Source organism: Rhipicephalus sanguineus, chromosome 3 (genome assembly GCF_013339695.2).
Source record: "Rhipicephalus sanguineus isolate Rsan-2018 chromosome 3, BIME_Rsan_1.4, whole genome shotgun sequence".
Taxonomy (NCBI): Eukaryota; Metazoa; Arthropoda; class Arachnida; order Ixodida; family Ixodidae; genus Rhipicephalus; species Rhipicephalus sanguineus.
In genome coordinates this window covers 88,015,776-88,087,864 of record NC_051178.1, presented here as the reverse complement: position 1 = coordinate 88,087,864, position 72,089 = coordinate 88,015,776, and the positions used below count along the sequence as shown (strand labels likewise).

At 48.2% G+C, this 72,089-nt stretch overlaps 2 protein-coding genes across 2 annotated transcripts in view; one reads left to right on the top strand and one right to left on the bottom strand.

The window, feature by feature from the left end:
- Positions 1 to 818, top strand: part of LOC119385646 (uncharacterized) — a 957-nt gene extending 139 nt beyond the window's left edge. Inside the window, exon 1 of the mRNA XM_037653049.1 lies at positions 1 to 818. This exon is cut by the window's left edge and continues 139 nt beyond it. Within this exon, the coding sequence (XP_037508977.1) occupies positions 1 to 818 (818 nt within the window).
- Positions 819 to 19,510: 18,692 nt separating this feature from the next.
- On the bottom strand, positions 19,511 to 40,581 carry LOC119385645 (acetylcholinesterase-like). Its single transcript, XM_037653048.1, has 3 exons — positions 40,566 to 40,581; positions 22,546 to 22,738; positions 19,511 to 20,033 (listed from the first exon to the last, which is right to left on the bottom strand). Exons 1-3 carry the CDS (start codon positions 40,579 to 40,581, stop codon positions 19,511 to 19,513), a joined length of 732 nt encoding a protein of 243 aa, XP_037508976.1.
- Positions 40,582 to 72,089: the final 31,508 nt, after the last annotated feature.

Below are 72,089 nucleotides of genomic sequence, written 5' to 3'. Positions count from 1 at the left end.
TCACCAGTACGAGTCAGCCTAGTACCTCCCGGTTGCCTACGGGGGCAGCATCGACGTCGGGGCTCCAAGTGTTGAGGCCAAGGTCACGCCCCCCCACGCCAACGAACGCCCCGGATCACTGGGAGCATGAGGGACCTCGGGAGAGGGGAGACGCACGCGGCGCCTCCACATCCCCCGCACCCATGGCAGTACCCCCCGACGTTGTCGACGAAACGAGCAACACAAGCTCTGAGGGTGACCAGGGAGAGTCGAGCGGGCTCGAATCCGGCTCCCCGGAATCGTCGAGCGACTCGTGGGACCCGTCACAGACGGAAAGTGCGGAACAAGAAGTACCTGGAACCGCACAGAGCCCTGTCACCGACGAGCCTGCGTTCCCGGGACTCGGTGCGGAGAACTTCCCGCCGCTGTTATCCGAGCCCACCTCCCCCCCCAACCCGGACGAGTTGCCCATCGTGAGCTGCGGCCGTTATGTGTTACCCGACGCCGAACACGGGCCGCCAGACCCGAGCTCCTCCGCTGAGAAGCAACCACCAGGCTCAACTTCACCCGCCCCTGCTCCCGCTAACGCCCCTGCAACGCAGCCAGGGCCCGTTAGACGCGACCGTTCGCGTTCAAGGTCTCCGTTGAGGGGAGGAGATGGGCCAGCTGGGGCGGAGCCGAGCCACCCCTCGAACATCGACAACAAACACCGCCGGCCTAAAATGCATGGTCTTAGCAGCGACAGTGACGCCCCTCCCACCGCGAAGTCACAGAAACTGGATACGGCCCCTTCGGGGAAAGGGCACACGCCGCCAAGTGCTGGCAGTAAACGTAACTGACACGGACTACGTAACACGGCTGGCTACCCCGCCCTTTTTTTTTTTTTTTTTTTTCTCATCCTGCCCCCCCCCCCCCCCGCTCCTCGACTGCCAGTCGCGGCTCCCCCCCCCCCTCCGAATACCCGTGAGGCGAGCTAGTGTCTACATGCTTTCCCTGCTGCCTGTCGCCCCGCCCGCGCCTTAGTCTTTGGTTTCCCCCTCCCCCACGTCCCGAGGCACCAAGCCATGTCGTTCCTCAAGTTCGCCACATGGAACGTCCGCGGCTTTCGAGACAGAGCCAAACAGCGAGACATCCTCGCCTTTGCCCAGGTGCAGGGTATCGATGTCTTGTTTATTCAGGAAACCAACTTTCGGACCCCGCTAGACGTCTCAAGGTTCCGCCGCGAGTTCCAAGTGGACGCTTTCTTTTCTTTGACAACTGCGAGGGCCTGCGGCGTGGGGGTCATCTTCGTAACGGGCCGCTTCCGACAGAAGGCATTCTGCACCTTCGGCGCAAACGGCAGAATGCTAATGCTCGATATCTACATTAACGGGAAACGGTTCCGCTTCGTCAATGTTTACGCCCCGGTAACGAGGACGAACACCAACAACTTCTTCCAGGATTTGCATCAGACCCTCTCGGAGCCCATCCCGCACGTGCTACTGGGAGATTTCAATTGCGTGATCGACTCGCAGCGGGACGTGAGGGGCCCAGGCCGAGGCAGGTCAACGTACCAGGCCAAAGAGCTCGTAAAGATATTGCGCCACCTCTGCCTGACTGACGTCTGGCTTCACGTCCACGGCGATCTCTTCGTCCCGACACGCTCCTCTCAGCTGTCAGCGAGTAGAATAGATCGGACGTATCTGCCCGACTTTCTCCTCCCCTCGGTAGCAGCGTGCGAGGTCCTTTCCCCCTCGGCCGACCTTGCAGGTAGATCAGACCACCTACCACTCGCTACTACGCTGACCGGTTTCCCCGGACACTGCAGTGACGGCCAAGGCTGGCGTCTTGACTCGGCGCTGCTGCAAGACGACGACAGCATCAAGCGTATCAGAGAGCGGCTACAGGAGTCTGTGGCGAACGCCCCGGACATGACCCCGCTTTACTGGGAGACACTGAAAGAGGAATGGAGAAGGATCCTCCAAGAAGAAGGCAGGGCCAGAAAGCGCCGCATAACCGCCAAGATGAACGAGATCTTACGCAGAATCCGCATCGTTAAGGGGGCGGAGTCGCTCACGGCTTGCACACGAAGCTACGTAAACTCCCTGGAGGTCGAATACGCCCGCTTACTACAACGACGCGCGCTTAGACCACCTAAGGAGTGGGACAAGCCAGCCAATCCCATTGACGCAGACCCCAACGAGGCGAACGGGAACGGCAGCGTACGTATCACTCGGGTGAGGCGCCCGGACGGCTCATCTGCAACCGATCCGGACGGAATCAGCTTAGTTTTTCGCGACTACTTCGCTGCCCTATTTCGGGACACTGACCACGGCCGCGGTACAGACGAAAAACGGCTGATAGAAGAGGTCTGCCGGAACCTCGTACGACTGGAGGGGGAGGAGACAGCTTTGCTTGGCGGCGAGGCGACAGCCGAGGAAGTGTCAGTTGCTATCACGGGCATGCCTCCAAATTCCGCCCCTGGCACAGACGGCCTCACCTCGAACTTTTACGCAACGTTTCTCGACGTTCTAGAGGGCACGTTGCTGGCAATGGTAAACATGGTGGTCACGCGACAAGCGAAACCAAAGTCTTTTGGTGAAGGGAGGATCGTCCTCTTACTGAAAGAGGGAGCCCCGCAGGAGGAGCCGTCGGCGTGGCGCCCCATTACATTATTGAATGTTGACTACAAGATAGTAGCCTCCCTACTAAACAACCGCCTGAAACTCCTCCTGCCGTCCATCGTCGCGCCTCGTCAGTCCTGCGCGGTCCCGGGCCGCTCCATGTTTGCCAACTTAACGGTGACAAGAGACGCATTCGAATACATGACATCGAAATCCCTGCCAGGAGCCTTTGTTTCTCTGGACCAGGCGAAGGCCTTTGATCGCGTCAGACACAGGTATATGTTCGAGGTGCTACGCCAATTCGGCCTTCCGGAGAGCTTCGTCGACCTCGTCTCTAAGCTCTACAGCGATTTAACATGCCACGTCGTCGTAAACGGTGCCCCAACACCTAACTTCGACTATGAGCGAGGAATTCGTCAAGGATGCCCACTAGGACCCACCCTCTTTATCCTCTCACTCGAGCCGTTGCTGGCTAACATCGAGAGAAACGAGAGCATTAGAGGCTTTCCACTGACGGGGGAGGCCGTGGTCAAAGTCCTCGCCTACGCGGACGATGTTTCGTTGTTTGTCAGAGACCCGGCAAGCCTACAGGCATTTTGGACAACGTTTACATCTTATGCTGAGGTTTCGGGCGCCGAATTGAACATGACAAAGTGCAAGGTCCTACCGTTCGGCGCATTCCCCCGAGGGGCCTTAGGCAACCTCGAGGTCGTCGACGCCGTCAAGGTTCTTGGCATTTACTTTTGCTGCGGCGGAGTGGCGGAGACAACTTGGCAGCGGGCGTTAGAGCGGGCACAAGCGGCAATTACACGACTAAGCCTCGAAAACCTAACATTACGAGAAAAGGCCCTGGCAGCAAAGACTACCATCTGCGCCTTCGCCTACTACGCAAGCCGAGTAGCCGTGATGCCAACCAAAACGGCGACCCAGCTGTCGAAAATGATCGGGTCCTTCCTCTGGGAAGGCAAACCTGCGCCTGTCCGACGCACCCTGTTACAACTTCCAGAGAGCGAGGGAGGCCTCGGCCTCTCCCATGTTTTAACCACAAGTAGAGTGTTCGCCTTGAAAACTGCAAGGGCCCTCTACCACGCAAGCGACTACGTGGGGAGAGGCTTAATGCGTTATTGGTGTAGCACAAACGCAGCCTTCCTGAACGCAGACCGACCCCTCGCCCCACTCGCAGAATCACCCTCGTCATTCTACAAGTCTGCCGCAAACACGATGCGAATGCTCGAAAAAGAGGCTCCCGATTGCGACGTTGACGAGGTCCCACCGGCTCGCATTGCTGAAGAAATCGCGCGACACCAGATCACCCCAGACGAAAACAGGCTGTCGCGCAACTGGAAAAGAAAAGCGTCAAAGGACTGTCGAGGAATCCCCAGATCCGTGCACGACTTCGTGTGGCGGAAAAACTGGGACGTCCTCCCAACACGCCAACGGCTACACAAGTTTGGCATCGTGCCTTCGCCTCGCTGCTCCAACTGCCGCGCTGACGAAACGTTGGCGCACGCACTGTTTGAGTGCCCCGCAGCCAAGCCGGTTTGGCGACTGGTTGCAAGGGATTTTAAAATCCGTCCTCCCCCGGAGCTCAAAAGAAACAGGGGCGCCTTCGCCAAACTGGTAGTCGTCTGCACCATATTCACAATCTGGAAAAGACGTTGTCTCGCCGAAGCGAGACGTAAACCGGTGCGAGCAGCCTTCCCGGCTGTGTCCCGAGTGCGCGGAATGCTGTGGCAGCACCTATCAGAGCAATTGGAGTCCAGCGGCGAAGAGAAATTTCTCCGCCGCTGGCACACAAGATTTTTCCTTTTGCAAGAAGGCAAGTTACGCCTACCCATTACCCCGTTTTAAATGTTACTAGTGTATTCCATGTAGAGTTGTTAATTTTGTTTGTTTTATTTTCCTATAGTTACACGATGTATTAGTTTTGTATAACGAGTAATGTAGACTGTATTTATGCACCTTGTATCGTTGTATTAATGCATAATCTGTCATTACGGTGCACACTGTTCTTTGTATAATGTTTCAGTTTTCGCGGCCCGGCGCGGGCCACGCGCACTCGAGCAAAAATGTAAACGCGTATTAACGCTCCCGCGTGACCAGAAGAATTATTGTCGGAGAAGACTCATGTAAATAGTTCCTTTTTTTTGAGAGCTTACAGGAAAAATAAACTTCTCTTTGAGACCAAAATTTAGGCGTTTAATTTCCCCAAGAAAGACTATCGTCTTTAAAAAAATCACAGCATATCCACGGAGTGAATGATGATGAGTGGGCGAAGCTGCGGAGGTTCATCGGTAAACCGCGAATCTTCCGTGAATTCTGCCCAGTACATCATCACCGACGTGAGATCGGGCGCGTTTTACTAAAGGTTCGATGCGTTATGACGACTTGCAGCTCACTTTAATTTTACATGTACGCTGTGAATTTTCATTGTTTAGAAAACCATTGCTTTAGAAAACATGTGGTGTCTTTCGTTAGGGAGCTGGCGTCTTTTCGTTTTGCTTTAGAAACATCTGGCGTTCTTTCGTTTTGCTTTTAGAAAACATCTGGCGTCTTTCGTTGGTTTATTTCATCAATCAACGGCGTTTTGAACAAAATTTTTATTGTTTATTCACGCACAGGAGAAATCTCACCAGGCACTATCTTGGAGGTAAACAATGGCTGCTAATGGGAATGAGAGACAGAAGAAGACGGCTTTTAGCTAACACTTACACTTCTACTTCTACTAACGTTTCCTACTGGAACATGCCAATGGCTGCTAATGGGGAATGAGAGACAGAAGAATTCGGCTTTTAGTTAACGCGCACGCTGCGAATTTTTTATTGTTCAACAAGGCACAGGAAAAAAATCACAGCATATCCACGGAGTGAATGATGATGAGTGGGCGAAGCTGCGGAGGTTCATCGGTAAACCGTGAATCTTCCGTGAATTCTGCCCAGTACATCATCACCGACGTGAGATCGGGCGCGTTTATACTAAAGGTTCGATGAGTTATGACGACTTGCAGCTCACTTTAATTTTACATGTACGCTGTGAATTTTCATTGTTTAGAAAACCATTGCTTTAGAAAACATCTGGCGTCTTTCGTTAAGCAGCTGGCGTCTTTTCGTTTTGCTTTAGAAACATCTGGCGTTCTTTCGTTTTGCTTTTACAAAACATCTGGCGTCTTTCGTTGGTTTATTTCATCAATCAACGGCGTTTTGAACAAAATTTTTATTGTTTAATCACGCACAGGAGAAATCTCACCAGGCACTACCTTGGAGGTAAACAATGGCTGCTAATGGGAATGAGAGACAGAAGAAGTCGGCTTTTAGCTAACACTTACACTTCTACTTCTACTAACGTTTCCTACTGGAACATGCCAATGGCTGCTAATGGGGAATGAGAGACAGAAGAATTCGGCTTTTAGTTAACGCGCACGCTGCGAATTTTTTATTGTTCAACAACGCACAGGAAAAATCTCCCACCGGCACCACCTTGGAGGTCAAAGCGTAAGACTGGTTACGCACTACGACTACTACCAGGCCCCGGAAAGTCTCAAGTTCTCGCGATAGCCGCAGAGGGCGAAAAAATCGACCGCGGCGAGTTCCATCGATATGCGCGCAGAGTGGAGCTACTGACTCCTCTTTTAGCGGTCGGCTATCTTAGTTTGCATTTTCCCTGCTCGGGGCGCTAAACCACCCAAATTTTACACTTTAAGAAATTGTTTTGCGCAAGCCAATGAATCATTCAAACATGTTATTTTGCTTTGGATAGCTAGAGAGTTACTTATGTTTAGACTTAATATGTATAGCTGCTTTTTAATTGAAGTGTCAACGTTTTAGGACTTCAGTGATGACTAACTGGACCAAAATCCAATTTGTATCCATCTTTTCCGTGGCCGTTGGCGTTCAAATTGTTCGGCGGCAACGTAAATGCGGAAGCACCTTTCGCTTCAGTTCGCAGACGCCCTTTTATCTTTACAGCAATAGTAGCTGACTCAGTTTACCGGCGAATTTAGAAATGCCGCAGCGATCGAGATCGAGGGGCACGTTTCACGCTTTCATGGAGTCGATCTGTTGATTCCGCACCGTAAACAGGTAAGCCGGAGCGTCAGTTATGCTCTTGTTCAATGGTCCGTCGTCGTTTCTTTGACATTTGTTACATCATTAATATATTGCTATAATGACGAATACATAAACCACATATTGTTCAGTGTCAGCTTTGCATTGCCGAGTAACTTGCACACGCGACACGTCTGGTTTGTGATTTCGGTGTACTGTACCTAAAGGGATTGCGCGTGATTTTTCAATAGGACGCCTAGGAAATTTGTAGTGGCTATGCGTGCAGCGTTTCTAATAATCGAGCACAAGTTTTTTAAAAGAGATTTTATATCCGCGAGGGGCGCGAACAGCGGTGATTATTGAACGTAATGGTAATCGCATTAGGTGAAAGAGAACGTTCTTTAGGGTTCTTCATGAATGATTAGATTGTGTTAAACATTTAGATTATTGTCAGCAGTCCTTAAATCAAGGGGGCTTAAAGTTAATGCGGTCTCTGGGGGTCTCATACCCCACCACCGATATTGAGATCTAAGACTTATCTCTCCAGAATGTAGGGGTGTGTGTGTGTTGGGATCGTCGAGATTGTTCAGAAACTCTTATCATTCCTTGGCTTCATGATTACTATAAAATCTAAATTTTGTAACGAATTTTGCCTGATGAGTATTTTGTACCTTCCATCCTGTAACGGCAGTGGTTTCGCGAATAATATTTCTTATGTCACAAGTGTCGAAGCTTCGTTTCGCTGCTTCCATAGATGGTAATTTTCATTGTTTACTTGATTGAAAATGTGTATTTCATCTGATGTGTTTTTTTCTAAAGCGGATATAGAATTAATGTAATGATGTGTACTGTCAGAATACCAAGATTTCCCCGACTTCTCTCCAGAGCTCTCAGCATCAAGGCGTGAGACCAGTAAGTGGGAGCTTTCCAAAAATAAAGGACAATGCCATTGCTCCTGCTTAAATTTATATAGTGATATACAGCATTCTTTTCCAGTGCCCCTCAATATCTCTCCACCAATACAAGAGCCAGCATCCCAGGGGGCACAGGAGCCATTGCCAACAGCACCAACTACACAGAGTTATTCTTCCTCTTATTAAAGCAAGATTAATGCAAGATTACATAGTAATTCCAGTAAGTGTGTCTTCATTCTACAAAAAAAAGGAATTATTCCCACATGCGTCCCCAATATATAAATATTGGCACTAAACTGGTTAATGATACAGCTCATTACATTAAATAGATGCTTTCATTAAATAAACACCCTTTTGTTTTAACGTTTTACTATCTGCCACTGGGTATGTGCCTACTTTTGGCCAGTCATATACGTGGCTGTGTGACAAAAAATACATTTTGCCTGTGTTTATTTTGTTCTCATAACATGCAAAAATACCAAATTAGCCTTTTACACTAGCCTGACCTGGTATTTCAATTTGGGCACAGCTTGCAAATTTTGTAAGGGATGCACACAAAATTCCAGGTAATAATACGTTGCATTAAAATACAAATGTACGTGTTTCTAGTGCACCAAACTTAGCAAACCATTTAACCAAAGTGTAAGTTTTAAAGCCTCTTGCTTAGACTTAACATTAGTGATGTGGCTTTTTGATTTTCCAGGAACCCCAAGAGCCAGGACCAGGACCCGGAAAGTGCTCACTCCATGTTATATGAAGAGGCTTCAGCACTACTGCGACGAGAACTCCCACCTCCATCAAATTGTTGCAAGACTTAAAAAGTCCAAGAAACCAATTGCATCTCATGCGCAGCTTCTTCTTGAAGCAGGCAGGTACCTAAAGAAGGATTTTTTTGGAAATTCTAAGAGTGCAAATGCATCTGCAACCACTGAAAAAACATGGGAGACGATGGCCGATGCAACTGAGATAGTTTGCCCTCAGTCTTTACTTTACAAGCCCTGAGGCACATAAATATCTATCAAAGGTACTAAGTAGGGGTGCGCGAATAGTGAAATTTCATCTCGAATCGAATAGTGCCGCATAGTGGCCGAAAATATCGAATAGTATCGAAGCGTGCACTGTCAGTAACGGCAAGAGAAAGGAAAAATCAAGAAAGCTACGGCGTGGTGACAGGTTTGTTACGTGCTTGTTCGGGAGTTTTTTTTTTCAGGTTTTATGGGCGCGCAACCATGTTGATAGAAGAGCTGCCATTCCAGTTAGCCGTGCCACTCTTAACCTCTTGGGCAACAGAGGGTGGTGGTACGGTAGCTAGTTTTTTTTTGTATAATTGTACAATATGGCTCATCTGACAACGGTCACGTTATTGTGCTCCATGGCCATGCTCTGGGCCCAAAAATCTTCAGGCGCCCGTTCACAGCAGCGTTTTGTTTGAGCACCGGAACGATGGGAGTTTCTGAACGAGTGGTGCAGTACGGCAGTGGCGAATGTGCAGCGTGATCAAATTTTCACATGTGAAGCCAATCCTCAAGGGTTTCGCATGCCAAATTCGGGACGTTCTACGGCACTTGCGGCATACGCGACCGAACTATTCAAAAGTCCGTACCTTCGTTTCGGAAGTGAAGTTGAGAAGGGCTTGCCACTTTTCTGGTCTTTCTCTTTTTTTTTTTTCGTGCTGAAATAACATAACCTCCTCTAAGGTAAACACATGCTCATTTTCGAACCAGGAAATTGGTGAAAGTTTTAACGAAGGCCTATTGTAACGACGTTGGCGTTAGTTTTAGCCACCCCACCTTCACCAAGTTGCACCATTGGCCTTTGTCGCGTTTTAGATATTCGTACTGTCGAATTATTCGAAAGTTTGAATACTAGCTATTCGAAAGTCGAATCGAATTATTCGATTAGTTAGTATTCGATTCGAATTCGAAACTTGAATATTCGCACACCCCTAGTACTGAGCCTTCCCACAGTGAAGTCCTGAAGGACGTGGCTGTCGGCCGTAAATATAAAGACAGGAGTTCTGCCTCACATTCTCGAGTTATTCAAAGAAAAGGCAAGAAAAAAAATTGGGAAATTCAAGACAGAGCTTGCTGCCTAATTTTGACAAAATTTCATTAAAAAAAATCTGCAGTATGACCCTAAGGAAGACATCATACATGGATATGTTGATAATGCCAGAGAAAGAACAAATGACACAGCGCACACTGCAGCACCTGTGGTTTCTGGCAAAGCGAAGAAATGGATACAGCGCCAGTAGCCTTGTTGAGAAGAGAGGGTACAGTTCACGCAGGGCCCCTTTTAATGTCATTGAAAAAGCTAATCATTGAGCTAAAGGCATGTGGCCTCTTCGTCAAAGCATTGGTTTGTGACCAGGGTAGCAGCAATTGCGTTATTGCAAGGACACTGGGTGTGAGCCCTGACAGGCCTTTCTTTATTGCTGATAAATAGAAGATTTCCTTCATTTTTGACGCCCCCACCTGTTGAAATGTATGAGGAATAATCTGAGGCACATCTGAGGCACATCTATGAAAGTGCATTTGGTAACATGAAAGTAAAGTGGGTGCTCAGCAACAGTGTCTATCTAGCAATAGAAGCATTCATAGCATTTAATGTTCTCCACCAGAAGCCACAAGCACAGCTGAGTTTGTTGTGAAAATAGATCAGTTTGATTCATTAAACAGTTCTTGTGTAAAGATAGCTGAGAGAAAAATGAGGTATACAATTATTACTTCTACAGGGTACATTGAATTCTTGCATTCTTGGATTGCATGGATTAAATCTTGGATATTCAAAGAACCTAGGCAACCAAGAACCATTTAGGGCTGGCAGGTGACAATTAAAGTGGTTTGTATGCTGTAGGCAGATCTGCAGGAATCCTATAACTTCGAGTTTTTGCTCGCTCGTCGTCTGAATCAGGATCCCTTGGAGAACTTGTTTGGGATCATTCGGCAGCAGCACAGCTGCAACGAGACTGCAAACACATTTCAGTTCACTGCCGGTCTCAGGCATATCATTGTCGGGAAGCTCTTCAAGCTTTCAGATGGCAGCAACTGCCAAGCAGATAAGGCTGTTCTTCTAACTGAGCTAAAGAAATTAAGACTCGATCAAGAAAGTCCTACTGTGGCCGACACCTTCAGCTCAAACCTTTCAGACACCGTAGAACCAGCAGATGTACTTGAATCAAACATAGTTTGTTACGTGTCAGGATACCTAGTACAAGCATTTCTGAAAAAAGCACCATGCTTACAGTGCAAGGATCTTTTGAAAGACAAAAGCCAAGATTTGTCTTCACCAAACCAAATCTCCATGATGTTCAAAGCAGTGGAGATGCAGGACAAGACTCTAGGTAATTTAACAGTGCCCACAGAAGCAGCTTTCAATTTTGTCAGAAAATTGGAAGAAGCATTCTCTGTCAAATAGGTGCTGTAGCACACTTGAGAGGGGTGTCAGAGAAACTGCTTCGTATTATGATGGAGGTGACTAATGGCCCATTTTGCAGTGCTCACTGTCGCAAATTGTTTCTGCAAATGTTTGTACTAGGGGTGTACGAATTGTGAAATTTCACCTGAAATCGAATCGAATAGTGGCCAAAAATATCGAATAGTATACTTACACAAAATGTGTACCGCCAGTTACGGCAAGACAAAGGACAAATCAGGGACGCTACGGCGTGCCGACAGTTTCATTAAGCACTTGTTTGAGAGTGGCTTTTGTTTCAGTTTCTATGGGCGCGCAAGCATGTTGATAGAAGAGCCGCCATTCCAGTCAGCCGCGCCACTCCAAACCTCCTAAAGACTAACAGAGGGGGGTACAATGGCTAGTTTTTTCCCCATGGTCGCGCAATACGGCTCATCTGACAACGGTAATGTTGTGCTTCATCGCCATGGGTGCTCCGTGCCCAAAAATCTTCGGGCGCCCGTTCACAGCAGCGTTTCAACTGCGTGCCGCAACGATGGAAGTTTCTGAACGAGTGGTTCGGTGTGGCAGTGGCGACTGCCCAGCGTGAACAAACTTTTACAAGCAAAGCCAATGACCGAGGGTTTCGCAGGTCAAAGTCGGGACGTTTTACGGCACTTGCAGCATACGCGACCGAACTGCGCAAGAAGTCCGTGCCTTCGTTTTGGGAACGAAGTTGTGAAGGGCTTGACAGTATTCTCATGTGTATTCCTACGTGCGGAAATGACAATCTCTTTTAAGATAAGCGTGCGCTCGCTTTTGAACCAGGATGTCAGTGAAAGTTTTAACGGAAGGCCTAGTGTAACGACGTTAGCGTTAGTTTTTGCCACCCCACCCTAACCAAGTTGCACCATCGGCCTTTGTCGCGCTTTAGATATTTGTCCTGTCGAATTGTTCGAAACTTCGAATACTAGCTATTCGAAAGACGAATTATTCGATTAGGTACTATTCGATTCGAATTCGACACTCGAATATTCGCACACCCCTTGTTTGTACATATTAGGATTCTCTGGTATTTGGAATTCAAAAACAGAGAATTAAGCCAGGCAAAGACTTGGAAGTCTGCTGCAAAAATTGACTTAGCAGTTCAAGACTATTGTTTTTGTGCTCATACACTGCTGTGTTATAATTGTTCTAAGCAAAAAGGATAAGCAATCCAAGGAGCTCATGACTTGGTTGTACAATTTTACTTGTCCATGTGTTTACAAGCAATGTATTGATATTTCGTACAGTATTGTTGTGACCATAAAGTGTTTGTTATGTATCTGTGTTGTGAATTAAGCTGGTTACTTACAATGTGGGAACGCACAGAATGATTAAACCATACCTATTAATTTCTGGGCACTTGCCGTGCTGTCAAGTGGGCTCTTTATCAAGAAAGGTTGGAATTTCCCCAGCCCACTTGTCTGCGGTCAGCTGCAAGCTGAAACAAATTTTGTGCTACTCCGAGCCATTACTTGCCTCTTTGGACACAACTTAGCCGATTGCCTCTGCAGAGAGAAACTAGACGTGAGGATAATTTTTCATCCAGGGCGAATTTATTATAGGTTCGCTCCACCAGTTAAAATAGTTTTGAATCCATAGAAATTTAATATATGAATTGTTTTTGGAGAATTACGTGCTGAAACCACGATGCGATTATGACGCGCATCATAGTGGGCACTCCGCATCAGTTTTGACCACCTGGGGCTCTTTAATGTGCACCTTAATGTAAGTACACGTGTTTTCGGTTTTCGCACCCCACCGAAATGCCCGTCACGGCGGCCGCATCCATTTTGTCGCCTAGTTTTCCTAGGCGATAAAACAAAACAAATGCGGCCGTCGCGGAGGGAATTAACACCCACGTCCTCGCATTTACCAGCGCGGCACCTTACCTGCTATGCTAAACTTGTCAAGAAACGAGCCAGTAGTAAGGAAAATACGGATTCGGGTGGTTTCACAATGTGAAGTCAAAAGGTCGAGAGAAGCGAGTTTTGCCAGCCACTGAGTTTTGCGCTGCAAGCTATCGTAATCTCTCCGCAAGGCTACCGGCCAGGTAATGTCCCAAAGAGGCTGCATAAAATTGGCACGAGGAAATAGGGAAATAATTATAGTGTACACGAGCGTATACATACGTTTCGTAGCTCTTCTTGCTCGTGCGTTCGCGCTTTATGAGCCACTACTTCACGATGTAACCGCGTTGTTTGCTTGTGTGAACGCTCAGTGGTGTACTTTGTCTTGTAATTATTTATGAATATGTAATAAAACATTATCCGGCTTACACATCGCTGGTGTTGTGTGCGTTAATGCCAGTTGAGGCATTGGCGTCTCCTGGCACCTTCGTAGCATTTCACACAGTTGGGGCACGGAATACACACGAAAGACAGTTCAGAAGATTCATTACGACACTCGCAGGGCTCGGTAAGTGAACAAAACGTGGCATATACATTTATTTCTTTTGTACGAGCACGGGCGACCGGAGCGCACTGCACAGCAACCAAAAACGAGCGACGGCAGCCATATTGCATAAAGCTCATTTCCGTTTCCTGTTGTACAACGGCATCTCTTGGTCGGCTACTTTAGTTCACAACGCCACCGCTACCCTTATTTCCGTTGCACTGTCAAAGGTACAGTTCGCCTTCTCTAAGTGTATGGGTGTTCTCTGCTACTACGACTACGACTACGAGGGGCGAACAGGTGCCGCCTTAAGGAACTTCGCCCCTAAAATCTCCCACCGGCAGCACCTTGGAGGTCAAGATCTGGTACTAGCGTTACGACTGGTTACGCACTACTACTACTACGACTACGAGGGACGAACGGGTGCCGCCTTAAGGAGCTTCGCCCCTAAAACTGGGGGATAACTTTCCGTGGCAATGAAGGGAAAGCTACAGAGCCACAATGCACGTTTCCTACCGCTAATGAATGTAGTCCTACAATTGCGTCCGTATTTTCTGCGTGAAATATATAAAATACTCCTTCATTTTCTACATGTCGCTTTTTGAGACGGAACGCAGCACACGCAAGCGAGATATTTGTATTTGTTTTACTTTATACGTTGTCACTTTCCGTTTTTGAGTGCTTGAAAAAGTCGCGCCTTTTACCCCTACCTTAGACGCTAAGCAGCGTTTGCGTCGAAATGCAACGCTAGCCATCACTTTCCACGGCGTTACGAGACGCGCGCCAAACCGGACTACTTCGCGTAGCAGTACATGTGCAGACGCTCCGCCCTCGTTGCTTTCCCTTCATTGCCACAGAAAGTTGCCCCGAGCATAATGGCGATGAACTCCGCATGGCAAACGTAGGGAAGCGCGTGCGGCGTTCGCCGCCCTTGCCGCATGCATTTGGGACGAGTGCAGAGGTAGTAGCGGATGGGCGTATCTTCGTGTTCCTGGCTTTAGGATGAAACCTTGAATATCATGACTGATTTATGTGTAGTTGACGTCAAGAATACTGGGCCGAGGTGCACACTTTCGGCGGGGATATGCAGCTTTTATTCTGTAATTAGGCAAGCATTTAAGAGAACTGAGCAAAATCACTTAATCTTGCATATGCGTCATTTCTATAGCGATAGACACTTTTGACTTCAATTGAATGGTTTTCTGTCGACAGCGGAGGACAGGAAGAAACCCCGGAATCGGAGTCACGTACATCTTCGCTGTAGAAATTAGGAATACTACATACTCCACTATGTGTGTGTGTGTGTGTGTGTGTGTGTGTGTGTGTGTGTGTGTGTGTGTGTGTGTGTGTGTGTGTTTGTGTGTGTGTGTGTGTTTAGAATTCCCCTCAAAAAGTCAGTTTCGCCTCAAGGGCGAATCAATGCATGTGATAGCATGAAATTGGAATGTCACAGAAAAAACGGCAAGCAGCTAGAAACTTGCTGCGCGTTTGCTCAAGCACAAAAGACGCAGCAAAAGAAAACAGACAAGGCGAGTGCGAACAACACTTGCAGCGCGCTGCTCAAACACAAAGAATGACGCACGAAAAGAACGCACAGGTATACACAGGACGAGCGCGAACTGTCACAGTTCTTACTTCAACTAACCCCTACTTTGGCTCTTCTAGCTAGCATATCACTCCTTTCGCAAACGCGGCCGCTGCAGCGAGCAAAGTGACCTTCGTGTGGTACATAACTTCATCGCAAACATTGCGGTGAAAGCACTACACGTACATAACTCCCTCTCAAGGGATAATCGCGCGAGCAAGGTCGACCACGCCGTGTATGTCAAAGTACAAGTCGAAGGCGCACATCCCAACTCCGGTGAAACACTAGACAGTTTTAGAATTGGGGACCCAAGAAATTTGCGAGACGCCAGGACGCATGGGCAGAACGCAATCCACTCTCGGACTCTAGCGCTCGCGTTGTCCCAGAAGACCCCGCAGCGCCTTCCTTTGGGCGAGAACGGATTATCTAGTTATCACGAGCGCGGCAAACAAAACCGCAGAGCGCGCGACCTCAAGAGAAGATAAAGACGGCGCTTGGCAGTGGTACGTGAGCGTCGATTCTGTCGATTCCGTGGGCGTCGATTCTGGTCACTAAGATAAAACTTCATTTGGCTCTTGTTGGTACATATTCCTGAGGCTAAAATTACAGCGCAAACGCACTTCTTTGTCGTTCTTACTTCTTCTTTACTAATTTGTCCCTGCACCCATCTGAATATGATTTCCTGTCTTCGCGTATCTAATACACTATCATCCTTGTTACACGTTTTGGTTTAGGGCTATTGTGTGCGCATGTGCGGTAAGTTTGCCTTGGGCTTATATATGCATACGCATATATTTTTTAACGCGGTAGCGTTAGAGAGCTCGTGTCGCAGAAATTCCGCTGTCGGCGTCGGCACCGTTGGTTGTGAGCGAAAAATCATCCGTGAGCGAAAAATCGAGAAAGTAGCAAATAAAATAAATGATAAAATCTTCGGTCCCAATGAGGATCGAACCCAGGCCGTTCGCGTGGCAAGCAGGTGTCTTACCACAAAGCCACGATGTTGCTTGCAGCTGGTTCGGACAAAAACACTACATAAATGCCGTGTAGTAGAAGGAGTCTCCTTAGCGCATTTTGTTCGGCAGGTGTCACGACGAAAACGAGCCCATACGGTAGGCGCATTCGCGAGGCCATCAAACTACGTCGAAAAACGCCGGGATAGTGCAGCCATCGCCGCTAAATACACACACGAACACGAACTTTCAAACAGCTCTAAAAATGGACAACTATGTCCATCTAGAGGAAAACATATCAAGCCAACGCAGCAAACGCTAGATAATGTGCTGCCATCTGTGAGGCATTGTGAGAAATATGTCTCGACTTTGCATGGCATCCGAGAGGGCCGGCGCGCGGCGTATATCTTGGAGGCCATGCGACTCTTGCTTTAGATCGAAAGCCTGTAAAATTCGCGCGCGTGCGTGCGTGTGTGAGTGTAACAATACACATTAATAAGTATGCACTTAGTGGTTGAAGTGCGCACTAGGGGCCGGATTTCGCTATCGCGTTCAACTCTTAAAGGCGAAGCTTAAGGGTCCCCCAATTTTTTTGTTGGTGTCTTGTGCGGTAGCGCTGTAATTTTCGGCTCAGGATTCTCGTCGCGGTGAAACATATATACTGTGATTCTGGTTCAGCCGTCTCGTTTCTTCGCTCCTGTGGCGTAAGTATACAAGAGCCAAAGTGTTCCCAATAGCTCGCGCCGCCACGAGCCACGGGACGCTCTTCTTTTTCCTTGGCCGACTGACCACGAGTGGCGTGGTGCTACAACCCTAATAAGAAAACTATCGTGGATCGCCAGCGATACGACGCAAACGCAGCGCGGGCAACGATTCAACATGGCCCGCGTCTCTCATAATGTTAATTTCGCCACGTGTGGCATCCCGTGCGTTTCACCCAAGACCGCGTGCGTTTGTATTCTGCCGTTAGTATCCTGGACAACGAATGAGGCATAGAATAATTGTCTAAGGCAGCGAGCTGCGGAGCGAGGGGTCGGAGATTCGAAACGGCGGTCGAGCGCTTCGGAGTTTTCTTCTGCTGAATTATTTTTATTTGTGGTTTTAATATATATATATATACATACATACATATACATATCCGTGACATGACGGCGACGGCAAAAATCTGCCGAGAGTGTCGATATAATTGCTACCCCAATTAAAAGAAATCCTTGGAGAACAAGTCTTTGGAAGACCGAGGACCTGGTCTACCCCGCGCACGCAGTGGCGACCCTCTGCGACCAGTCGCTTGGCGACTGAGTTGGTCGCGCGACCGGTGGCAGTCGCACGTGTGAGTGAGCCTTGTACCATGTGTTTAGAACGAATGGAGAACGATCGATGCAGAGCACCGAGTGTTCTACTATATGGTGCATCTGTGCGCAACTGTCTCAATTCATTCGTCTGAAACATATCTTTGTTGAGGAGTTACCATTGCCAGTCCAGCCACGGTGGTCTAGTGGTTATGGCGCCCGGCAGCTGACCCAAAGGTCGCGGGATCGAATCCCGGCCGCGGCGGCTGTATTTCCGATGGAGGCGAAAATGTTTCAAGCCCTTGTACTTATATTTAGGAGCACGTTAAAGAACCCCAGGTGGTCGAAATTTCCGAAGCCCTCCACAACGGCGTCTCTCATAATAGCGTGGTTTTGGGACGTTAAACCCCAGATATTATATTATTAAGTTACCATTACCAGGCATTTAGTGACATTTGCAAGAGAGTTGTAGCCTCTGAACCACGCTTTTGTGCACACCAACTTACATAACCTTCAGACGTAACCCGAACAGACGTGCAAGTCTTCCCTTTAATACATGTTAGGTAATTGCTTAGTCACAAAATCAGAATAACAGTGGCAAACAATGTTCCTCTATTCGTGTGTCCTTTAAATTAATATCATTACCGGGAACTTTGTAAAATAAAGGTCTAGAAAGTTGGCGGCATATTGCACACTCTGTAGCACTATGACCAAGCAAATGTGATGACGTCTTCACTTGACGTCATAGCGCCGCCATGATGACGTCGCAAATAGCGGCGATCAGTGGCGCCATCATGCCGTCAGAGATCACAGATGACGTCCGTTGTGATCACGTGATACTTTTAGGGCCGTTGGCGTTGACGCCAACGCCGATGGTCGTTTTCGCTTTCGACGTAAGAACTCATCTTGAGTCTTATGTCCGGTTTAGAGACTCAGTAAATCACGCAACCGATAACCTTATGTCCTCTGATCTGGCTGTACGAGTGCTCGGAATAGAAATGACAAGCGCTCTGAAGAGGGAGTTTAAATGGGGTCGAGTCAAGATGCGCGAAGTTAACAGGGGAAAGCACAGACGCCGATGACTCGAACGCAAGTAGCGCGTAAGCGCGGGCAGAATTCAACGTTGTGCCGTCGGCCATACCAAGCTAAATACACCAGTTATGATCAAATTTCCGAAGCTATGCAATATTTGCCTAGCTAACTCCTTGCTAACGTGAATACTTATTTATTTATTTATTTATTTATTTATTTATTTATTTATTTATTTATTTATTTATTTATGGATACTGTAATGCCTCTATGGGCTATTACAGGAGTGGATTTAATAGATTAACAGAGCAGTGCACCGGTGAAACAATCTGCAAATGAATCATCGCTGCAGATATAAAACACAAATCGTAACAATAGAGCTACAGAGCATATAGTTGAAATATGGCATTATAACATCAGTACAGATCATCTGGGTGCACAAGAGAGAGAAATAACATTTATTTACACATCCGGCGTGTGGGAAGTCCCCGGCCTCGCAGGGCGCGGATGTTCCCTATCTTAAGATTACGGCTATTAGAGTCCGATAATCTCAGAGCCTAGACCTCGAGGATGTTGTGCTCCAGCTAGGCGACAGTTACTCGGGTGCCTCCGCGCCCGTTGGACGGGTCGTCGGCTCCTTTTCTCCGTTGCTTCGCCAAAGCCTCCTCAAGCCGCTGGATGGCCCTTCGTTGCGTCTTCAGGTCTTCGGAGCGTATCCACGCTCTCACCTCTTCGGGATACGTGGCGTCCTGGCACTGCCCGTTCCCACTGTGTATAGCACTGTTACACCCTCCCCACATGATGTGGCGGAGAGTAGCTAGTTCACGTTCGCACACACTGCACTTTGCGTCCACGAACATGTCGGGGCACACGTGCCGGGCCAGAGCCGGTGTCAGCACGCACTCGGTCTGCAACTGTCGGAACTTTACTGCCTCCGCGCGCGAGAGTTCTCGGTGCGGGTGCGGGAAGGCTCTCCTGACTTCTCTGTAAGCCGCCAGGATCCCACCGTAGTCGGTGAGGGGCTCGAAGTCCTCTTTTTGGTCTTCTCCGCTGGTCTCGGAGGGACGGACTGCAGGCATTCGTCTACAGAATGACGAGTACCGACGACGTTCCGTCTGCTTTGATATAGCTCAGGTGCCCTCCTCGCACGAAACAGTAGGAAACACCCAAAAGCATTAGTACGCTGTCCGCTTAGCCGTTGGTTGGAGGACGGCTAACCACACAACTGAATTATTTGAAGTGAAAATGCAGATTTGTCGGTGCCCTCGCAAGTATAGCGGAAGAGTACTTTACCTTCTCGGTGTCAGGGTTTGGTCGGCAGATAAACCGAACGCCTGCATCAATTCGGATACGTGCGACGTGCCTTCGTCCTTGGAGACACCCACTAGGAAGTCGGCGCGCTTGAGCATCGTTTCGGAGAGCTCGGCGCCCGCCAACTTCCACGGAAAGTCGCGGTTCTTGCTGGGACCGAATACGACAGTGTCGCTGCTGGTGGCCAACTCGTCGGCGGCCAATACCGTGGCGTATGCGCTGCGCTTCCTGAGGCACTCCACGACCCGTCGTTGCTCCGAGGCGTCCTGCAAGCTTCGCCTGCTGCCGCAGCCGAGCACGTCGGCCAGTGCGTTGCCGTTCAGCAGGGCACGCTGATCCGCATTGTCGGGCTGCGGCACGAAAGGCGAGCCGCTCATTAGTATGGCGCGTTGTATAGGCGGCGTGTCGTTGCGTGCCAGGTGGTAGCCGATGGATGTGGCGCCAGCGTCCTGGCCCAGCACTGTGATGCGTTGGTTGTCGCCGCCGAAATGGTGGATGTACCTGAAATGTTTACGCGCGGGTGCTTAGGGCTATGACCAGCCTTAGGTGCAATTTCAGTATTCAAACTGCGAGGTTCTTGTAAATTACACTTGAAGTCTGAAGTGAGAGCCCGAGGGGCCCTGCAACACAGCTTCTTGAAAACCTGAGACTGCAGTGGACGGAGCGCGATGCTTTTGAATGAGCATTTTTCCGTACAGAATTTTAATAACGTAAAGATCAGCGAGATTATAAAACGCGCTTTGTTTGTTTCAGATTCGTTCTCAGCTGGACCGAATGGGCACTTCCTTTCACCTGCAGTGGCGCGAATGTCCTGCGATTGCTCCTTGACTCTCTAGTCGTTCTCTTTCTGGTATAAAGTTATGGTCTCAATTAAAGGTTCGCGTATGACGCATTAGCAAAGGCAGCGACTAGTGAAGTGTGCACGCGGACGCGAGATTTCAGTCGGCGGTAACTCAAATTCTTGAGCAATCATCCGATGGCTGACGTGTACGACCTACCGCGGATATGTGTAGTAACACAAGGATACAAAAAAACAAAAAAAAAAACAAAAAAGCACCGCACACTCGCGCTGATGCTTACAGGCGCCAGGTCGGATGTAACATGTTGGTTTCTGCGTGTATAGTCGAGGTAGCAATTGGTTGTTTATTTGAGGAACTATATACAATAAAGGGGGGGAGGAGGAAAAGGAAAACACTGTAATAGATCAGAGGATGACAGAGGTAAAGGTTAGGGAGAGAGGGAGGATAGCGGGGCCGGGGGGTGGGGGGGGGGGGGACGACGCCCCCGAGTCACTGGTGAGGTACTCATACACAAACATCACTGTTCCCACAACGCATTGCAAAACAACCTCAAAAGCAGAAGCACAATGAACGAACATAACGTCACGCACATCTTGGATGATTCTCGTTTAGGGAGATTCCGTGCAGTTTCATGGCGTTATCAGTTACGGCTGACTTGTCTTATACGTTTGTGCAAGTGCATATACGCTAGAGGAAACTGTTGAGTTTTTCATGTTGAACTTCTCGATGATCAGCAGTGACGGCGGTGGCCCCTCTCAACACAAATTCTGCAATCCCAGAACGCCTGCGTTACACTGAGGGCCGCGTGTTGCTCTCGCGGTGCCGCTGCCGCAGCTTCTTTCGTAGCGGCTTCCCGCCGACAGCGGTTGCGACGAGCGGCACCTCAAGCTGCTCTAGCCTCTTCCGCCGTGGCGTAAATTCTCTATCTTCGCCACCGACAACTATAAGGCCTGTTAACGTGACATCTGCGCTTTTTTTTTCACTCAAGCGAACGCCGGCAAGACGAAGCGAACGCGCATATCACGCGCTCACATGATATTTTCTGTACCTCAGAGCACGACCTCGAAACACAGACCTACGGCTTTCGTCCTAAATCTCTGCTTGCAGTAACGTAATATCGAGATCTACCACCTCGAATATGTGAATACATTGGTTTATTGTCGGCTTTATAGTTCTATCCACTATGTTCGATGAAGGCGACAATGTTTGAGGCCCGTGTACCTAGATTTAGGTGCACGTTAAAGAACCCCAGGTTGTCTAAATTTCCGGAGCCCTTTACTATGGCGTCTCTCATAATCATATGGTGGTTTGGGGCCGTTAAACCCCAGATATTATGATTGTATAGTTCTATCCACTGATCGACTGCCACGTTGTAACGTCCGAAGGCAATATTACACGGCTTGTAGTCAATGTACTTATTCAGAGTGCATGGGTTTTCTTAACGCGACAGTACCTTGATAGCAGGATACAGTGGCGCTTCTTTTCACTCAGTGATGACGCTAGCGGTTATGACGGACAATTATATAGGGAGGCATATAGGTCATCGTTACGGGCATGCACTATCAGGAGAAAAGTTTATTTTTACAGCGAAACTGCGTATGGCTAAGTTCTGACGGATCGCGCAAGGATCGCGTACGCAGACAGAAGACGCGTAGAAAAAACAAATTTCGGCTAACCGATGCACTCGACTAATCCAGTGTTTTTGCGTCGGAAAAGTGGACGTGGCGCAAAGGTTAACATAAAGGTGTGAGATTTCGCCGACACGGAAGAATCACGTAAATAATTTTGCCACAGAGAGATGATCGCTTGCAGAAAAAACGAACGTCATGCCATTTTTGCACCGCAATGACGTCACAGCGCATTGCGTGTTTCTTTAAGCTATACATCATGTGGCTTCCGTTAACCTTGTTCAGACATCCCTTTCTTTTGTGTGTATGTGGGTGTGTGTGTGTGGGTGCAGGTTGCACTTTCTACTTAAATCGCCGTACGTATATTCTGGGCGAAACGGTGAAGCGTGCTCAACATGAAAGTTTGAGACGAGGTTCTATTCAAATAGATTCGAAGCAACGGGGTTCCTTATCAAGTACAGAACTCCATTTTGAGACCGGCGTTGGTCGCTCCTGAGAAAATATGCGTCATGCGTAAAAGACACAGTAGGGCGACGCCGTTCCTGTGTTTATGCAGGAACACTACAGGGGCTGCAGTGCGCGCACCTGTGCACCCATCGGATGGCAAGCGCCTGGTCGAGCAGGCCGACGTTGCCGGGCGCCTCGTGCACGAGCATGTTGAGGAAGCCGAAGGCGCCCACCCTGTACGCGGGCACGACCACGACGGCGTCCCATAGTGCAGCTGCTTGACGGCCCCCGTAGAAGGCGTACGTACCCCCGCCGCCAAACTGGAAGCGGCCTCCGTGCAACACCACCACCACGGGTCGGGTTCGGCAGCTGCCGCAACGGCTGGTTTTGGCTGCGCAGACGGACCATGGAATTGATCTTATCTATCTATCTATCTATCTATCTATCTATCATCTATCTATCTATCTATCTATCTATCTATCTATCTATCTGTCTGTCTGTCTGTCTGTCTGTCTGTCTGTCTGTCTGTCTGTCTGTCTGTCTGTCTGTCTGTCTGTCTGTCTGTCGGTATGTAGATCTCAGAGGTGCTTCCGCGTGTGCATTATCACCCGCGAGAGTGCCCGCAGGGTGCGCTTTAAAGCAATGATAGTTTTTGCTTCTGTTTGAAAACTGCCCTTGAGACGCGCACTAAAAAAGTCGCCCATATCTGTATCCACATGCGATCTGGAACGCCGGGTAAACACAGAGTCACTAGGAAAACTTCAGAGTATTGCCACGGCCGCTACATAAAAAAACAGGTGCGGCCTGCTGCGTGGCGCCGAAACGGCGTCTGGGGCCTAGTTCTCCTTGCGCCCGCTCTGGCGCCACCACAACGGTCCAGCTGTTCACGGAGAAGCGCTTCGACAGCCGCGTTTGTACGCCCGACACTTACTCCAATCAGGCCGTAGATAAGGCGTTTTATAGTTGCACATTACAGGTTGAATATTGAAGTCGTTATTAGAACTGCCGATTACCCCACGTATGTGAACAGTTTGCCCTGGAGTACCAATGTTTTGCAGAGTGGGCCTCAATACTCTCCATGAATGCTGCCCGTTTGACTCAACTGAAATGAAAAGTGTCACTCAGTCACTGATCCCGTTAATGGACAGGCAGTCGCCGGGAAAGTTCCAAGGGCTGACTTATCGGCCCACCGAAGCGCACCACGAAAGCACGCACAATTTAAATGTAGGTCCTTTTAGTGCGCCAACTAATGCCGGTTGTGGTCCAAAGCAAGAGTTAGAGCCAAGAGTTGACAACACAAACAAAATATATTCTCAGTTAAGGCAGTACAAGCATCACGCAAACATCCACACTCGGCAGGTATCAATTACAACTCACAACATCACTTAGATGGTGTTTAAAACAACGGGAACAAACTTACCGTGCTACAAATGCACTCTCATCCATTAGAAACTATCAAAGAACACTTAAAGGCCTTGAATATTCACCAAACGTGTGCAGCCCACAATTCTTCGAACGTTTCTCGTATATTTCTCTTCCATGAAACACTCAAACAATATCCAGCTCTGGTCACCGTCATTCGGCGACACTCTTCTAAACAGTGCTCCCACGGTGTCATCACTCGATTATCCAAGACCAACTGACCGCACTACACGATTCACACGAACAATATAATTTCTTCGCCGACTTCACCCTACCGTCCTACCCTCCGTCGTCTCTCGTTTGGATCCTTCCCGGTTTCGCGAACACTCCAAGTGATTGTTCGGCTCGTAGCACGTAGCGCAGCGACAGCTAGGGGAAAGGAATTCGTCTCGCCGGTTCGTCTGCGGAATGGGGCGGTTCCACTTTGATTTCTTGAATTCTCCCGATCTGCGTGGCTGTTAGGCTGTCGCGACCGCGACGGCGTTCTCGGTGGAGAGGGTAGGGGTTCGCCCCAGGCGCCTTTTGATGCTTTTTTGTTTTCGTTGCGCGCACTCGTTGGGTTGGGGGTAGCAGTCAGCGCAGTGGCTTGATGCTGTAGTCAGGATGCGGCGGCGCTTGGCTGTTTTAGCGCTCGTTCGTGACAGAAAGAAGTGCTCTGTTACGAATATTACGCTTCCCGACACTGTAGATCGCACGGGAATACGTGGTACTTCACAGTGGCGTCTTTTCACACGTTCGAGTTGCACAGCGGCACACAACAGGTTCGCGTCATCACACCGCTCAAAAAACCGTCTGCCACACACGCGCACACCAAAAAACCGTACTCATGCGCAGGAAACATGAGGCAAGCTGCTCACACGCGCGGTCACACACAAGAAAGACACGAGAAAGCACACGGACACGCATAAATCCTGAGGCGACCACATAGTAACACGAACCAGCGTCTGCCCACTGCGTCTGCCTTGCGGACCGTGCTTGTGGCGCCCTCACCCAAAACAGCTGCCGCTCAGCCGACCCGCGCTCGCCCATTGACGGCGACGCGACGCAGCAGGCCGCACCTGTTTTTTTTTTTATGTAGCGGCCGTGGTATTGCATCTGTTTTCCGCGCGCCGCCGCCGACGCGATTGACTTACTCGCATCACGTGACCTCTCGCCGCCATATCCCTTCCAAGCGCTTTGGGTGCAGGCGCGTTGAATGCAGAGCGCGGCCGGACATTTAGCAGTACCACGGTCCCTAGAAGTACTTCGTCGCTTTTTAAACGCGTCATGCAGATTCCAGAGAGTAGCTCACTAGTAACCGAACATTGCTGGTGAGCTACTCCGGGAATTTCGTATATTTTTTCATTCCGTGTGGGAAACATTAACGTCAAAGAGCGTCGTTGTACGTGGCTGCATAGTCGGCGGCGGAATGAATTCGCCCCCCTCGAAGAACACTCCTTTCTGTAGTGAACTACACAAACTTTGCTGGAAAAGCTCTCATGCAACAGGATACTTCACCTTTTTCTGTTCGCTAAGTTCAGCGATATTGAAAACTACATACTACATACCCTTCTATTTGCTCGGCTGTTTATATCTCGATCTGTTGAACAGATGTTGCATGCATTTCGAGTTATAAGTGTGTCGCGCACGAGGGCGAAATTGAAGACTTATTAAAATTATAACTGTTTACTGTATACCTTGAAGGCAATTGTCGCACGATCATTTGCCACTGCGCAAAACTGAAGCGTGGAAATCTGTTGATAAACTTGGTACAAGGCAATGTAATTAAGCGTATTTTATTAAAAAAAATGTTGCTAATGCTGCATTGCGCCGAGCGTACCCTTACAATACTGTTTAGTGGGTGAGAAATGACCACAGCAAAAAAAAAAAAAAATCGGCTTATCCTCCCACGCATTGAGGGAATCGATTTCATGCGAGCCCGAGATCTATATACATACTGTGTTGCAGTAGTAGCATGCGCGTTAAAAAGTTTCGGGACGTGCTATTTCTGATCAAAATAACAAAGCACTGCGCGGAGGAAGTTTTAACAAGAGTGCATTACGAAAAAAAAAAGTTGAAATTAAAAGCAGTGCAGAAACCGAACCTCAGCTGTTTACGCGCTGGCAACGCAAAAAAAAACAAAACAAAAACAAACAAACTTTGTCGGAACACAGCAAAATATTTGCAAATGCACTGCAACGTTGGGAATATTAAGGAGAAAAAATAGGAAATGAAACGACCGAGTAGTGACGTCAGTCATTTTCGACGGCCTATTTTCTACCTCTCTGTTAGGAAATGACAACGTATTCGCAAAATAATATGCACCTTACCTACCGCGCGCCGATTCGCCCGCGCGTTCGGCTGCTGGCGTTCCGAACCGAGACAAATACTTCACGCACAACATCCACTTACCGTACACACACCACTTCTATTACAGATAACACACAGCTGAACAGCAAGCAAGGTGCGCAAAGGTATGCGTCAGCGATCAGTCGAAGGACGCAAAGCCGAATGTTCGCGATGTTCGATAATGTTCTCGAATGCGCTATGAAGTGAACCTGAACACCGACTGCAAAGCTAGCGCAAACAGTCAACATTCACCAAGTGTCGAAGTAAATGGCATCTCGCGCGGTCATTACGCTAATGAAACTATACAGCTCCGGACCTTGCGAACACACCCGGCCGTCAACGAAGAGAGACCGATGAAGCCACGAAGAAAGTTCGCGAGCACATGGCTACATTCGCCGCACGTTTCATTAGCTACACCGCTTACCGCGCAGTCGATTCATGACGGTTGATGACTCGAAATCACTTCTGATATCCTTTTGAAGAAACACACACACACACATATTGAAGTTACGCCGAGCGTAACACGGCATCGAGGCGAAAAGATCGGTCACTTCTCAACACACGCTACCAACGTGCCGGACAGTCCGGAAGGGAAATGGCCGCCGCCACCCAATGTTGCCCGCGTGCAGCCTACCTTTGCGGTACTAGGAAATTTTCCAGTGACTCTAGGTTGATTGATGGATGGATGCTATGAGCGTCCCCTTTAAAACGGGGCGGTGGCATGTCTGCCACCAGGCTCGAAGAAAAAAAAAAGAAAAAAAAGAAAAAAATACTTCCTTGTTTCATGTTGGCCTAATACCTTATCTACATTGATTAAATTATGTTATTATACCAAAAAAATTAAATTCACGGTCCATCTCTCTGCCTCTTAAGGCAGAATGACCTTATTTTCGCCCCATTATTTTATTTTTTTGTTCTTTATCTCTAGTTTTCTGCCACCAATATTCTAACCGTCTCTTACTTATTTATATCGCGTACGTGTTCAGCTTTCCATTGTTGTCCCTAAAACCCAAGGCTTCATGTAGACTCGTGCCCACACGTATACCTGGGTGAATATCGCCACATTCAATCAGTACATGTTCCATCGTTTCCTTAGTTCCCCCGCAGCATGCACATTGTTCTTCTTCGTTACTGAATCTCGCTTTATAACTACGCGTTCTAAGGCAGCCCGACCTTGCTTCAAACAGTAAAGCGCTTCCCCTTGAATTATCATAAAACCTTTCCCTCCTTATTTCGTTTTTTCCCTTTCGGTAGTTACTCAGAGCCGGCTTCTTTTCCATCGCTGCCATCCAATAAGTCCTCTCCGCCTCTCTGACCTTCCGCTTAATGCTCCTTGTTGCCATATCGCCCACACTGCTAGCCGTATATTTACTAGTGAGCCTCCTAGTTCTTTTACAGCGAAAGCTGTTATGAGATCATTTCACCGGCCGTTTTTGGCGCCGTAGTTGTCCGCCGCCGCCGCCGCCGCCGCCGCCGCCGCCGCCGGTGTCCGTAACCAGTATCGCTCGAAATAAGAAAAAAAAAACTAACTAAGAAAGAAATTCCAGGATGGAACGTGGTTCGAACCTGGGCCCTCTGCGTGGGAGCCCAGTATTCAACCTCTGAGCCATGCCGGTGCTTGAAACTGCGTTGCTAAAAGGTCCTATACAGGCTTCATGTCGGGAAGGAACCACATTAGCATATGCAATATAGCGTGGTAGAAGAGTAAAATAAGCACCAAGCGTCGCACAACGCGAATTCCGTAACCAGGCGTCACACAATGAGAATTGCGCAACGAGTAGGTTGTTGAATGCTTCCAACCCATTACAAAGGACCCTGCCATAATTCTTCATCGTCATCAGGCACAGCATCAACAAAGTGCGCATAATGCCTTACATGGGTTTAGCAGGTACCAACGCTCTCCGTAGAATGACGAAAAATGGCAGAGCGCCTGCTGCCCTACTTCTCAAAAATTACAATGATTTATAGCGTAGTGGGTTCCTGGCAAGTGCACTTGAATTGGTTGCCAAGGAAGCCCATAAGCGCATGATCCACTTCCTCTGGGTCTCAGTAAAATTACAATAATTTATAGCGTAGTGGGTTCCTCGCAAGGGCACTTGTATTGGTTGCGAAGGAGGCCCATAAGCGCATGATCCATTTCCTCGGGGTCTCAGTAAAGTTCTTCGCCCCCCCCCCCCCGTCTCTTTCCCACGTCAATGTATGTTATACAGCATGACGGGAGATGGAAATAGCGACCGGGCGTCACCCAACGCAAATTACATCACTGGTGGGCCGTTTAGAGATTCCAACCCATTACAAAGGGCTGAGCCATAATTCTTTGTCGTCATCAGTCGTCGCGTGAACAAAGTGCACATAATGCCTTACAGACGTGTAGCTGGTGCCTCGCTTCTACGCAGAATGACGAATAATGGCTTAGTAGGTGCTTCCAAACTTCACAAAAATTGTGATTTATGGCGTAGTGGGTACCTTTCTAGTGTACTTGTATTGTAGCCCCAAGAGAGCTTAACGGGCTCTAGAAACGCCGCTCTTCCAGCTTTCGCTGTGACTGTGCTGCGGGTTTAGCGCAGGCCTGGCGTTTTTTTTTTCTCCACTGCGTGTCAACGCTTTTTGTATACAAATACCTGAAAACCTTCTCTGCCCATCTACTCTTCTTCATTTTCCTCAGCCTCTCTTCGAATCTCATTTTGCTCTGAGCTTCCCTCACTTCAAAGCCTGTCCATCCCATATCACCCTTTACAGCCTCATTTGTCGTCTTACCGTGAGCGCCCAACGCGAGGCGGCCCACCGTCCTTCGATTTACATTCATTCCTAATTGTACCTCTGACTTCATACACACCACTGAGTTCCCAAATGTAAGCCCCGGAACCATCACACCCTTCCACAGCCCTCGAAGCACCTCGTACCTATTGTATCCCCATAAGGCTCTGTGCTTCATAATTGCAGCATTCCTCTTTCCCTTTGCTACCGATGCTTTCTCTTGTACCTCCATATATCTATCCCCCTCATTTACCCATACTCCGAGGTACTTGTACTCGCTTACCCTCGGTATTTTTTGGCCCTGTATAAAGACCGCATGGTCTTCGTGATCATTGAATGCCATCAATCCACATTTTGTTGCACTAAATCCTAGTCCTAGAGCCTCACATTCCCTTCCGCATATATCTGCCTGTCGCTGTATATCATCTTGACTGTCCGCAGATAAGACAATATTATCAGCATAAAATAGACCTGGAAGCTTCCGCTCAACCATCGTGCCGACCTGTTTGTGTGACAAATTAAACCCAATGTTGCTACCTTCTAGCGCTTTTTCCATCCTCACCATGTACAGCATGAATAACAGCGGGGACAAAGGACATCCCTTTCTCAGCCCCTTGCTAATTTAAACGCTGTCCTTGCTACTTATTCCTTCCCATTCTGTACAAACTGTATTTTCTCGGTATATTTCCCTCAAAAGCTGTATACAGTCGTCACCTATGCCCACTTCTTTCAATATATCCCACAAAATTTCCTGATTAACGTTGTCATACGCCCCGGTAATATCTAGATAAGCTACGTATAAGGGCCTGTTTTCTATTTTCGATATTTCTATACACTGGGTAAGAACAAACAGATTATCGTCTAACCGCCTGTCGATTCGAAATCCATTCTGAAGTTCTCCCAAAATATCATTTTGTTCTACCCACGCTTCTATTCTTAATTTTACTGCCTGCATCGCCAACCTGTATAGCACCGATGTAATTGTTAGCGGTCTATACGAGCGAATGTTATCCTTTTCTCCCCTGCCTTTATAGATTAAGTTAGTTCTACTTTTTCGCCAACTGTCTGGTATTTCCCTCTCCTGTAAGCACTTTTCTACGGCTTTCAGCAGTGCTTCTTTGGTGTTATGTCCGAGTTCGTTAATGAGGCTGACGGGAACCCCATCTAAGCCCGGAGTAGTGCGCTTAGGAATTTTTCCTTCGGCCTTCTTCCAATTGAAATCCTCTAGTACTACATCTTCGTCGGTTGCACTCCTTTGCGTAGTTTTACTCACCGGGGGAATCCCCTGGGCGACCTTTTTAAACGAATCGGCTGTTATCTTTCGGATGTAACCTAGCGCTTCATACCCTTCCAATTGATTTCCTCCTTCATCTACCATATGTTGTTGCATTGTGACAGACTTCCTACCCAGCGCTTTTAGGTGGCTCCAAAATATCCTAGGCGCGGCCTTCTTCTTTTCGCGAATCTCTGTCATCCAGCGATCACTTTCACCTTTAATTTTTGCCTCGACTAATTTCTGCACAATGGATTTTTGCTCTAAATATATTTCCCATATTTGGTTGACTTCGTCCTGTGGCCGCTTCTCCTTTTTTGCTTGTCTGTGCTCCCGTGATGCCTCACGTCGCTTCTCGATCGCCTCCCGGATTTCTTTGTTCCACCAACTTTTTGGCTTTCTCTTTCCTTTCCAACGAATAGTTTTCTTCTCTTTTTCCATTTCTTTCGTGATTACATGTAGCAGCTCACTATACTTCCAGTCTTTGCCTGGTTGTTCGTCTACTTTTTCCTCGACTCTTGCGGCTATATTTGTTATTTGTTTGTCATTTAGATACGAGCTGCCAAACTTTGATTCTATGTTCTTATTTTCAGTTTTATATCCCATTTGTAATATTATGCGTTTATGATCACTACCCAAGCTGTTAATGCCTTCCTCGTCTATTCTGATCTCTCTAAGTTTGTCATATATTCCTTCTGTCATGAGACAATAATCAATGCTCGATTGCCTGTTTCCGACTTCCCACGTGATCTGCCCCTCACACTTAGGCCCCACGTTAATTTTCTCAAGACTATGTTGCTCGCAGAGATCTAGCAATAACTTGCTATTGGTGTCTGAATATCCGTCAAGGTCATGAATGTGAGCGTTCATGTCCCCTAGAAGGATTATTTCGGCATCATGACCAAATTCTTTAATATCGGTGCTTATGCATTTCACTATCTCCAGATTCTTTTCTCTGCAGTTATTCCCCGTCCACAAGTAAGCTACACCCAGCCACGTTTTCTTTCCACCTACTGTGCCCGAAACCCACATGTTCTCTGAACACGTTTGTTTCACTCTATCCAATTTTGTTCTGCTATGAATTAGCATTCCAACACCCCCTCCTCTCCTTTCTGATGTGATCCTGTTACATCCTTCCCAAATATAATTGTCAATATGTGGTGGCTCTTCCAAGCCTCTAAGGTGTGTTTCTGTAACCGCATAAACACCTATCTGTTCCTTGTTTTAACTGCTCCTCAATCTCTAACCATTTTGCCTTTTTTCTACCACCCTGCATGTTTATGTAACTAATTGCAACACGCGCCTTCTCCCTTCTTTTACCTTTTCTCTGGTTTTTTCGCTATACTGCCTGTCAAAGAGTCCCCCTGTTTGTTTTCCTCATTAGAAGCTACCCTGGGCACCGAAGAACCCGCGTGCCCCCCAAAAAAGCTACTGCGCGACCTGCCAGTCGCCAGCCCACCTCATGACCAAGCCTCTTATCGAAGTGAATTCTGTCTCTTTGGAAACCGCCCCACCTGTGCACCTCCCTGTTTATATCCACTACCTCGATGCCTTTCTCTCGACTAATTCGCCATATCTCTTTGTTTGCGTCGACAACCGCTCTTTGCAAGTTGATATTCCTCACTGGTACTTCCGGTATTGTGCATACCACTATCTGCACCTGAGGGGAAATGACGCGCATGTCATCGACCCCTTTCGCCAATGTGGTCGCTAGTTCGGCTGATTCTTCATTCAAGACGTCGTTTAGACCTCCCGCGATTATCACGAGGTTACGTCCATTAGCCTTACTTGCGAGTTTTGCGCTAGCTTGTCTCATGACTGATTCCAGCCCATGTCCCGGGAACTTCCCTATTAAAACTCGTTTGTCGCCTCTCACCCTTTCCTTGACTGCTTCTGCGCATCTAACTAAATTCGAGTCCCCGGCGATTATCACGTGCTCCGACTTTTCTGCTGGACTGTCCCGCACCTGGCCACTGCCTCGGTTACTAGCGCGTGCCACTGCTGTTTTGTCCCCTCCCCTTCCCAAAACTACTTCGCGGAAGCTGGATCCTGTGACCCTGGCACCTGTCTTTTCCAAACCTGTTTCCCGCTTCGCGTCTACCACTGTGGGTGTCGATGCCCCGCTGTTCCCGCTGTCGCTTGCTTCCTTGTTCACCATGACTACCTTTGCTAACATCTCCTCGGCTGACTTAAGCCTTTCCCCCATAGCCATCGTTCTTTCCCGCTCTGTCGCCAGCGCATTCTACAGCTCGGCGATTCTTACCATGAGCTCCTTCTGGGCGGCCATCATTATTTCCATTTTCGCCTCTAACTCGCATTGCTTACACTTGGCGTCAGCTCCCTCTGTCTTCTCATCCGTACAAACCTCTATCTTCCATCCCATTCCGCACCCTGAACACTTTACGGTCTTTTTGACCATGGCTAGATCGTTCACACGGCGGATTAGATACACTTAAAGTCAAATGGTATCACAAAACTCCGCAAGTATGCTACACTTCAAAGCACATGTGTGCCCTTCAGCCACGTGGTGGCCGAACAAACAAATAAAAAAAAAACCCCAGGCGACTGTCACACAGCAAACAGTGCAAAATTGTAAGCCCTATTAAGCTTCAGTCTAGTGGCTTATGTACTCATATAACTAAAAAACAATGGCAAACAAAAGGTAAACAATGCGTGGAACGCCACCACGTGGCAGGAGACGCGGAGGGCCCACTCCACGCTATCCACGCGCCGCAGTTTTCAAGAAAACAAAAATATCTAAGAGCGTTGGGTCGTAGCGCGCCGCTCAAACACGAATAAGTGACTGGGACAGTTGTTAGTTCGCGCTCGTCCTGTGTAGAGCTGTGAGTTTTTTAGACAATAGATATTTTTTATAAAAATCCTATGACAGTAAGCTGCTGTCGTTTTCGCAGAGGACCTCCACGTCGACGAGGAAATACTTTGCTGCAGTTGCAATGAAACGGATGCGAATAATAAGAAAAAGTCGTTACTTAACATTTTAATGATTGCCTTGAAGGCAGGTTTTTATATTAGAATATTGTAATGCATACCAATTTATGGCAGACCAATTTTTTAGAAATTGCGAAAGTTGCACGTAACTAGACATATCCGTCATTGCCTTTCAAGGCTGATACTGAAACTGATAGCACCGGTGCGCAAGAAACGCTACTATCCGGTTACATCAGCCCGAAATTCCACGTGACAAGGAAGTGACGAAATTTAAATAAAGGCGTGTCCCAATCGTATACTTTCGTGAAAAGTGGCAAGTCATCTCAGTTGCACCAGCATATCGCCTTATTTTTGCATGTAGTGTTTGTTGCTTGTCTGTTTCTTTCGAGCTGTGCGCAAAAAAAAAGCGATATCAACCTTTTCTTTCCCTGCGAACCATAAAACTCAGGGGCAGCCGATGCGGCGCTTCTTCTTGCACACAGGCGAAATAGATTTTGGCGCCTGTTTAGAGTTTAAGAAGGAAACACACAAGCACCACAGATCGCGCGCAAACAGTAAGCTGTTTACTTCTGTATTTTAGGATGCTTGCCAATTTTCTTTAAGAAATTCTGCTTTGGCGTGCCTTGATTTCAATTTCGTCCCTTCCTTGTCGTGGGTAGTTCACAGAGAGGTTGCGCTTCCTGCGCGCCAGTTACCGCATCGGCCTTGAAATTCGATGACGACTATCTCTAATTACGTGCAACAATCGCAATTTCTAAAAAAAAGTAGGTAAGCCTTAAAGTGGCACGCACTACAATTGCCTACTATAAGCAACTGCCCTAAAGCAAATAATTAAAATTAATTAGCGAATATTTGTAAATTATGATCGTCAATGTCATTTCATTTGCGGCAAAGTGTTTACGCCTCAACATAGAACACGTGTGCGAAAACAACTGTAGGGTGACTGTCATATAATTTTTAATAAAAGTCTGTATTGTCTAAAAAAATTACACCATCTCTCACTAAAGGGAACCATGTGGGGATGCGAAGCAGCGCAATAATGTTCCATGATTGCTGAGAGAGTGTAAGGGGGAGAGGCCACAGCGTCTTACCCAGCCCCTTACACAGGCCCGAACGCGCGTTCTGGCCAGGATACAACGCGTTGGTTCATCGCGCGTCTGCAGAATCTCGTTCCCCGACGCCATCACATGATTGCTGAAAGAGTGTAAGGGGGAGACGCCACAGCTAGAGTGGCCTTAGAATAGGGGGAGTGTCCAAAGCGTCGGCTCCCGCGCGGACCTTTTGCGGTGAACTACCGCGCCGCGCCGCTGCTGCGCCGCACCCGTGGGCTTTCCACGCTCGGGAAGCGCGCGGAAAGCGAGGGGCGTCTGCTGCGCGCTGTAGTTTTTTGCGCTGAGTTTCCACACGAGGCACTTGAAATCTATTTAATTGTTATAATGCGGTACGGAATGGAGCTTATCCATTTTTAAGCGTTGTGTTTAATGTTGGGGCAATAACAGAATGCAAAAAAATCATGTGTCAAGCGGCGTGGCCGAGTGCCGGTGATAGAGTTCGAGAACATTGGTGCGTTCGTAAAAACGCGCGAAACGAACAGGTACAAGAAAAGAACGAAAAAAAAAACTTATTTTCACGTGTAATCGGGAATAGCATAACGCACGCAAGAATTACGAGTAATAAAAAAAGTAAGTTACACGCGCAGTGACCGCTTCGCACTACGAGCTTGTTACTCAAGGTCGCGAGTGGTTTGCTAGCCATATGCACACCGCTTTATTAGACAATTTGTTAGCCTCTACTAGAACTTTACTGTGGCCAAAGCCCACCGGGAGGACGTATGGGAAACAAAAGAAAGAGTAGAGACGGCCATACGACCGCAGTGCTGTTGGCTTATTTTTGCTTCTGAGGTAGCGTACAATAAGGCTCACTGTGCGCAAACTTTTGAAAGAAAAGCAATGCCAGGTAAACTAACCTTATTGCACAAGTTTTTGCATAAAAGGCGTAATATAGAAAATGCCTTACAAATATTAGATATCACGAAAAAAAGTTACAAATACCCCCATTTTTTGCTGTTGTTCAAATACAGAGAACTCTTATTTACCTAGCCTGAAAGAATGCAACATGCGAATATATATATATATATATATATATATATATATATATATATATATATATATATATATATATATATATATATATGATTTTTTCGAATTTTTTGACTCACTACTACATCACTTTGCCTCGTCTCATATACCAGTTGTGATTTTCGGCGACTTCAATATTAACCTTCTGCAAGTTGGTCCGACAGTCATGCACTTTTCCAATGTCATAAGCTCAAATGGATTTATTAATGTTATTGATGTTCCCACTCGTATTGCACCTTCAAGTGAATCTTTGACTGATTTATGTTTAACTACCTCAGATGGCAGTGATACTAGTGCTGGTGTTATCAACTGCGACCTAAGTGATGATTTGTCTTTGTATTGTACGGTACCCAAATCATCGGTTCAGTCCCTCGAGCGGTCCTCTAATGCCACACTTTCAAGGGTCATAACCCCTAATAAATTGAACAGTTTCGTGCGTTAGTGTCAGCAGTGAACTGGAAGGAGCTATTAAAAGACAAAAATGACCCTAATGTGTTATATGATGCATTTCTAGACAAGTTAATTGAATTATATGAGCACGCTTTCCCCGTAACTTTAAGACGCCAATGCAAAAAAGCTAGAAAACCTTGGATAACCCGCTCTCTTTTAAAACGTTTATCGAAACGGAACAGGCTCTTTAAAAGGTTTTTATTAACTAGAGAAATAGAAATCTTTGCAGAATTTAAGCATTCTAGAAATAAGTTAGGAACTGATATAGAAAAATCAACACATCAGTACTATGCAAACAAATTTGTCGAAATACATTTTGATCCCCGTAGAACATGGTCAACTCTAAAAGACATTTAAAAAAATGCACATACTACTCTACCCACTCAAATTGTCTCAGGTAACCAGATTTATACGGGGAAGCATCCCGCAAATCAACTTAACTTCTTCTTCCTCACATCTGGGTCATTCGACTCGGAGAGCAGTTCAAATGATGCTCACTTTTATATCAAAACTTCCGAGCCTAGCACCTTGTTTCTTGATCCGACTTCGCCGAGTGAAATCTTAACGATAATTCTTAGCTTAAAGAACAACTGCTCAGCAGGCTTTGATGGCATTAAGGTACCACCTATCAAAGCTGTTTCCGATATATTAAGTGTAGTGTTATCTAACATAGCCAACGTTATTTTGTCTACTGGAGTATTTCCTGATAAGATGAAAATCGCGAGAATTGCTGTATTGCATAAAGGCGGCTCAGTTCATGATTTTAATAACTACCGACCCATATCTGTACTCCTGTGTTTTTCGAAAATAATAGAGAAAGTTATCCATTCAAGATTCGTAAAATATTTGCACAAGCACAACCTACTATCACATCATGAATATGGTTTCCTAAAAGGTAAATCGACGGAAAGTGCATTACTTTATATCAAGGAAAAATTATTATCCAACACGGAAAATCACTTATATACCTTAGGCGTCTTTTTAGACTTTAAAAAGGCATTTCATTCTATTAAACACGATATCCTATTTACCAAGTTGCCAATGTATGGAATACGTGGTAAGTCTCTGACTTTAACACGAAGCTATTTGTCTAATTGAGCACAGTTTGTTGGTATTCATGACACAAAATCAGACTTGCAATCAATTAAGTATGGCGTCCCTCAAGGATCAATTCTAGGACCAACATTATTTCTTCTATACATTAATGACATAGTCTCAATTCCATTAAGCCCAGATATAGTTCTTTACGCAAATGATATGAGCGTAGTCTATTCTTCTGCTGACTTAGCTACTCTCGCACCATTGGTAAATTCCTGGCTACAGAATTTATCAGATTGGCTATACAGTTGAAACCCGCAATAACGAAATCAGCGGGGAAAGCACAAAATTTCGCTCTTGCGGGAATTTCGTTGGCGCGAGAATGCCGCAGAAAAGATATGGAACTTACAAAAAAACACATTTTATTTCCAAATGTCAGTAAGTTTGCTTTGGCGGGCCTTACCATGCAGCAATTTTATGCCTCTCGATCGGGAATCTCGTTTGCCACGGCACAAAGTTCGCCCCATGCACTGGTCAGTGACGGCGGCACTGCGCTGTCACCAGTACCGTCATCAAGTGCGCCTAGAGGCGAACCTTCTTGCGGCTCCGCTGGATCAGAGCAGAATCGTGGACAGCGAGCTGCACGCAACGCCGAATTCTTTGGCGATGTCCATTTTTTTCCAGCGCTTTTCCACCTCACTGATGATTGCAGCCTTATCTTCCAGCGTGATGAACTTCCGATTTTTCGTTGGAGGCGGCATCTTCGCAGGCAGCGAAATCGGACGAAGCAATCGCAACACACAGTTCACGTCACCAAGCGACCAAGCAAACGCTCCACAAATGGCTCCACACACGCAACCATGTGTGCGCAAAGCCGACAAAGACAAGCACAGAGCCAAGCCAACGAACGAAACTCCATGAGGAATGTGGATTTGGCTACGTAGTCCGCGATAACGAGCAGGTGTTTCGGCAAGCCATCATCAACACCATTGTCGCCAGCTTTATGATTTTTTTGTAAACAATCATGGCGGCTTCTTCTCAAGTGCGCTGTAGCGATAGTTTTGCACAATTTAAGTGTAGCATGAATGCATTTCAACAGTTTTCGAATGTAGTTAACGTTGCGAGAGTAGATTATTTGCGCACTCGTGTTTCAAAAATTTCGTTAATGAGTGACTGCGGTATGAATATCTTTCGTAGTCGCGAGTTACGAAATACATTGACTCCTATGGGCGTTCGCCGGTGCTCCGAAAATATTTTGTTGCGGTGAGAATTTCGTTCCCTCGGGATTTCGTTATCGCGAGTTTCGACTGTATACTAATCGTCTACAATTAAATATCAGCAAAACGAAGTTTATGGTATTTCACGCCATAAATAAACCGGTGATATTGCATGATGCTATTACATTTCGAAGTGAACAAAAAATTGGACCATCCCCCCGAAGGGAACCCTGATGGGATGCGAAGCAGCAGCGTTGCGCACGGGTGGCGTCACGGATTGAACGGCGCTAACGCGAGTGCTATGGTGAGCGCTGGAAGATTCGTTTGAAGCGAAACTCGGTGTAGCGTTTACTGGCGTAAACGTTTGTTTGAAACGCAGACACGGGAGGCGAGCGGGCGTTGGAGCCGGCAGCTGCGGGCGCTCTGGCGGGTGAGGGAGAGATTGACGTACGCGCGCACCTGCGAGGGAAGCGTGCGAGGAGAGCGTGACGTCAACGCCAAGCTGCGGCGTGACCTACTTGGCACCGCTCCAACACCTGCGCCGAGGGAAGCACGTTGCCTCGCGTTTGTGTGGACGGAGGGACAGCGTTACACAGTCTATAGTCGGGTACAACTTTAGAAAAAAGCGGCATTTGCACCTCAAAGGCGGATGCACACGCGCTTCCACCAATGGGCGCGCGCTCTAGACTGACGTCACGAGCCGGACGGCCGGTGCTCCGCTCAAGGAGAAGAAGCGGGACTATTTCTTTGCCGCGGAGGCAATCGGCTGCCGCGCTTCGGTCATATGGGCGGGGCCTCTCCTTTTTTCTAAAGTTGTACCCGACTATAGTCAAAGAGCTGCTTCGCATCTAATAGAGCGTGTTACGCATTACAGATTTCTGGGAATTCAGTTTCAGGAAAACCTTCGATGGACTAAGCACGTAGAATTCATGATACACAGTATTTCCAAAACAATGGGTATGTTGAACATACATCGCAACTTACTGCATACATACCTTAAACGACAGCTTTACTTTTCTTTGATACATTCTCGCCTTCATTATTGCATACTTGTCTGGGGGTTACATCTCAAAACAATTATAACAACTTATTCATTATGCAAAAGAAAGCTCTCCGCTTTGTTCATAATTTATCATATCATGAACATGTAACCTCCTATTTCATCGTGAATCCTATACACAGTATCCGCGCGATGTATGCTCATCGACTCTCCGAGCTCATTTATTCTCAATATAGAGACGATTCTCAAAGGTTTCTATCTGCTTATAATAATAATTACCCTAAGTATCACTTCAGACATTCGGCATTCATTATGCCAAAGACCTGAACAAATTATGGACTACAGTTATAAACTGGCAAATTCCAAATCTTCTAAATACCCACAAGGATTTATTGTCATGTATTACTGCATATCACACGCTGGTAACATTCAGCAAGCAATCCAAACAATATTTCCTTGATTGTGATGCCCGTGAACTCTTATAACTTATTTTTTTCCCCCTGTATTTATTGTAATTAGTGTTCTGCTAATGCCACTACTGTCGAGAGGTCAGTAGCTCTGTTTTTCCTGACATTGCTTTTGTATTATTTCTGTATTTGATGTATCTTGCACAACGTTATAGTCACATTTTTGTGTTATGCAATTCCACCTTTGTCTACATGTCATTTCTATTGTTTATTTATTAGTGCTTGTACTTTTTTGTATATTATGTACCACACGCCTGGGATTCTGTGCGGTGAATGCATGTATGGTGCTAGAGGCCTAGTCAGGTGACGTTTCTTTCAACATCACCTTTTGCCACAAGCACCATGGCAATCTTGTATTGTTGCACAAATAAAGAAATAGTAAATAGGTATATATATATATATATATATATATATATATATATATATATATATATATATATATATATATATATATATATATATATATATATATTCGAGGAAAGGTGTCGCCGGATCCGGGAGTAATAGCAGAAGCAAGGTGTTGACGCTCAAGTGAAAAGAAGCTTTATTTGACGTTTCGGCCGTGGGCCCGGCCTTCGTCAGAATGAAACGAGGACACTGGAACGGTCACTTATATGCCAGCGGTCACATTGATTACACAGTGATACAATAGATACTTGCGGAAAACTAAATAATAAATAATAAACTAACAATGTCATCATAGTCGTAAGGCTCATGTCGCAATCATACACACGCAAGAAAAATAGAGAAGGAAAGAAGCAGGTATTGATAACTGATGTCACCACTGAGGGAGAACAAACAAAAGAGAGAAGCGAAAACAAGGGCATATACAAATCAAAAATTGAAAAAATATATATATATATATATTTACATATCTATATACACATATATATACACGTGCAAAGCAGGACCTACAATTACTATGAAAAAAATATATATATATATATATTGTAATGACGATAAGCGCCAACGTAGCTTGGGCCTGATGCTCGGCTAGCGGCAAGAAGAGAGGAAGAGAAGGACGAAGCGTCAGAATAAGAACAGCCGGCCCAGAAACGGGCGTTGTCTCTTTTCTCTTCACTACAATGGCGCAGTCGCCGAAAACGCAGTGTTATGTACCTGCTTCTTCGTCCATGGCAGCCGCCAAGGTACAGCCGCAGTAAGCGCGGGTTGAGGACGGCGTCCAGACCTCCTCGACACCTGCTCACCTGCCGCCAGTGCCACCACCGTTCAGGGACGGCGTCTAGGCCTCCCAACGACTCCGCACCATTTCAACGACGCCGTGATACTTGTTCACGAGCAGAGACGCCGTCCACGCGTCCTTGACCATGAATTCAGCCGCTCTGAGGACCAGGACCGCCGCGTACACCATGGACACCACCCATGGCTCCTCGGGCGCCTCAACCGGCAAAGGCGCGGAACTCTTGCGTGTCCTCACGGAACTCTGTCGTCAACACCACGGCGTGACGTCGTTGAACTCCGGGTTCTTGCCTGCCGCTTCACCATCTTCGGCTGTTTGGGCAGTGCCGGTGTTCCGCGGCTTCCAGGACGACGTCTTCGGGTGGGTTGAGTCCATCAACTCGCTCGGCACCCACCACGCCTGGTCGGACCATCAAAAATGGCTGATTGCCATCGACCACCTTCGCGATGCCGCCAAGGCATGGCATGCCTACGAAGGCGTCCGGCAGCGATCGTGGTCGGAGTGGTGTGCGAAGTTGACGAATCTCTTTCGCCCGCTTTTTGATGCCGACGACCCCCTGCCTACCGACCCGCTGTCTACCGCGGATGGGAGCTGTGAGACGCACAATCCCGACGGTGTCGCTCGGGCCCCCACCACCATGCCCTCTCTCGGTGACCGAGATCGTGAAGGGCACGGCGCAGTTGTGCTCGTGGTAAACAACGTGCCCACTCTCGGGGGTAGAGCTCATTTCGGGCGACACGTCGATGATTCATCAGTTCCCTCCAGCCCCATGACAGACTACAACACCAACCTGAAGACAGAGCAGTTGGCGATGCCGCCTACAAGCTCGACAGCACTTGGGCACATGGAGGCGTTGGCCCCTGTCGTGCAGGACGAGCCACGAATCCACGGACCTCTCCAGTCTACGAATGCCTGTAACAGCAAGGCCTACGCTGGACCGCTCCACAAAGTAGACCTCTCCAGTGATGCCAACAAGATCGGCCCTGACCAGTCTCTGCCATATGTCCAAACGCCGCAGTTATTGGACGAGTGCGCGGACGCTCATCATTTACTGAACGATGTCTCCTTAGAGGTGCCTATCCCGGTTGAGGTGACAGTCATCGATGACTGTCCGGCCAGACCAAATCTCCTGCTGGCAACACTGCTTTCGAGCGGGACAGCTGGAATGCCCGCGGCACATCAAGACCCGCCAGCTCGACCACCTTAAAGAGCACTACAGCGACAATGCTGCAAGACCATGAGCTGCGTCGCAGCTCACCTCGGGAAATACCGCACTCGCTGACGCAAAAGCCTCGCTGTACACCTTGGTGCAGCTCGACCAACCGTGAAGAGTGCAGTCAATTCCAAGTAATCCGCCACTCGACACTTCCGCAATTTGCGCATCTTGTGTCTTCATCAGTTCCGCGTGTTCTGCTATTTTCAGAACGGCGACGGGACAAAGCTCAGCACTTTGGGGTGGCCTTGCGACCATGTCGAAGTAGTCAAGGCCGCCCGCCAGAACCGGCGCTAAAGAAATTTCAGGTGAAGTATCATCACGACCGGGAACTACGACTACAACGAAGCCGCCAATTTTGTCCGCCAGAGGAGAATGAGGCAACTTTCCAAGAAAAATCGCAGCGTGGCCGAGGACGACCGCCGCGGCACAGCCAATGTCGTCCACCAGAGCCATCATCGGCAAAGAGTAAAGCCAAGCCCCAGCGTCCACAGCGACAGAGCCAGCAACGACCACCAGAGTCATCTTTGGGAGCTTTGCTCATTCGCAGTCGTGGCCGAGTGTAATGACGATAAGCGCCAACGTAGCTTGGGCCTGATGCTCGGCTAGCGGGAAGAAGAGAAGAAGAGAAGGACGAAGCGTCAGAATAAGAACAGCCGGCCCAGAAACGGGCGTTGTCTCTTTTCTCTTCACTACAATATATATATATATATATATATATATATATATATATAGATATATATATATATATATATAGATATATACACGCGTACATAAAAGATTACTTAAAGGACATGAATGCGCATGGCACGTTACGGGCGCAGGAACGTTAGAGTGCCGGGACTTTCATTAAGCCCAAAAGTGATAGTGTCGAATTGCAAAGTCAGCGTCTCCGAACGATATTCCCAACTCCACCAAGAGTAGTCTACAGACGCTCTAAAAATTTGCAGGATATAGTCACATCTTCTAAAGTTACCAAGCCAGTACATTCAGGCTGTCACCCTTGTGGGAAATCACGCTGCAAAATATGTGCACATATGACGACCTCACTTTCTGCTCACAGCACCGCCTCAGGTTTCAGCCTCAAAATTAGGGGCAACTTTGACTGTGACACGCCCAATGTAATATATCTTCTAGAGTGTTCTGCTTGTAACAAGCAGTACATAGGCCAAACGGAAACCAGCTTCCGGCTGCGTTTCAAGAATCATAAGGCACACGCATCTTCCCTTCCTAACCTACCTTTATCAAAACACGTTGCGCTTCCCGGTCATTCCTTCAGCAAGATTAAAGCTACAATTCTAGAATCAGGGTTCAGCTCTCATCGTGACAGAGAAGTTCGGGAATCATATCTCATCCACAAATTCGACACTATCACTTTTGGGCTTAATGAAAGTCCCGGCACTCTAACGTTCCTGCGCCCGTAACGTGCCATGCGCATTCATGTCCTTTAAGTAACCTTTTATGTACGCGTGTATATATATATATATATATATATATATATTTTTTTTTTTTTTTCACAGTAATTGTAGGTCCTGCTTTGCACGTGTATATATATGTGTATATAGATATGTAAATATATATATATATATATTTTTCAATTTTTGATTTGTATATGCCCTTGTTTTCGCTTCTCTCTTTTGTTTGTTCTCCCTCAGTGGTGACATCAGCTATCAATACCTGCTTCTTTCCTTCTCTATTTTTCTTGCGTGTGTATGATTGCGACATGAGCCTTACGACTATGATGACATTGTTAGTTTATTATTTATTATTTAGTTTGCCGCAAGTATCTATTGTATCACTGTGTAATCAATGTGACCGCTGGCATATAAGTGACCGTTCCAGTGTCCTCGTTTCATTCTGACGAAAGCCGGGCCCACGGCCGAAACGTCAAATAAAGCTTCTTTTCACTTGTGCGTCAACACCTTGCTTCTGCTATATATATATATATATATATATATATATATATATATATATATATATTTATATATATATATATATATATATATATATATATATATATATATATATATATATATATATATATATATATATATATATGTATGTATGAAAGAATTGGAAGTTTTAAGGGCTCATTTTTCTTTGTTATACACAATGTTACTAAGCACTAACAGATAACAGACAATAATGCCAAGGAAAGTATAGGGGATGTTGTTAGTAGCAAATGTAAGGTAAATGTTGAAGAAAGAAAAGTGGACGAAAAGATAACTTGCCGCGGGCAGGGAAGGAACCTGCGATTTTCGAATAACGTAGAGCATCGGACGCGTTATTCGAAGGTCGCAGGTTCGGTCCCTGCCCGCGGCAAGTTATATTTTCGTCCACTTTTCTTTCTTCAACATTTACCTTACATTTGCTACTAATTACATCCCCTATACTTTCCTTAGCATTATTGTCTGTTAGTGCTCATATATATATATATATATATATATATATATATATATATATATATATATATATATATATATATATATATATATATATATATATATATATATATATAGAGAGAGAGAGAGAGAGAGAGAGAGAGAGAGGCCAGATGTTTCGGAGTCAGCTGTGGTTACTCGTTCGTCGGCCTTGTTTCTATCTACAGGGATCGCTGAACGTCGGTATGAAACCTTCGCGCGAGATGTGTGCATTGCTTCAAGCTTCACCATACGAAAGGAAAACAGTTTCAAGCAACTCATTCTCTATTTCAGATGTATTCCCGGTTCTTGGAGGTTAGCGGTCGCGCGGTTCAGAGACTTTGCAAAAAGATTGTTTCCGCGGCAAATGAGTGCGCGTCAACAGGGCACCCGACCGCAATTTCCCGCTTTTTCCTGATGAGCTCACTATAGCGCCCATCACGCTTTCGTCCTGAAGCTCCGGAGTACGTAAACAGCGCGTCTGGTCATCTCTTTATTAAATAGGTCATCTCTTTTATTAAATATAAAGAGATGACCAGACGGGTGAAGCAAGCCTATTTGTCCCGCAGACCAGTGCAATCAGCCGCTCTGAACTGAGAATCATGTTTCTTTTAGGGCAACCGATCGTAACATGAAGTGAGGCATACATGATGTTGCACTGCCATAATTTCATTTACTTTGATTTATCTTGTTTTTTTAAGGCAGAAGCCTTAGATGCCTCATCAAACACAAAAATTGACCGTTGGCGTCCGGCGTCGCTAACACGACCGTTGCACTAAATCATCACGTGATGACGTCACCTTGACGTCACAGATCGACAAAATTTGTGAAGCCGCAATGACGTCATCGTGACGTCACTCAACGTGACGTCATGTGATGACGCCATCACATCACATGGTCGCTTTGCATTGCCTCCGTGATCTGGGGCCGATCACGGAGGCAATGTAAAAGCAGGTGAGGTGCACAAATCTTGCAATGCCTTCGATCCTGTGGGCAGTCCAAAACCACGTTATGTGCAGAAAGCTTCCGGAGAGGGGCAGGGGAGAATCAATGCATCGACTGACGAAAAAAGAAGATGACTTTCGTTTTCGAGCCCTCTTAGGCGAATTGCATAAGGAACCGTGCTTTTGTTTTCATGTGTTTTTTTCGCGTACATTTTACCTATGCGGTCTTCAACATGTATGGAAAGGTTTACATGTTGACGTCGATATTGGTAACCGCCACGTTTTTATCACCTGACGGAGACAAATCGTCAGACCACACATCGTCAGAATTATTTCTTGCCGAAGAAAGCGGGTTTGAGCGCCACACGCCATATTATTGTTAGTTGTAACGCAAATGACAAGCATGTCAAGTTAGTGATGCCATGACCTATCTCTCATGTTAGGCATACATTCGTGCCCCTCCATGCCAATTTTCGTGTATACCAAGTGAACGAGACGCGAGTTCGGCGAGTAATTTTTTACTTTTGGTGCCACACATTCGGACACATTCGGCTTCGCATGAAAGGGCCTGAAACAGCACAGTGCGGGAGGCAGCATTGTAAAACAAATCGAACGCACAAAATAAAAGAAAGCAAATGAAGAGGTACAAACGCGTAGCATGAGCAAGCCATTTAAGACGTGCATATCTGCTACGTTCTCCTGGTTATATCCATTTTATTCTCTCCTGCAGCAATTATACGTTCTTCATTCCACACGAAAGTAAATTAAGCGCGTTCTCTCACGATGAAGTGCGCGCAGAATACGTTCCTCAAACAGCCGCGTAAGTGTAGACCATTGTGCTGACAAACCAGTTGAAAGAAAGTATACAAAATCCCCGTTTCACAACACACAAACGCGTTTTCTGTGCGATGAGTCGCTGCAGTATTATGTTGTAGTGGCGCAGCAATAAATATTGCCCAAATTCCCGCAATTTTGGCTAATAGCGCCCAAAATATCAGGCGCGTAGCAGACGCTCGCCGCTTTGGCGCGGCTTCCGCCACGGAGAAAGTCCACGGGTCCGGCACGGCAGCGCCGCGGCGCGGGAGTTCACCGTAAAAGGCCCTCGCTCCTCCCATGTATTCGCGCGGCGCTTTGGGCACTCCCCTTATTCTAGGTCACTCTACCACAGCGTCTTACCCAGCCCCACGGGCCCGAATGCGCTAGCGCGTAGCAGCACACATGGTTCCCAAGCGGACGGTCGCCAAGGGACGGACACAGCCCGAGCAAAAGCTGCTTCGCATCTAAAAAACACCCTGTATAACCGCGTTCAGAAAAATGCCCCCACCTCCCCGAAGGGAATCGAGAGGAAAGGCGAATGCATTTCTTGCGCCGAGAGTACACGGCGTAGTAATTTTAATGGCGTAAAGCTGGACACATCGACGCGCTCAAGTGTCTCCCTTTTGGGCGCCTCTTTCAACGAACGCTTCCTACGTGCGTTCGTGATCACCTCAGGGATGTTGCCACCGCCTTCAATGCAGCACAAACGCGTTTAGAACGCGCTGTTTTCAGGCTGTGCCAAGGCAGCACAAACCGCTGACCTCCATCAGTGCCACAAACGCTACAAACGCGTTTCAAACGCACTGCATTGAGGCGGTGGCGCAGGAAGGAGAGAGAGCGAACGGCGAGAGGAGCGGCGAAGCACTGCACCTACCCTCTCCTACACTCCCTCCACACACGCGGGAGCTCCGCCGAGCTCCCGCGATGCGAGCGCCCTCACACACCAGAGCGCGCTCCTCCTCTCCACTCACTCTCCGCCCGCACCACCTGCTCCGGTTGCTAGGGGCGAGGATAAGCGCGCGCGCCCGCAGCTGTTGCTATGGGAGAGGGAGTGAGAGCGGAGAGGCGCACGGACAACGCCGGACATAGCCCGACCACGGCCGCTAAATTAAAAAGAGGTGCGGCCTGCCGAATGGGTGCGTTTTTAATGGGGGAACGCGTGACATGCAGAGTTTTGAGACGCTACCGCGGGGGCGCTTCACATCGGTAAACCGCGGCCGCTAGTAAGCGAACGCTCGGGGCGTTGGCTCGGGCGAGCGCCAGCAAACGCTCTTGCTGGAAATGAGCAGCCGTACGCTTGCTTACGAGGTATAAAAGGTGCGGGTTTTTTGTTGCGTTGGCTCTATCAGTGAGTGCTTAATGTGATTGGACATTTCACCATAACTGCGTTGCCCAAGACCTGTTGCCGTGGTGGAGATCGGTAACTGCGAAGAAGTCACACATTCACTTCGTTCACTTCAAGCAGTACGACTTAAAGGTAGAGTGCAAGGTGCTGCGACCGACAGCCGTGCCGACCATATTTTCATTTTTTCCAGCTTACAAGCTAGCCGCGTCCTCATTGAAAGGTAGACCACTTGTTCGTGTTTTGCCTACTCCTTCCATATCGAACAGCGAACAGTATAAACTAGACGAGTGCCAAAGCTCAAGAAAAGAAGTTGTAAATGCCTTGCGTGCAGAAGTTGCTGAAGCAGGAAGCGTGGTGAGTGGAATGACGTCGAACGCGGAAGGATTTTCTGGACTGGACGGCCGCCTACACAGCCGCGTTAAAACGCGAGAGTTAAAACCCAATGAACATCCAGTTCGGTGTGGAGCGCTGTGTGTCTTTCCGCCATTTCTTGTTTCCGTTTTTCATCTGCGATGTTTCTTCAGGACGTGAGTACGCGCCAACTCGCCCAACTTGCCATATTGGTACAATATGTAGGCAAGACGTATGCATTTATTGTGTTTCAGTAATGTAGTTCATTGGTAACAACTCATGTTTGAATCGGGTGTCATTTAAAAATGGCACTTATTAGTGCAATGCGAAGCAGATATACACCAGATTTAGCAAGTATATACGTGGGAGATATTCCATGTCAGGCTACTTTATTTTGAAGAGCAGAAAGTAATCACGCATCTCTAAAAAAGCCCCCGCAATGAGGAAGTCGTCCACGCAGATAACAAAAGCTAGAGCATTCAAACGACTGAGGACATCAACGAACAGCAGTGGACCGCTTTTGTTCCCAGTAGAAGAAAAAAAAAGAAGGATTGTTCAATAAAGTTTTACATTCATCCAACTATTTTTTGGCAGCGGCGCTGTACAGCACGCTTATAGGTGGGTCTTCATGGGAGCATGCCCTTCTCGCGCATATATAGTAGCAATAGCCGCAAAGGAAACCATAGTTATACGTCATGTGGCGTGTCTTGCACATAAATAGCCGAAACGCAATCACAGGTCAACGTGAGGCGACTGTAATGACCACTAAAACGAATGCACGCAGCCGGCTGGCAGCCTGTGCGAGCGGGTTTTCTTTACCGTTGTGCAGCGCTGCGGCGGCGGGAGCAAAAACTAGCGCTGTCACCGGCGCAAAAGAGCGTTCGGCAGGCCGCACCTCTTTTTAATTTAGCGGCCGTGGCCCGACTAAGAAATGCATTCGCATTTAAAAAGTGAACGACTCAGAGCACACTCTACTATGGCAGAGCTGTGGGCATCTTACCCGGATCTACACAGCCATATATATCGCGGAACCATGTGTTCCGAAACGTAGGCCGCTATTAACTGCTGCCAAATGGTACCAAATGAATGAGGGCACGCCTAGCTGAAGTCATCCCGGAAAGCCACCGGACACGATCTGGCTATGTCGCAGATTTCGTCTGCCTATCCAAAGGTCTTACTCATAACCTACACTATAAAAAAGTGCTGCAGAAAAGGAAAGAACGTTCCATTTTATTTTTTAACCAAACGACTGCAAGATAATGAAAATGACTGGAACGGTGCCGTTTAAATGTTTCATACATTTCAGTTCGTAGCGGCTATGAATGGCTCACCAAGGAAGGGGCAGTATCAACCAAGGAGGTTTAAAAAATTAGGATCAACGGAAAGAAGTACTGATAGCCTTAGCAAGTAGTGAATGAAAGAATAAATAAAGAAGTCACCGACAATTACGATACTGCCTAATGCAAATTCTGAGCGCAGCAGTTTGATGTTTTGATTTTGCGATAAGTTGAGACGGGAGTGCCTCGCTCCGGGGGGCCACGGAAGGCAGCGCATGGGCGCGTTCCACAACAGCCGCCGCGGACAGCCCTCCGTTTATGCAGAATTTATTTCCATGTATGGTATCCGTGGACGCCCTCACGGCATACCTTAGTGATGACGTCATCGGCGCGTACTGCTGTGGCGCCGCGGAACCTGTCGTCTCGCCACCGTCGTTCCCTGCTTCTCGCGCTGTCCTCGCTATCGCCGTCTTTCACCATCCGCTGCGCTCCGCGTTCGCTCTGCTGGTTACGACGCCGACGCCGCTCAACGCAGGAACAGGCGCCTAAGAGCTGAGCTCTAAAACTTGTTTATTATGGGCGAACTTGAGCCTGGAAAACTAGATGCAAAATAAGAGTCCGCTAGAGCGTTCCACGCACAAAGTGTCCCTTCGACCAACGCACGTCTTCTCCCAAACCTCGCAGGTTAACCCACTTTCTGGTGCTCGTGCGCGAGAGGCATGCATTGCGCTGTCATCAGAAGCGCGAGCAAGTGCGAGGCATTACCAACGCTAACACAGCGGCGCGCTGCGCTCCGCGATCGCTCTCCTCGTTTGCTCTATCGGTTACGCCGACGGCGACGCCGCTCAACGCAGGAACGGACACCTAAGAGCTGCGCTCAAACAATTTTTACACGTGCTCCAGCCGAAGTGTATGTTACGCGTATCCAAGTGACATGAGCACATCACTCAAGCCTATATTATGTCACGTGGTTATACGGTTCCAATTACAGTGAACTAATAGTTTGGATGCCTCACCCGTATGAGAGGATAACTTATTTAACACGAAAGTGTTTCATTCCGGCGTCCACGAAGACTTCGCTGACATTTCTCTCAAGGATGTGACGCCGGTAAAATTCACACGAACAGATAACACAGAAAATAAACAAGCAAAAATATTCCCACCATATCCACGAAGTGAATGATGTTAGAGGAGCTTGCTCGGAGATAACCGCGTAAATCGTGAATGCTCCGTACAATTCCTCAACTGTCATATGAAGACATGACACGGCCTTGTCTTCTTCGTTATGTTATTAGTATCGAAGCGCACTGACTGAGGACTGTCGAAAGAGAGAGGAAGCGCGCAGTTGTGGCCCTATAGCGGTCTCTTATCAAACTAGAGCACGCGCCGGAGTGGAACGAGCGCCGCGTGCTGCAGTTGGCTATGCTATATGTGGGTTTGCCTGTGTTAATATCATCACCAAGGCGCTCGAAGAACAAGAGGAAGACGACTTCTCTTTCGCGCGAGCGTGCGCTGTGATGGTCATACTATACCTGTGTTACGCCAGCATAGCGGGAGCAATGAGAACTAGCGGCTACTACAGCGATGAACAAGCCCCGAGCATAAGAGCAAGCTCCTAAGCGTTCCGTAGATTTGGATGACCTGGGAGTCGAGCCCATCACCTCTCGGTGCGCGACGATAGGTGCAGGGCCCCACGGCGCTACAGACGCTCATGCATGAGGCTTCACAAACGTGCCGTATATATTTCCCAGTGACCGTGGTTGGCGGGAGGCGGTGTCGCCGTCTAGGATAGGTGAAGTACTGCTTTTGTCCCTGTACCCTTCCATGTGAACGAGTCCTTTTTACCGAGTCCTAGCGCTGGTGTCGTTCCCTCTTTTTGTCCGTGTGTCACTCTGCGCTAGAAAAGTTATTACGATGCTGTAGACGCCTCTCCGCTCATCCCTCCGGCCTGAGCGACTGCATACGGCGACGTATTTTCTCACATTCGATGTTTTTGTCCGCATTCTTATCCACCATGGAGGTCTAGTTGTTTTGGTGCTCGACTGTGCTGACCCGAAGGTCGTGGGATCGAATCCCGGCCGCGGCGGCCGTATTTTCGATGGAGGCGAAAATGCTTGAGGCCCGTGTACTTACATTTAGGTGCACGTTGAAGAACCCCAAGTGGTCAAAGCTATGGCGTTCCTTCACTACGGCGTGCCTCACAATCGTATCGTGATTTTGGGACGTAAAACCCCAACAATTAAATCGTCCGCATTTTTCGCTTTTTCGCTGTCTGTGTTCCCGTTGCTGCTATCCACGCCTCTACGCTAGTTCCTGCGCTAGTTCCTGCTGCGTGAGCGTGCTACGCAGTGCACTACGTTTTGCGCAGTGCTCTACGTCATACTGCAGCAGCGCCACCGCTCTACATCGAAGAAAGCGCCTTACTCTTTGCCCTTCTTCCCTACCTGTCTCCATTCTTGTAGACTTCAAAGCCGATACGGACTCGAGCCTCCCAGAGTACGCCCCCTGGGAACGCATGGACTAAAAGTAAATAGCTTTCCTGTAAAATTCACGCACGATCTTGCTTGGGAGTTGTCCAAGTGATTCGTAAATATATTTTTATTATAGCTTGAGGCCTTGCCTAAAAGACTACTTTTGGGAGGCATCAGCGTGACGTCTCTCATCTTCTTTCCAACGTTCGTCAGCGTCTGGAACAGAGCGACAGAAGGTGCGTCCCCCGACCACCGATACGCGAGCTTGGCATTAAATTTTCGCAAGGTAATAAATTTCCCTGATGTGCAAAAAACCTCCACGTCGGCTTTACAACCTGTCCTGGACAAGGCTTTCAAATGCGCAAGCATTTGTACGTCGACTCAAAGAGAAAAGTGTGCCTTTGTCGCGTAAGACGATCATCGGTGTAAAGAATTGAAGATATACAACTAAATAATATTTTTTGGCGTTGCCATGGATTTAAGGCCAGGCTTTTAAACTCAACATATGGACTCAATAAGTTCCATGTCATAGCGGCACTCGTTCTTCCACTGCACTGCAGCAACACTCCTTGATGGACGATTTCTCATCACTCCAAGTCTGCATCATCCCCGGACATTGTCTTCTTTGGCTTTACATCACATGTTGTTAATCGCTTGAATATTCATTACCACCAGTTATACGCAGCACTTGTCAAAATATATATAATTTATAAAGCCGCTCAGCTGTCGTGTTTTAGGGGCGAAGCTCGTTATAGCGTCACCTGGTCAGTCGTCGCTCCGTCCGGCGTTCCCCCGCCGTCGCGTCTCCCGTATCATTCAATAGATGGCGCTGTCCCATAGAGATGCATGCAAACTGCTGTTGGGTGACGATATACTAGGTGGCGCTGTCCCATAGAGATGTGTGCAATATGGCGGTTGGGTGAATGCACGCTAGATGGCGTTATAGGTGCCGCTGCTCTCAGATTGGCTGCTGCGCCCGTTATCTCTTATTCTCCTTGATCGTCGCCGTACGTGGAGGAGTGCGCTTGCCGGATCGTGCTGCTTGGCGGACCATGGACGACGAGGAGCGCCGGGTGCGGAAGGCCGCTGCGTCTCGTGTTCGTCGGCAGGATCCCGAGGTGCGAGCTCGGGAGTCTGCCGCCAAGCGAGCGCAGCAGTAATCAAAGCGGCGTATCGCTTTGATTACTGCTGGGCGAAAGCACTGAAGATTTCACGGTGTAACCATGATTACTTCATGAGCTTCGCCCAAGTTCTTCATCATTCACCCGTGGATATGCTGTAATTTTTCAACTATATTCCACTTTCCGTAGAAATAAATAGAGGCCAGGCACTCTTAATTTTAAGTGCGTAGCACATTAGGGCCCGGCTTGTCGTCCACTCACTGTCTCGTGTCGCATGATCTAAACCAGTGAAAGATAAACTAATAAGGTCGAAAGTAGCATAAGCTACAGAAATCAAGAGGAATTAATCGAAATAATTGATATGAAATCGTGAAAAACGATTCAGAAACATCCCGCCGATACCCACGCCCCGCAAGAGAGGGCGCCACCGCCTCGGGAAGCGCGCGATTTGCCGAGGGAATCACTGGGTTGCTCGTGCAACGCACTGCCTCAGATTTCGCGGTAGTGGAGTTGCATTCAGCGCAGGACTTAAAACTACACCAAGAACTATACAAGAACGACATTAGCGCTACATTAACCGCAGAACTAGGGCTGGATTAAAGCAGAATTAGCGCTACATTTTAACACGAAAGTGTTTTATACCGGGGTCCACCAAGACTTTCATGACGTATTTCCGTCACGGAAATACTTCAGCAAAATGAAAGCCATCAGATGGCAAAGAAAAAGTTCCGCTGACATGAGTCGAACCCATGACCGCTCGGTCCGCGACGATGGCTGACAGACGTTTAGCCGACTGAGCTACCGCCAAACACATAACGTAGGATACATGAATGCGCCTTTTATCTTTCACCCTTTCCTCTCACAGTGCTCTTGGATGGATGGATAGATGCTATAAGCGTCCTCTTTAAACATGGTGGTGACGTGTGCAACCAGTCTCGAAAAAAAAAGAAAAAAAAACGTGCCGTTGCTACGACCGTCCCGCTAGGCGCGTTTCAAGTGTAATTTCGTCAACGCTTTAACACACTGCGAGGTGGTGGCTTTAGCCCAAGTCTCGCTCATAGGATCCATCCATATCGAAGAATAGCTCTCCGACGCTCGCCTGGCTGTCGCACTGCGTTCCCCTCTCGCCCTGTGAGAATTAACAGCCCGACTAGAGGGAAGACACGACGCGCGTAGCGTTTCTCAACGCGTATCACGACGATTTGAAGGAGTGCATATTGATTATCAGTGTTGATTATGCGCTTGTTGATGCCATTTTTGCGCGGAATTCACCTTATGCGGTGTCTACCGCAAGGGTTAAATCATGATCATGGGCATTAGTCGTCGGCACGGAGGCGTGCCACTAGGCGTCAACGTGAGTGCGTCCACATGAAGCGCTGCTATATCTGCGAAACGCGAAACAACAGTAGACATTATACAAACTCTTATATAAAAATGCACTGTGAACAATCAACTATTTCTGTGACGACACGTTTCACTTTTGTGTTATACCGATTCCTATGACAGAGGGATCAGCCATATCTTTGGAAGGTGGAACAGTATAAACTGTGTACGACCATAACCCGTAAAAGCGAAAGCCATAGACGCCTCGTCAAACGCGAAAATTGACCATCGATTCGCGGAGTTGGCGTCAACACGGGTGATGCAAAAAAAAGGTTGATCGCTCCGTCATAAGAATAGGTATAACACACAAGTGGAATGTGTCCTCAAAGAAGTAGTTGAATGTTTATTGTACATTGAGATACGAGAGCTTGCACAATGTCTGTTGATGTTTGGCAGCTATAGCACCACTAGATGTGGACGCACCTACGTTGACGTCTGGTGGCACATCCCCATTCTGACAGCTAACTTCCACGGACCTTTGTGGTAGCTGCAGCAGTTAGCATACACCTGGACACAGCATATGGTGAATCGCGCGCAAATATGCCGTCAAACATGCACATCATAAACACTGGTACTCGACATGTACTCTTTCAAAGCGTCGTAATTTCAGTAGAGAAACGGCAAGGTGTGCGCTCCCTAGTAGTATGGTAACCTACGCCTGTGCTCAAGCATAAACTACCACAGAGCGCTTCAGGAACGCGACAGGCAGAATTTAGCTCGAGGCGTGAACGCGCGAAGGCGTTCCGCTTCCCGCTGGCGTGTCTCTCAACACCAAAGCACCCACTTGCACGACATTCGACCGTCAACGTCGTTGCCTCTCTGCGGCGCTTATTGCAGCCGTTTTATTAGCCGATTCTACTGCACTCGAAGCAGTAGACCGCGGATAAAGACCGTCGGTCATTTAGAATCGGCCCTATACTGGCGAGGAAGCGTGACACGCTGACGCGAAAGGCGAATCACGTAACTGCGTCAACAGCGAGTCGAATCCCCATGCACGCCGCATTTCACCAACCATAGAGTTTTCTACACTATTGCAGAGCAAGCCTCCGCCGTGCTGAGATTACCGAAACGCTCGCAGTCGGCACTCGTTAGTGTCATGATGCATTATTGTTGACCTCCTAGAGTGGCTCCGGCAACGCGCAGTGTAGCTTAGGCTGTTCCATTCGCACGGGGAAAGCGTAATCAGAGAGAAAGCGGTGTGACAGCCAGAAGTTGTTGAGTGGACGCTGAGCTTGGGCTAAGATCGCCATCCCGTGGAATGTTAAAGAGTTATCAGGAAGATAACACCGCGGCAGGGCTAGGAACGTGACAAGGAACGCGATGCGCGTCGTCTCCTCCCTCTAGCCTGGCCGTGATTTCGCACGGTTCGAGCGGGAAACGCGGTGTGCGAGCCAGGCGAGCGTGGCGAGCTTTTAAATGCGAAGCATTTCTTAGCGAACTTCGGCGACTTTGAGTGTATCTATCTATCTATCTATCTAGCCGCCTACGACTTTGTGCTCTCCTGGCCGTTTCGTTAATCGGATGTTTACCAAAATTGGTGTGTCATAACATGGCCTTATCACGAACATAAATGACAGGTTATATGATGAAAATCATGACACGCATGTCATGAACAGCATGATTTGCATTCCACGGCCTTGGGCTCTTCGGCCGTTCCGTTAATTTCATATATACCAAAATTGGTACGGCGTGACAAGCGTTCATGAAGAACATAATGACAGGTCCTAATATGCAAATCATGACGCGCGTGTCATGTGCAGCATGATTTACATGACATGGTCTCGGGGCGCTCGCGGCCGTGTAAATGAAGGGATATATACGAAACTGGTATGACGAGACATTTCTGTATGGCGAACATAACTGACACGTGGTAACATGAAAATCATAATATTCATGTCATGTATGACATGATTTACATGCCACGCTCATGGCGCACTCGCGGCCGTTTCGCTAGATTGATATACACCAAAATTGGTACTGTGCGATGTGACTTTATGAAGAACATGAATAACAGGTGGTAGCATGAAAACCATGACATCCATGACATGTATGTCATGATTTACATGCCACGCTCATGGTGCATTCGCGTCCGTTTCGCTTGCGTGATAAACACCAAAATTGGTGTTACGCGACACGACAGTATGACGAACGTAAGTGAGACGTGGTAGCATGAAAATCATGACATGCATGAAATGTACGACATGACTTACATGCCATGCCCATGGCGCACTCGTGGCCGTTTCGCTAGATTGATATGCACCAAAATTGGTATTGCGCGATGTGACTGTATGAAGAACATTAGTGACAGGTGGTAACATGAAAAACCATAATATTCATGTCATGTATGGCATGATTTACCTGCTCTACTCATGGTGCACTCGCGGCCATTTCGCTCCTTTCATATGCCCCAAAATTGGTATTGCGCGATGTGACTGTATGACGAGCATAAATGAGAGGTCTTAACATGCGAATCATGTTATGCATGACAAGTACGGTATGATTTACATGCCACTGTCATGGTGCGCTTCCGGCCGTTTTTTAACGTGATATATACCAAAATTGGTATGGCATGACACGAGGTGCGCGATGAACATAAATGACAGGTCATGCATTTATATACCAGAATATGCGTTTCATTGACATGGTGTACTCTAGACTGTGCATGCATGCGTGCATGGCAAACATGCGATATATGGTGGACTAGATGCCATGGCATGAATGATTGGCATGAATGATTGGCATGAAAGATGCCATGGCATGAATGACACACGAACGTCCATGTTAAATGATTAAACAAACCCTTGTGGTAGCTGTAGTAGTTAACGGTGAAAGCGTAATCAGAGAACGAGGTGTGATAGCCAGAAGAGCATCGCATATTGGACGCTGAACTTGGTCGCCATCCCGCGGCGTGTTAAAATGTGATTGAACACCACGGCCGGACTAGAGGGAAACGCAAAAGCGCGTCGAGCCGCCCCGGTAGCCGGGCCGCGATTTTTCTCGGGCGAACGCGTGAGCGAGGAACGCGGTGTTACAGCCAGGTGAGGCAGGCGCGCGTCGCAGAACTATTTTAGGGGCGAAGCTCCTTAAGGCGGCACCCGTTCGTCCCTCGTAGTAGTGCGTAACCAGTCGTAACGCTAGTACCAGATCTTGACCTCCAAGGTGGTGCCGGTGGGAGATTTTTCCTGTGCGTTGTTGAACAATAAAAAATTCGCAGCGTGCGCGTTAACTAAAAGCCGAATTCTTCTGTCTCTCATTCCCCATTAGCAGCCATTGGCATGTTCCAGTAGGAAACGTTAGTAGAAGTGTAAGTGTTAGCTAAAAGCCGACTTCTTCTGTCTCTCATTCACATTAGCAGCCATTGTTTACCTCCAAGGTAGTGCCTGGTGAGATTTCTCCTGTGCGTGAATAAACAATAAAAATTTTGTTCAAAACGCCGTTGATTGATGAAATAAACCAACGAAAGACGCCAGTTGTTTTCTAAAAGCAAAACGAAAGAAGGCCAGATCTTTCTAAGCAAAACGAAAAGACGCCAGCTGCTTAACGAAAGACGCCAGATGTTTCTAAAGCAATGGTTTTCTAAACAATGAAAATTCACAGCGTCCATGTAAAATTAAAGTGAGCTGCAAGTCGTCATAACTCTCATCGAACCTTTAGTATAAACGCGCCCGATCTCACGTCGGTGATGATGTACTGGGCAGAATTCACGGAAGATTCACTGTTTACCGATGAACCTCCGCAGCTTCGCCCACTCATCATCATTCACTCCGTGGATATGCTGTTTTGGTTTGGATTAGCGTGATGCTATGAGCGAGGCCGGCGCTCTTACGATGCTTGAGCTAAGGTCGCCACCTCGCGGTGTGTTAAGGCACTGACAAAATTGAACTTCTATGGAAACGCGCCGAAAGGGACGGACGTGTAACGCGTTGCAGGTGCTAATCGGGGAGGCCACAGTAATGACGAATTATTTTACCTTACCACTCCCAGAGGGCAACACCACCCCCGCCGACCGGGAGATTGGTAGATATAAATGTGCGTTTGTAGTCTTTCGAGGCTGTGACCGTGGCGCAGTGGATAGCGTGCCCGGCATCTGTTGTTGCGGACCGAGCGGTCGTGGGTTCGATGCCCGTTGACGGAACCTTTTTTCTTTGGCATCTGATGGTGTAAATTTTTTCGACGTCATTCCCGTGACGGAAATACGTCACTGAAGTCTTGGTGGATCCCGGCATAAAACACTTTCGTGTTAAAAAATGAATGGCGAAGCTTGCATTAAGCCGCGCATTGCTTGAAAGAGCGAAACTAGACGACTCTGCAGACTACTCTGGTTGACTCTAGATTATATCTAGGCTTTAGCTAGGTGAAGCAGGTTTATTATGATGAACCTCATTAGGATGAACCAACTAGCCCAGCAACAAGTACTCTAAGCAGGGTCTTTCTAGGTTGCTTCTAGGCCGTTGCTACGCTTTAGCTAGGCGATGCTAGGTTGTTCCGACGTTTGTTCTCAGCAAAGAGAGGTTCAAGTAAACCACAGACACGACACGGATGTCCAAGCTGCAGAAACAGAACCTCGCGCTGAAACCAGCCGTTCGCACCTCTCATAGATCTACGGGCACGTCGTCGTTGGCTTAGGCCTTCCATTGCTTCGGGGTCTTCTCGCACCTGCCATTGCCTTTCCCGTTCCCTAGTATTCTGTCGTTGTACGCGCTCGTGATCTTCGGCTCGCCGCCGTCGCTTTGCAGCCATTTGTCGGGCTAACTGTTGCCTTCATCATTTTTAGTGGACTGGTGGAGAGTAGTGGGATTTACCGAATTTCTGTGGAACATACCCGTTTATGATGATGATAGTTTTTTGGTTCACCGAACAAGAAATGCTTTGCTGAAGAGCTTCGCTGTTAAGTGTCACGATTTGGAGTGCTTCGAAATCTTTCATGGAATAAAGAGAACACAGATGCAGACTATCGATGGAGCCATTTAATGACGGCACGCCTAGCTGAAGTCATCCTGAAAAGCCTCGGTACATGATCTGGCTAAGCTGCAGAGTTCTACTGCCTATACAAATAGCTTTACTGATAACCTGCACAATAAAAAGGCACTGCAAAAAACAAAATTGCGTTTCCATTTATTCTTTATTCAAACGACTGCGAAATTGGGCGCGAGACCCAGCAATGGAATAGCTAGCGCTACCGTCGGCGCGACGTGCTGGGCAGGATCAGCGACGAGTCGTCTGCTTCGGTACCACCGTAGGGCGCTGAAAACGAAATTTTAGGACATCTGTCCAGTAATTCTTATTAAATGGGGCCATTTTTCCGCTTCGGCTGAGCGCTTGAGAACACTTGAAAGCATTGCAATATGCAGTTGCTGTGTTTGAAGGCGTCTGATACGGTGTGCCAGTACTGGGTGCCGCAGTGCAAGACGTGCGCAACGGATACCGGTGTCTGCCTTCACACGTGTCCGCAGAGCAAGAAGCTGCGTGAAGCTTGGATCCTGAAACTTAGCATTGGTAAACAGCCTTCGGCTACAACACGCGCGTGTAGCCAGCACTTCCGCGAGGGAGATTTCTGCTTCGGTGTTCGGTGAGTAGCAGAAAGCGCTCACTGAGACGCTCGCCCGTGCACGCTGGCCGGCTAAGGGCGCCTTTCTCCTGTAAACTGGCCCATATATTGCCCACTGTCAGTGAACACCGACCACACAATTAGTTTGATTCACTCCCAAATTGAAGTTGACCCATCCTAACGTGATATGCTTTGTACGGAGTCATATAATCTTGTCGGAAAGGTGCTACGCCTTCTGCGTGAGATACACGATTTTCGGCGGTCTCTCCGTAAGGTATTTGCACAGCATGCGCGCCGCATCGCCAAAGCGCGTGTAACGAGGGCATCCACTGCTAGCACCGCAATGTAGGAGGTGCGCACAGGCGAGCCATTCCGGTCGGCGTAAGAAAGCGTGCATGTCTTGCAGCGCCACACCGACAGTGTGGTGAACTACAGGAACTCGTTGACAACCGGAAGGGGACATTCTGCTGCGTATATGTTCTCGTCCTCACTCTATACGACAATGCAGCACCTTGGCTTCATGAGCACCCACGAGCGGCGCTGCATGAACCGGCGGTCACGCGCTACGAGTGTCCTGCTTCAATCCGTGAGTACTGTACGTCAGCAGTAGGGGCGGGCGAATATTTGAAAATTTCGAACAACGAATCGAATACCGTTGTATTCGATTCGTTATTCGAATCTAATAGTGCACATTTGAAATACCGAATATTTTCTGGATATTTTTCGAATAATCAGCAATGCCGAAAAGTGCTCCAAGGAACGAGACGCCTGAACAGCCAGGGGTAACTTTTCTTGTTTTCATCAGCGATTTACCCAAATGCTTGCAGCCCATGTACTCACGGGACTATCGACGCTATGTTGATCACAAGATGACGGCATTTTTGCTTAAAATTCTAATGTCGCTGAAGCGACAGTTTCATCAATCCACTAACTTCACCACGACATTCATGATGATGTTAACTCATGAAAATTGCCTAATATTTATGTATTTATGTGACATGCGTTGTTGCCGTACCGGGGTTGTGCGCAGGGACGGCTTAGTCGTCAATCTTTGGCGCTGCTTGCACCCGTGGCGCAAGGCTGCAACCAAGGGCGAAGCTGGGCGGCCTTCCTTGTTTCACTGTACTTTAACGCGATAGGCTGAAAGAGTTAGATTCACAAAAATTCCGGCGTCGGCGTCGTTGTTTGTGAGCGAAAAATCAGAGTTGACCGTGAGCGAAAATTCGAAATAAGTGAAAATAAAAAAAACTCAAAGGTCCCTTATCGATTCATCTAAGCCGATCCGAAGGCGAAATCCATCTCATTTTAGATGCGAAGCAGCTTTTGCTCGGAGCTGTGTCCGGCGGTGATGGTGGTGTCCGCGCACCACTGCGCATGCGCCTACTCTCTCTCCCACTCTCCTCCTTTACGCAGGTGTTTGGTCGCCTTCTCTGCTCTCCTCCTCCGCGCTGCAGCCGTGGCGCAGCCTCTACTCCCACGTGATGCAGCCGCGCCGGAGCCAATACAGCCTGTAACCCACTCTCTCCTCTCCCTCCCCCATTTCATGTGTATTATAAGAGCGTGCGCTCGGTCGGCTTCCGTCATTCTCGCTTCGCCCCCGTTCAGATGAGTTGTAACGTCAACGTCGGCGCCACTCGTTCACATGGCGCTATCGAAAGCAACGCACAGGACACAACGTAATGATAACACGAACACTAAATACAAGCATCACACACTAACGGAAACGCCTAGTGAACGGAACGGAAACTTGGTGTGCTCCCCAATGCTGCTTCGTATCCCCTCATGGTTCCCTTGAGTCGGAGATGGTGTAATTTTTTCTTCTCAGTCGATTACTGATCCTGCACCGCCACCCACCGAACGCTTTCTGCACCTGACGCGTGGTTATGCACTGACTCCAGGATAGGAGGCACCTCACATAGTTTTGCACTACCTCCTTGATCGGCCCACCTTTACGAAGTTCCGATGTCATGTGATGCTATCACATGACGTTCCTTCACATTGACGTCATGATGACGTGATATGGCGACGTCATCACGTGATGATGATTTCTCGCATCACTCGTCCTCGACGCCGCTGGACGCCGTCGGCCAATTTTCGCGTTTGATGAGGCATCTGACACTTTCGCGTGTATTAAATAATAAAATCTTCGGTTAGAGGGAGAATCGAACCCAGACTTTAGCGTGAGAAAGCAAGTCTTCTACTCCAGAGCCATGCCAGTGCTGCTGAAACACTTTCTTAAAGAAACAGTATACAATGTCATGTAGCGCGACAATCTCCTTAACGCATGTGATATTGCGTGGTAGAAGCGCAGAATCGCGCTAGGCGTCAAAAGATGTAAATTGGTGCAATGATTGGTTGGTTAAAGGCCCCCAATTTACAAAGCGCACGGGAGGAATTGATCATAGTTATCAGCAACAGCATCAAGAAAGTTGCAGCTTCATAGATGCCCGTGTTGCCTTACCGACGCGTGGTGGGTACTTCGCAAATTCGCAAAGGGAGAATTGTGGCGTAGTGGGCACTTCGCAACTGCAGTTGCTGTAAGCATTCCAGGAGTGCTTAAACGACAAGGTTATGCGCACAGGCACTCCTTTGCTAGCGGCACGGTTGCGGTGTCTACCGAGACGGGATGCTAGGCTAGGGATTGAGGAGGCGATTGAAACGGGGCCAATTACGCTATCGCGTTCTACTACTTGAAGGCGAAGCTCAAGCGGCCCTCCAGTTTTCTTTTTCTTTCTATTTTCGCCCTTTCTCGCGATGCCGTGTTTTTTCTCTCTCTTTGTCGCTCCTTCTGTTTGTTGTGTTCCCCTTTCTCTCTCTCTCTTAATTCTTTCTTCTCTCCGTTTTTTATCTCTTTTTGTCTCTGTTTCCAGTTTTTTTTCTCTCTATATGTATTTTCTTCTCGCTCTTTCTCGTCTTTCCATATTTTTTGCCTTCTTTCCCTTTCACCTTCTTTCTCTCTATTTCTCAGTTCCTCTTTCTTTCTATCTCTTTCTCGCTCCCCCATTTCTTTCCTTCTCTCTTTTCTTCTGTTTCTATATCTACTGTTTTTTATATCTCTTTTTTGTGTGCGTTTCTCTTCTATCTCGTCCTCTACTTCATTCTCTGTCTTTTTACCTCCTTTCCTCTGTCTTCCCTTTCTTTCTTTATCTGTCTTCTTGCTTTGTTTTTAATTCTCTCTTCTCTCTATCTCTCTGCACTCGTTCTCTGGCCCATCCGAATTATTGCATCCGACGCCGTTCAATTCGGTGCAGCTGGAGAGCGCGCCGGCATGATGATGATAGTTGTTGCGAAGGCAAAGCGGGGGTTTGCCGAGCTTAAACAGATCCGCCGTTGATATCTTACCCAGATGGTCAAATTGCTTCACTGCGGAATTTGAATGTACGAAATATGTATAGTCGGGAAAAAATTCCTAAATTCTGGAGCATTTCTAAAGGTGTTTCACCAGGTGACTCTCGTGCTGCGGCGTAGTGGTCTCACCATCGGGCTCCGGTACTGAATGGCTGAATCTCAAATGCCGCCGTCGGCGCAGTTTCATTTGTTAATATATTTATATACTTACGCCCCCCTTCACCGTCCCAGCGCTTTCGTTCTTTCGCCGCCACTTCTGTTGGCCCCTATTCGCAACTTCGCGAACGCAGTCGGCTTCAGGTCAGCCCCACGGCCGATTTCACCGAGCTGAGTCCAGTTTCTGCCGGTTAAAAAGATTAGCTGAGCTTGCGCTAAGTCGCGCAATGCTGGGTCACAGCAGAGCTGGTGGACACCTACTGGGGTCCTGGCTGGCTAGACTTTTACCCTCTGACCTGTCTCTTTCCAAGACCTTGCTATACTATACTATACTATACTATACTATACTATACTATACTATACTATACTATACTTACTATACATGGCTATGCTTGCTCTGTTTTTTTATATTAATTTAGGCTGTCTTTCTATATCTTCTCTCTATGTCTATTTGTTTCTATATCTTTTTTTCGTCTTTCTTCCCCTTTCTTTCTCTATATGTTTTCTCTTCCCTTTCTTTTTTATGTCTTTCTTGATCTCTCTCTCTCTCTCCTCTTATATTCTTTCTACTTTCTCTCGGCCTTCTATCTTTTTCACTCTTTGTTCCCTTCTTTCTATCTATTTCTCACTGCTCCTTGTGCATATATATATCTGTACTGTTTCACCTGTCCTCCTTTCCTCACTCCGCACCCTCAACTTCTTTTTTCCCACCCCCTTGCTATATATACCAATAAAAGGCTATGCGATGCTCTGTTAGCGTCCCTTGATAGCCGAGTGGTTACGGATGCTCGACTTCGGATCGTGGGGACGCGAGACCTCCTTTCGCCAACAATTTTTTTTTGCCAAGAATTTCTCTATTCCTCTATCTCTCTTTTTCTTTCTCTCTCTTTCTCTCTCTGAGTACTCGTTCTGTTGCCCGTAAGAGTTATCGCATACGCAGAAGAATTGATATCTGGCAAGTTGGAATTGGTTATGCATCGTGTTGTGTCGTACTTTCCTTTTGTCCTTGTTTTTGCGCCGCCCGTTTCAAAGATGCATTATAAGAGGACGAAGAGGGCGAAGAATAAGAGGAATAAGAGGACGAAGAGAGCGCGTGCCGGCTCATGATGGTGATAATTTTCTATCTACGACACACGGCAAACCTCGAGCAAACCGCTATGCTGTAAGAATAAGTCGATGAAGTGGCGCGGCCGAAAGCACTCGTGGTGCACTCTCGTGCACCACGAAATACCACTCAGCCAAACACGTTGAGCGTTTTAGACCCGCTTCATCGTAGGTTCAGCGGTAACTGTAGTTAACTGTTGCAGTAATTTCTTCGTTCCCGTCGCTACACTCCTCTCTCACAGCAGCAACGCTTACCCTTGCGTCCGGGTCTCCAGATGTTTGAGGGTAGAGGCAGTCGTCCGAGTCGGGCGTGGCCACTGTCGGCAGTCTGGGCAGGGGTCTCCACGGGTATTGCGGACACGAAGGCACGTCTCCAGGGCGCAGTGCCATGCCCGGTCGGTACTCGACGAAGGCGGCCTCCGCGAAGCGCCCCGACTTCCCGACGTGGCCGAACGGGATGCCGAGGTACTCGGTCACGTTGCCGTCGGCGCTGCAGCCGGGGAAGCTCTCGCAGTGGTCGACCCTCTTCACGACGCCTCCGAGGCTGTCTGCTAGGGGAGCCAGTCGCTCCCGGAGACCACACGAACCGGTACAGTAGCGCCAGCAGAGCGCATAGCGAAAGAGTGGCCACTGTCGAAAAGGCTGCGAAGAGGCGCACTATTATGGGATTCGGAATAGGCGTAAATGGAGCATAGATAGGCAGCACTGACATGAATTTTAAAAATTTTCGGATTGTTGCTCTAAATAAAAATACGGGTGTTGAGAAACCAAAAACGAGTTTGTGGTGCCTGGGAATACATGGAATATATTTTAATTACCGCTACCTTAAAAAGAAGCTTTCGGTCTTGATATCCAGGGGGCGGCTTCTCGGTGACGTTTTATAGCAGTGTGACGTCACGGAGACAAAGAAACTCGTGACGTACTAGTGGCAAATCCGTCATCTGCTCTTGGTGCACATAAACAACGATGAGTGAATTGTCGTCCAGTGACAGTGATTTCTGCGATCTAGGCTGCATGCAGGACGCAGAGCTCGCAAGCTCGGGGGAACTGTGTTGACTCTTCGGGATAATGTCCATTGCAGTGGGGCTGGCTTGCAGATGCTCAGCGACGAAAACTGCAAAGTCAGATTAAAATATTTTACACGTATTCACCGGCTCCGGTGGTGTGGAGAGCGTTGAACACAGCATACCAATTAAAAGGAAAAATGCCCTTTTTGCGGTGTGTCTCAAAATTGTGTCAGTACTCCTTTAAGGGAAACCTTTTCCTGTATGAAGTGCTGTCTGACAGAGCAAACTACGCCTTCACGTGATACCAGCCAACGACATGTGGGTTCAGTTCGGTCCGGTTTTAGGGCGGCTTTGCACGGTACATGGCCTTTTTTTGGGGGAAGGTAGCGGAACGCCTCACGCTGCCTCCCGGTATTACGTAGTAGGCTAACCACACCCACAATTCAGCGGCACATCTCAGCAGCTGTACCTGATATATTTCGCTCTTTGGCAGTCATCATCCCCGTGGTTTCTGCCCGATTATTAGCAGTTGTCTGAATGTCGGCTGTGGACTGATAGCACAACCTTCTACTGAATGTGGGTGTAGGACTACCAGAGAGGGCAAGAAAACACTGTGCACGCAACACCGCAGTAAATATTTATCGGAGCCACATTTTTGTTTCTCAACTTCAGAGCGGGTTTGAAGCGGCAAGTCAAGGGTGATGCTGATGAAACCATTTCATTATACAGTGCGGGTACCTTACCGCAGCGCCGGCACTCTAGAAGTGCAGAAGATGAGTCAAAGTCCGATTTCAGGAGTATGTGTCACTATAAAATTGTCGAAAAGTGGGTTTAAGCGTCGAAACTTGTGAGATGATTAGGATAATCTAGACGTATCTTCTGTACCTTCACAGCAAACCGCCGTTTTGCGTTGGGTTCATTAGTGAGGAAAAAACAAACAAAAACGCACAAGCAGGCAGAGTTGGCGCATGTGTCTCTATGGCTACATGGCAACCAGATGTTGAACTACAAGTCACTATTATGAACCTCCTACGCAGGCGTGACCAGGCATTGATGACAGCCAAGCGCAAGAACGCCAGTGTACCGTGTTTTTGGGTTTTCAGAAAACAACGCCACGTGGTTCTACTCGAAAAAAAAAAAAAACTCGTAGGGTCCTTTATGCATTCGCCTGAAATGACTCAAAGGCGAAGGCCATCTTTTCTTCTACGTCTACTGTAATGATCTCCTTCGCCCGATGAATGCTCTCTACGCTTAGCGCGGTTTTGGACTGCCTCCGGTATCGGAGGCACTGAAAGATTTCTGCACCTGACGTACCTCCGGGATCGGCCCACCTGTGACCGAGCGACGATCATGCGCTGACGCCATCACGTGACGTCGCGCTGTGTGACGTCACAATGCCGTCATGGGGACGTCACACATTTTGTCGACCTGTGACGTCATGCATTAACGTCATTCGGTTACGTCACATTTTTCGCATCACTCGTGTTGACATCGACGCCGGCCTCGCAAAGGATAGCCAGAGCCTGCCCAATCTCGAAAACACCGACGCCAACGATCAATTTTAGCGTTTGATGAGGCATTCGTCTTAATATTCAGAAGCCCTCCTACTGTAGTGTGTAGGGGTTCTCGTCGTCTGGCCAAATGACGGGATACAGCGCTGCCTCACAACTAAAAAAAACCATTTATTAGTAAAAGAACGGCCAAAAGTTAATCTAACAACTGGAACGTCCTCGGCGGCCACAACAAATGCCATCAACGGTTCAGTTCAGCCTTCGCCACGCCGGCCGTCCACCACACGGCGCATACACTTCGCCAGTCCGTCGCCAACTACTCCCTGCCCTTCGGGTCGGCTCGGCTTTTCTAGGCAATCTGTAGGACGCGCGCACCCCACTGCGCAGGACGTGTTGGTGATGCGCTCGATTCCCACACATTCCCCCCCCCCCCCGAGAAAAGTTCGTTGCCGGTTGTTATAAATGCCGCCTTCGGCGGCATCGTTGCTGGTCTTTACCACGGTCGCCTGGCACAGCCGCCGATGTCATCCCTGACAGCGATGTCGTCCTCGTTGCCGTCGGCGCAGTCTTGACCACTTTGCGAGCCGTGGGCTCCTTGTGTCTCTTCTCAGTAGTCGCGGGCTTCGTGGCTGCCGCCACGGCAGCTCCCAGGTCTTCCCCTCAGATTTTCGCAGAAGACCAGTGGGCTCGTGCTTAGCGGTCAGCGCTGTGAGGTGGGTCTCTCCTGTGGCGCTGGCCAGCCCTTTCTCCCGAAGGCTGCACACGGGCTCTTTGTCGGTGGTTGCCTTTGCGGGTCGTCTTCGCGACTTTGAATGCAGCCCTTGGTTCAGGCGCAACGGCATCACCGCCGACCGGCGGACGTCCCACTTGCCCTCCGCCGCAGCCTTTCCGGTGGTCTTTGTCGCGGTGCCGACAACAGGGGAATGTTTCGGCGTGTTAGTGCTTCCTGAACCTCACTTTCATTGCAGCGGCTTCGTTATCGACCTCTTCGCCCGCTTCCATTCGTCGTTGTCCCGGCAGGCACGACCATGGCCTCCTCGGCCGCGGGACTCTTGTCTCCGCCGTCTGTAGTAATGTCTGCCGCGGCGTCCTGGTAATCCTTGGCCTGCCGCCTTTGCTGGGGCCTGGTCCCACCGGTAGCGGACCCAACTGGAGCCTTCCCATCGGCATTGTTGTTGTCTTTCGCTGGCGTACATCCGCGCCCAACTGGGAGCGGCGGCCATCGCCCTGCAGTCCATAGTCGGGATCGCAAACGCCCCTCGCCGCGCAATAGGGCCGCGGACTCGGCGTGTCCCCGCGCCGCGCAGTACACTGCTGAGACCACGTCGAGGCGTTCCATTGTCTCCAGGAGTCGCTGCAACGCCGCATCCATCTTGCTGGTCAGACGAAGCCACGTTGCACGTTGGGCGCCACTTGTAGGGGGTCTCGTCGTCTGGCCAAATGACGGGATACAGCGTGCCTCACAACTCAAAAAAACATTTATTAGTAAAAGAAACGGCCAAAAGTTAATCTAAAAACTGAACGTCCTCGCGGCCACAACACATGCCAGCAACGGTTCAGTTCAGCCTTCGCCACGCCGGCCGTCCACCACACTAGCGCGCATACACTTCGCCAGTCCGTCGCCAACTCCCTGCCCGTTCGGGTCGGCTCGCGCTTTTCTAGGCAATCTGTAGGACGCGCGCATCCCCACTGCGCAGGACGTTTGTTATCGGGTGGTGATGCGCTCGATTCCCACAAGTGTCTCAGCCCGTACGCGTGTTGCTTCTGTATGTCAGGTTATATCAATCAATCAATAATCAATCAATCAATCAATCAATCAATCAATCAATCAATCAATCAATCAATCAATCAATCAATCAATCAATCAATCAATTCGGCAGATCCTACGCACCGTGGGAGTCGATGCTATGCGAAGCATGCGGCGGGTAGGTGGCTGTGGCGAACTTTTTTACTGAGCGACACGTTAAAATGACGCTAAAGATTTGCATAAGTTTTATACGCACACATGTATACGTTGAAGAGCCACTATTGTGTTAAGTAACGAGTAGTTTACGGTTGGGTAATGCTGCCAATGGCAGCGTGGGTCTTACCAACACAGAAGCGGTAAGCTGGTATGTAGTGCTTATACGTGCCCGAGAACGCACGCACGGTTCACGAACCCGTGTGCATGTGTGCAAGACGTTCTTGACAGTTCTTGAACAAGGGCATCATCACCGTGATCAGTGAGCACCAGCAGCTGGTCATGACTTGTTATGGGATCCGGTCGTGATCGTGGTGGACGAGGGGCCCATGTGTAGTGAAGTATGTGGTATAGTAGAGCTGTTGGAATTCGTGGATGCCTCGGTCAATTCGTCGACAAGTGTCTGTCGAAAGAGCCGGCGACATGTCGGAACATGAAGCCACGCTTCGCGTTGGGAGGTATAGGCCATCGAGGCTGGTAGGCCTGGATAGTGTTACGTGGACCAACATCAGTGGATGGCGCTTGTCGATTCGTAGAATACCTGGGCGTATGTGGCCAACGTAGCCTAGTCTACAAAGCGGCTGTTAATCAATCTGGCATCATCCTCGGTCAGCATGAGGCCATCGCCCTGCCTCGTAAGAAATGAAGAGGACGCTGCCTCGTTGATGGACGAAGTGCACTTTACGGTGCGGTGATGGGATATCATATGTACTTTCGTTAATGCATTCTTCCAGGGTCGAGCAATGCTTCAATATAGCTTGCTGAATCATAAAAATACAAACGTAACGTTTATTAGACTGCTATAAAAGCGGAGGCAACACTGGAAACTACAGACGTTAATCTGATATGAGGCCTGTATCGTAGGAGTACACATCGTAGGAGCATCTTGTAGTGTTTATTGCTTTTGTAAAATTAGATAGCCAGCACCACAACCACATTGACGTTGCACCGATATTACGCCTGCGTAGGCTGTTTTTCCAAACCGGTTTATAGACCTGGCGTGGCTCAGTGGCAGAATGCCTGATTGCCACGCAGAATGCTTGGGCTTGATTCCTGCTGGGATCCTAATTTTCATTCTTTCCATTCGTTGAGTCAACGCTTCCGATGTTGGTTTTCCTTAACGCTCTAGCATTTAAGTTACCAATGTCTGTTCTCGCCGTTCCTGGGTAGATATAAACTGTCAATCACCGTGGCGCATACCCGTACACCGCGGCCGTGGTAACGGGTATGTGCCACACGTGTTAGTGGAAAGAGTTTGACGACGTACGCGACAGGATTTTAACGTTATTCATGTCATAACCCGGCCATCATATTCGTCAAAGCCTCTACACTCCATGCAAATTTGGTCTACACCAAGTTAAGGAGGCGATCATGAGAGCACCCAGACGTAGGCGGCTAGATAGATAGATAGATAGATACCTAGATAGAAACGCTCAAAGTGCCATAGGTTCGCTAAGAAATGCTTCGGATTTATAAAAGTACGAGTACACTTTGTAGAACAAGTAACTTTTTTTTAATTAAGCGCTAATACAGAAGAACCTACGAGAGGAATGGCAGAAGGTGTTCTCTTCGTCAGGGTCAAATTTACATCGGCCTTCACGGGTAGTAGGAGTACAGACAACCGAGCGAGCGCCAAAAATGTATCACCTTTCCGACATGGCTATATGGCTCCGTAGAAATCAAATCACGTAGGAGGTGAACTTGAATATGGGCTTGGATCAAGCTAATTTTGCGGTCGGTGCGAAGGTGGGCGATATATGGCCCGATTGCAGGAGAAAGGTGTCATTAGCTGGCCAGTGTGTACGGGCGAGCGTTTCGTTGAGCGCTACACCGAACGCCGAAGCAGAAATCTTCCTCGAGGAAGTGCTGGCTACACGCGGTGTTGTAGCCGAAGGTTGTTTACCATTTCGAAGTTTCAGGATCAAAGCTTCACGCAGCTTCTTGCCCTGCAGACACGTGTGCAGGCAGACACCAAGCTCCGTTGCCCACGTCCTGCACTGCGGCACCCAGTACTTGCATACCGTATCAGACGCCTTCAAAGACAGCCACTGCATTGGCAATCTTTCAAGTGTGTCAAGCGCCCAGCCGAAGCGGGAAGACCCCCATTATTCAGAATTACTACACAGATGACATTCTAAAACTGCCTTTTCAGCGCGCGTTGGTGCACCCGAAGACGACGACGCGGCCGCTCATCAGCCTAGCACGTCACGCCGAAGGTGGCGCCTGCTTTTCCACTCGTGGGCCTCACGCCAATTTTGCAGTCGCTTGGTTTAAAGAATAAAATGCAAGCGCAGTTTCGTTTGTAGCGTAGCTACACTTGCCTAGCCGGCGCCGATTTCGCGTGGGTCATCATGAGCCGTGCTGCGCATGCGCGAGGATGAGTGCGGAGCCGGCATCTCACGCGCTCTCCACCACCGCCGCGCGCGGCCCGCCCTGCTGGTGGCGGAGAGCGGGAGGAGTGGCGTCGTAGCCGGGCAGACAGACTGGCGCCCGCGCGCGCGACTCGCCGCTGCTGCTCTGCGCATTCGAGAGGGGTGACGTCGTAGATGGCGCGCGCAGCTATTCGCCTTCGCTGTGCAGTCGCCGTCTGACAATGGGCTGGTGCCGCTTGATAGCGCCCTGACTGGCGTTTGCAGGTGGGGAACGCTATGGAGAAGGAGAGCGCAAATGCTGCTCAACGGCGCAGAAGAGCGGAGAAGCTTATCTCATCGGATCCCGAAGTAGTTGCCTGGCAATTAGCGGTCAGCGTACGAAGAATGAACAGAGGAACGCTCAACGTGCTGCGCAGACACTGGAGGAAAGGGCGGAACATCTAGAAAGCGGCGTCGGCAGGATGCTGAGCGACGTGCCCGACCACCTCTGCAGCAGCAGCACCAACGAGACGCCGTTGATACGTCAAGGCTCGCCGATCGACTGCCTATACTGTGAACTTAGCGGAGAGCGCCAGTGCGACTCGGACCTTCGAGACGGACTTCGTAAACATCCGTTTGGATACATGTGCGACGTGTGTGAAAGACTTGGCACATGAAAGACTGACGCCGCTAAGTAGTGCCATGCGTGAAACGTTGAGTTTAGGGCGGCGCCTAAGTGGTGTGAAACGATGGCGCGGGTTTGGTACAACGTGCAAGAACTTTCTCGTTAAGCAGAACATCCCGCTCTTTAGCGTTACCAATGGGTATCGTTAACCGGCCATGCCGCCAGGTCTACCGGTTCTGAACGATGTGGCCGAATGTGTGTCATTGGAGCACCAGTAGCATGACAATCAAGCTAATCCTAGACAATCTGAAAGCTCGAATAATCAGCTGAACTTCTGCGAACGTACGTATATCCTGGCATAGTAGAGCTAAGCCACTGCAAATTTCTTGCAGTACTTTTTTATTGCGCAGGTTATCAGTGAAGTTATTTGGATAGGCAGCAGAACTCTGCAGCATAGCCAGATCGTGTACGGAGGCTTTTCGGGATGACTC

What these genes read in the sequence shown, in the direction of transcription:
- LOC119385645 (XM_037653048.1), bottom strand. An exon ending in GCCATCCGATGGGTGCACAG is followed by an intron (nt 20,034 to 22,545) that starts GTGCGCGCACTG and finishes TAAACATTTCAG; the next exon opens with GTACATCCACCATTTCGGCG.